Source organism: Dasypus novemcinctus, chromosome 4 (assembly GCF_030445035.2).
Source record: "Dasypus novemcinctus isolate mDasNov1 chromosome 4, mDasNov1.1.hap2, whole genome shotgun sequence".
NCBI classification, from domain to species: Eukaryota; Metazoa; Chordata; class Mammalia; order Cingulata; family Dasypodidae; genus Dasypus; species Dasypus novemcinctus.
Genome location: NC_080676.1, coordinates 43,967,675 through 44,039,763, shown reverse-complemented (window position 1 = coordinate 44,039,763; position 72,089 = coordinate 43,967,675). Strand labels below are relative to the sequence as shown.

At 38.8% G+C, this 72,089-nt stretch overlaps 1 protein-coding gene across 1 annotated transcript; it reads left to right on the top strand.

The window, feature by feature from the left end:
• The first annotated feature begins 30,427 nt into the window (after nt 1-30,427).
• Nucleotides 30,428-58,973, top strand: LOC101442210 (solute carrier family 2, facilitated glucose transporter member 2-like). Its single transcript, XM_012527653.4, has 11 exons — nt 30,428-30,640; nt 36,979-37,071; nt 40,460-40,719; nt 45,480-45,604; nt 47,880-47,995; nt 48,909-49,071; nt 49,791-49,978; nt 52,854-52,958; nt 56,576-56,677; nt 57,952-58,149; nt 58,238-58,973. Exons 1-11 carry the CDS (start codon nt 30,626-30,628, stop codon nt 58,349-58,351), a joined length of 1,479 nt encoding a protein of 492 aa, XP_012383107.3. The 5' UTR covers nt 30,428-30,625; the 3' UTR covers nt 58,352-58,973.
• Nucleotides 58,974-72,089: the final 13,116 nt, after the last annotated feature.

The window sequence follows — 72,089 nt, the reverse complement described above, 5'->3', positions numbered from 1 at the left end:
TAGCGGGCAGGGGATTCCCTCAACACTCAGAAAGCAAAGTAAAAGTACCATATGACCCAGCAATCGCACTACCAAGTATATACTCAAAAGAATTGGGAGCAGAGACTTGAACAGATATTTGCAGAACAATGTTCATAGTGACAGTGTTCACAATTGCCAAAAGAAGGAAGCAACCCAAGTCTCCATCAGCCAATGATTAGATAAATGGAATGTGGGACATAAATACAATGTCATATTTTTCAGCCATAAAAAGGAATAAACTCCTGATATATGTGACACATGGATAAACCTGGATGCTATGTTGAGTGAAATAAGCCTGACACTGAAAGATAAATATTTTACGACCTCACTGCTTCTAAACAATTAGAAGAAAAAAATTCCTAAAGTCAAAATCTAGAATATAGGTTACCAGGTGATGGTTAGATATAGGGAATGGGAAATTAAGGCTTAAAATGTAAAAGGTTGCAGTTTGGAGTGATTGAAATATTTAGGTAATGGATGGTGGTGACAGTAGCACAATGCTGGGAATGCAATGAACAGCACTGAAATGTCTATCTGAATATGATTAAAAGGAGAACTGCTAGATTGTATGTATGGTAACAGAATAAAATAAAAATTCCAAGGAACTGCACTACACAAACTGGGAACCCTGAGTCAAACCATGGACATTAATTAATAATAAAATTATAAAGATGTGTTATAATCATTGGAACAAATGTTCCACACCAATGCAAAATATTGGCAGTAAGGTGGTACATGGGAATCCTGTATTTCATGCATGAATGTTCCATAAATCCACAACTTCTCTAAGAAAAGAATAAAGGAATAAAAAGCAGTGACCCATGCTTGCTTAGGCTCTACCACCATGCCCTCCCCCAGAGATTTTGGTTTGTTCTGGGATAAGACCAGTCACGGTTATATTTTAAATGCTTCTTAGTTGAATCTAATGTGCAGGGAGGGTTCAGACCACTGATTTAAGAAGTCTGAAAGGATATATAACAAAATTGTACTACGGGTCTCTCTGGATGGTGGTATTGCATGTATATTATATTTTCTTTTTTGTTGGGTTTCTTTTCTATATTTCTAATTTTTTAAAAAAGGAAAATGCTTAATTTGCATATTAAAAGCTTTTTAAATCAAGAAATCATCAAGGAATTTTAATGAGCATTAAGTTAAATTCGTATCTGCATTTTGGAACAAATTTGAGGTGAACAGTGGAAGTAATATCATATGATAGTTCTCTTTCTAAAACATAAATGGGATTAATACAAAGAACACACCTACCAAAATTTGGGAGCTCTAATATGATATCATGATTTGAAGAGGTATTTTAGAGTTCTCTCTACCCCAAAATAGTTTCACCAGAGCCAGAACTTCATTTCACTACCCTTTTCACTCCTTCTGCAAGCCAGCGACAATGACGCACCCTTTTTTACCTATCTGGGCCCCTACAGAATCATCAGTTAAGGAAAGCAGCCTCCGCATAGGAAGGTAGGATTTTAGCATCCAAAGATTGGGCTGAAAATAATTCACATGAGATGCTCCACTGCTGGTGGCCTGACTTGACTTACATAAATTTGGGGCTATGCCTCCCAAGTACAGGTACTGTGGTCCTCTAGAGCCACTTATCACAGGAAAACACTCCCTGGTGAAGCCTATTGTTTAGGGCAATTTTATGTGAAATGAAGTATCTGTCTTAGTTTCTGATTGAACAGAATGCCGCTCACCTGCTTCCCTTCCCCCCTGGGCAAGTCTCTCTTTCTCTGCAAAACTGACAACCCATACTAATGTGCCTCTTCCAATGGGACATCCCCTACAACAAAGAAGAATCAGTTTGTATCCTTCTTTTCAGTTCTTCTGGGTATATACCTAGCAGTGGAATTCGCAGGTCATGTGGCAAATCTATAGCTAGTTTTTGAGGAACTGCCAAACTGTCCTCCAGAATGGCTAGACCCTTCTGCATTCCCATCAGCAGTGGATGAGGGTTCCCATTCCTCCACATCCTCTCCAATACTTGTAGTCTTCTGTTTTTTAAATAGCTGCCAGTCTAATGGGGGTAGGATGGTATCTCATTATAGTTTTGATTTACAATTCCCTAATAGTTAGTGATTTTGAGCATTTTTTCATGTGCTTTTTAGTCATTTGTATTTCTTCTTTGGAGAACCATCTGTTGAAATCTCTTGCCCAGTTTTAAAATGGGTTGTTTGTCTTTTTATTTTCAAGATACAGGATTTCTTTATATATGCAGGATATTAGTCTCCTATTGGGTATATGGTTACCAAATATTTTCTCAAACTGGGTAAGCTGTCTTTTCACTTTTTTGACAGATTCCTTTGAGGTGCAAAAGGCTTTAATTTTGAGGAGGTCCCATTCATTTTTTCTTTTGGTGCTCGTGCTTTCGGTGTGAAGTTCATGAAGCCATTCCCTATTACGAGGTCCTGTAGATGCTTCCCTACATTGTTTTCTGAGGTCTTTAAGTTCTTGGCGCTTATATTTAGGTCTATGATCCATCTTGAGTCCATTTTTGTATAAAATGTGAGATGGTAATCCTCCTTCCTTCTTTTGCATATGGAAATCCAGTCTCCCATGCACGATTTGTTGATGAGGCAATTCTCTCCCAGTTGAGTGGGCGTGGTCACCTTGTTGAGTATCAGATGACTGTGTATGTAAGAATCTATATCAGAACTCTCAAATTGGTTACATTGTTCTCTATGTCTATCCTTGTGCCAATACCATCCACATGCCTCTTCTGTCACTTTTACAGAACCTGTGGTTGGTACTGGGGTTGGTGTGTACTCAGGAGACTTGAATCTCTGGACTTGCTATGTGCTGGCTGGGTCCTGAGCCTCAGAAGAGTTGTAACACCTACTCTCCAGGTTGTTGGACTTACCCAGGTCAGCTAACAGGGTGGTGAAGATGGTCAACCACCACAACAGGGAACTGAGAATGCCTACAACTCCAAGCAGGAGAATTGCATCCATCAGTCATGTAGGATCTAAGCCCCTCTCGATTTAGAAGTGGAGTGGACATCACCATCCCAGAGTCCACAGGATGCATGAATAAAGTATGGATTAGAGTGGACTTACTGGTATTCTACTATAGAACTATGGAAGAAATTGTATTACCGATGTGGAGACAATGGCCACGGAAGTTGCTGAGGGCAGGGAGAGGGAAGAAGAGATGTGATGTTGATGTGGCAGTCGAGAGGATTTGGTGTTTGCAGTATTGAAGACCAGGGTGTGAGACTCTTCTGAGAAGCAAGGTTTATGAGCAGCCATCTGGGCACAGCAGACGTATGTCCAAAGACTGAGCCCGGAGCAGGGTTTTCAGGTTGCCTATAAAGAGACACACGGGGTGGGGCTGAGAGAGTTTATGGTATGAAAGACCTTTTTTTTTGGATTAGGTTCCAGTTTCTTGGGGCCTAGGGGTTTTCTGGGAGTCTGAGAAGCCTGAATACTTGCACAGCCCGTATCATTCTTGAATACACATGCAGCCCATACATACCATTCCCCTCTTTGATGCCTGCTTAAACTTGTTAAACTTCGGTATCACTATTGTCAGAGTTTTTTTGGACTGGCTGGTATGTGTACAGGACTATGAGGTGGGCGGCTGTTTGTGTTTTTACTGCATTATTTATTAAAGTGCGTACCCTAGCTAATATTAAGGGGAGGAAGCAGGGAAGTATGATGAGAGCATGGGAGGAGTTCTAGCTGCTCACCACTTTGACTGCTTATTTTTCCATCAGTTTTCCAGGAGGGCCACATGATAAAGTTTTGGGGAATATCCGGGGCTTTTCCTGGCTTCCAGTGGAAGTAATTTTCCGAGTGGCAGAATTTTGGGGTGAGTCTTCCAGCAGCCGTCTTGGTGGTTATTGATGTCTGCATGGACTTTTTGCCACATTCCAGATCCATTTATTGATTTTTAAGTTTTACAGCCTGCTTCATTTTCCTCTCAGAGAGTTTACACCTTTAATCTTAAAGGGGAGCTGAAGGGAGATGATCTTTTCTTTTTTTTGTGGCTACTTCCTGATGGTTAGAGGCAGTAGGCTCTCCCTGACAAGGTGTAAAACTCTCTTGCTATTTTATCTCAGTTGGAGGAAAATGGATCTGGCACTCTGGGTGAAGGTGGATGAAGTTTCCATATGGTTAACAAGATATTGATTTTGGAAGAAATAAACTTGATTAGAAATTTGAGAATATATAGTCCCACTAAGGGAACACTGGACCACAGATGCAGAATAGGTCAGATGCCTGCAAAGGCTTTTTAAAATGAAGTTGGCAATAGGCATTTTAGCTAGAGTTAGAGGGAACAACTGACTTTGACGTAGACATTACTTAGCTTTTTTTGAAGAGGTATTTCAGGCCTTCCAATGACTCGTATTCATATATTTCAACAGGTGTTTCCAGTGAACAGGCACTTTTTAAAAACAAGCTATTGCAATTGGTTAAGGTTTTCTAGTAGTTAATTAACATTTCAGCAGAGAAATAAAACAGAAAAACATGTTTACATTACAAAACATTAATAAAATTTTAAAAAAAGGAACTTCTAGGAATTAACCACTGAGATTTAAGATCGGGAACTCTTGGTCCTTTTTGTTAGTCCACTTTTACTGTTGAAGCTTTAAGTTTATTATACAAAATTAACCTTAATTAGACTGAAGTATTTAAACTGTGGCCCTACTTTCAAATTTAATGGCAATATTTTTCTCAAAAAATGGTCTTATTTTTACTTTAGTACCATAACTAAAGTAGTATTTACTACAATATAGTCAGGTAAAATACTTGAAAAATTTAATCCATTTATGTTATTAAAGAAAGAGTGACACAAAGATGGGCAAGAATGTTGCCTGCTCAGATTCAAACAGAGGTACTTAAACTTTGTTTTTTAGTTAAGAATTATCAAACCCTGGTATAAATAAGATGCTGAACATTATATTTGTGGTACATTAAGTAGGTCTAAAGTTTCGAGCTTTCGATGAGACTGAACAAACATATCAGAAAATTTAACTTAATATGCCTCACACATTCATGAGATAGTTGAGAAAAAAGTACTACCCATTTTGTTAAATAGTGAACAAAAGAATGGGTAAATGACATGCCCATACTTTAAGCAATAAGATAAATCAGAGACTTGGGGCCTCCTTTCTAGATTTAACTTAAAGGCAATGAAATTTAACTTTTTAATCCTTCTTAAAAAAAAGTATTTGCAATTTAAGGTTTTACTGTTTTCTTTTTACACTAGTTTATTAGCTATAGTAACATTTTTTTAAAGATTTATTTATTAATTTTTAAAATTTATTTCTCCCCCCTTCCCCCGTTGTCTGTTCTCTGTGTCCATTTGCTGTGTGTTCTTTTTTTGTCCGCTTCTGTTATTGTCAGCGGCACAGGAATCTGTGTTTCTTTTTGTTGTGTCATCTTGTTGTGTCAGCTCTCTGTGTGTGTGGCCCATTCTTGGGCAGGCTGCACTTTCTTTCACGCTGGGAAGCTCTCCATACAGGGGGCACACTCCTTGTGTGTGGGCTCCCCTATGCGGGGGACACCCCTGTGTGGCAGGGCATTCCTTGTGTGCATCAGCACTGTGCATGGGCCAGCTCCACACAGGTCAAGGAGGTCTGGGGTTTGAACCGTGGACCTCCCATGTGGTAGGCGGATATCCTATGCATTGGGCCAAGTCCACTTCCCAAATATAGTACCATTTTTTAAAGGTGGTACCTTTTTATTCAATAATATGGTAAAGTCGTTGCAACCATTCAAACTAGGCTCTGCTTCTACCTGAATTAATACAAAATTAAAACATTTTCTCTTGAGAACTAAAATTGTATTTGACATTTTTAATTTTAGGGTGCAAAAACAAAAACAAGCAAACAAATAAACAATGTCTCTATGGTTTCAAATTGAGAAATCAGTGTATAGTCTATCCTTTTAATTCCTTCTCTAATAAAACTGCTTTCATCTGTGAACCACTCAATGTCTGGGTTCACAAAAGGCTTATTTTTTAAATTTGACAAGCTTGAGTAGTTTTGGTTTAGAGTCTGAAGGCAGGAATAGAGAAGGGTCCCCTCAGGATTTGATCTTGAACCCTCTACTAGTAGTAGGGGGCTAGTTGAGAGTCTGACACACTCTCATCTGCACCTCAGGGGTCTCTAGTACTTGAGCTTGGTATTAATTAACCAGCTACCTATAAGCTACAAGTGGCACCTGGCCTCAAGTACATCCTTTACCTGGTATGTGGTGAAGACTGTGAGATCCTGCCGTCAAGTTAATTGGGTGGCTTTTTAAACATTTCCAATGCAATGTGTAACATATTAAATGAACTTAACTTTTTTAGTTCTTTGCTTCTTACTTTGAAACTTTTACCATGAGGATGTTAATTAGCAGGTATTTTTAGTTTAGCAGTAGAGGAAAAACTACTTTTTCCATTTTTAAAATGAAAACTGAAGATTCCCAATGGAATCCAAGTAACTCTTCATTACCACTACTTGAATATGCACATTGAGGTGACTTCCAGACAGGTTTCACTGCTATGAAGTTACTTTTTGCTGTTAATATCAATTTACATTTCTAGTTAATAATGGCTTTTTAGAACTAGACATTTAAATGCCTTACTTTGGAATATGCTCTTACAAACTTTGTAATTAACCACAACCACATAGACTGGTTAATTTACTTCAGATTACAATTAACAACCAATAGAATTTACTTTATTCATTTAAGAGAGGGCAGATCTACATTTCTTTAACTCAATTTCATTAGATATGAACTTAGAATTTTCATCATTTTAAAGATTTAGTGTATATAATGTTAATTTATTAACTTGGTATTTTATAAACCAAAGAGATAACACTCAAGCTAAATAAACCAAAACTGTTATAGTTTATACAAAGAATGGTTTTTCATTTCTTTACAGGGAGCTAAACCCCTTTTTAATACAACTTGATTCTTAATTCCTTCCGCTTAGGAGAGTTTTAATTTGTTACACCTAGCTCCTCCCTCAGAGCTCTTGCATAGAGAAGGCCCTGGGGACTGGGTAAGTTTAAGAGCTCAGGAAAATTCTTTTCCCTTTTTCAATAGTTGCTATATTTAGATTTCTATACCACTTTTTTGTTTTATCCTAATTTGGGCTCTAGGAATATTCATCACATATATAACTGCATATTTAATTTTTAACAATTTGAATAGAGCTCTTTTAAGAATTATTTGTTAATTTGATATTGTCATCCTGATGTATGAAGATATACACCAAGACAACAGTCAGACATGTATAGTTTGACATGGAAAGACAACTTAGTTACTTAAAACTTCCATTCTTTTACAAAACAAATTCAACTGTAAAACAACATTTGAAAGATCTCCTTGAAGGCTTTCCTTTGCCGGCTTCCCCAGACTAGGGGTTCATGGTTTCCCCCATTTGCGGCTTCATATAAAGGGAGGCAGAACAGTTTGCTGAGGTCCAGAAGCCCCAGGCTTGGTGTTTTCATGAGGGCTCACTTGAGAGCGTTGAAGGCTTTCTTTTAATTTGCATTACTATGAACTTGCAGTTTTGCCCAAGTATTTTGTTTCTTAATTAATGGCTTATAACTAAAATGTCCCCTATGCTTTCAAACAATTTTCTTTTGCTTTATAACCTTATATTTTACTTTGACTTTAGCATACTTTGGATGAGTAAGACTAATTATATGTATATTCACTGAGGCTATTAAAGCCTCAGGGACAGTAGGACAGGAGACAGGGATGTCTCAAGTTTATTTTCCCCTGAGCCTTAGGGGCTGAGGCTATTAGGCTAAATTTACCTAATTATAATTAAATGTTTTATAATATAAGGCATCTATAAATAACCGCAACTCTGCAATAACCATAAGCAAAGGCAAAGGGTGAGGCTGGGCTTGAAGTGACCATAAATGAAGGTTCAAAGAAGATTTGAACTTATGAAACCTTTTGCTTTTTGTTTGTTTGTTTTTTGCTGTTTCAAAAACAAATTTAATTGCAATATGGTATTAAAATTCAAAGACCTATTTCTGGCCAAATTTTTCAGTCATCTGATCTACATCTAGACCAAGCTTCATTACAAAAATTAATTAATTTATTTTTCTGTAACCAAGATCCCCCAAATGAAGACCAATTTTTCGGGATGTATCTTAGTGGGAAGCACTTGGGTACTGACACCTCATTTCCCATGGCAGTGGAAAGAGAGAGAGAGAGAACAGCTAAAATAAAGGCACAAAAAGGCAGCAGGCTTCCCCTTAAAGAGAGCGAGGGATTGGGACTCTAACCCACAAAACCTCTTCCTCTACCACCAACAAGTTTTCCTCTTAAAGGAAGCAAGGGAGTGGGACTGTAACCCATGAAATCTGTTTTATTACTTCCAAACCTTTACTACCTTAGTGAAGGTAAATCAAATGCTAACTTGTGATGGTACTATTTTTATTAAATATTTTTAAAACATTCCAAAGCATTCTAACACAAACCTGTAAAGAGAAATTCAGTGGAAAGAAGTGGGAAAGTGAAAACGTGGATAAAGCATGCAACCTAGCAGGGTCCTATTTTATTTGTTTCCCATTTTCCCAACTTGTGTCAGCACTGTGCAACACACATTCAGCCTTTTGTTTTGCCTGTCTCTGGCTGCTCCCCTCAGGGGACTTAGAGTGCCTCTTAGTATGGCAGGATGGTATAAACCCCATCTTGGATGAAAGACCCTTAACAGAGCTCCTCCACTGCTTATAACTATATGAGGTGGCTACAAAACCAAAGACTGGGACTCCGCACTTGACCCAGAAAGGGTGTTTGCATCTCCCACGTTCTCACATCTCAGTCACATGCACACAACTGCCCTCCTGCCCTGTCTTTCCCAGACATGGAGAAGATGGTTTCCTCCACTCTTGGAAGTACTCAGGTCTTCTAAGGAGGTGATCAGGTTCTCCTTCTAACTTTCAGATTCAGGCTTTCCTTACACTATACCCCCGGGGGACTTACCCATCTGGCATGCGGAGCTCCTCTGCTTCCATCTCAGGGTCTCCTTCAAACGCTTCAGGGCCTCCAGTTTCTTCTGGGAGGACTCCAGCAGAGTCCATGACATTTCAGGACTAACGAGGTCCAGGGGTGCCCTGGGCCAGGGTTCACCTGGGTCCTCCAGGCCTCCTCAGAGGCATCCAAGAGGGGCAACTAAATGTTGCTGTCTCTGGCCTTTGCAGTAATCACAGACAAGTCCTCAGAAATGTTGTGGCAGCCAAGAGGATTCGGTGGTCATGGTATTTTGAAGACCAGGACAGGTGACTCTTCTGCAAAGGTAGGTTTATTAACAGCTGGCAGGGCCCAGTGGACTTATGCCCAAAGACTGAGCCCTGAGCAGGGTTTTCAGGTTGCCTTTATACAAGAGACACATGGGGTGGGTCCAGGAGAGGCTTTGGTGCAAAAGGACTTTCTTTGCTGGATTAGTTTCAATTTCTTGGGGCCTAGGGGCTTTTCTGGGAGTCAGACAAGCCTGAATACAGACACAGCCTTTATCATTCTTGAATACACACACAGCCCATATCAATGTGGGGGCATTTTTGGGACTTGGAGTTATCCTAAATGATATTGCAGGGACAGATGCTGGACATTATATATCCTGCCATAACCCACTGAATGGACCAGGGGAGATTGTAAACTACAATGTAAAGTATAATCCACGCAGAGCAGCAGTGTTCCAAAATGTATTTACTAAATGCAATGAATGTGGCACAGTGATGAAAAGGTTGATGTGAGAGGAGTGGGGTGGGGTGGGGTTTGGGGTATATGGGAACCTCTTCTATTTTTTAATGTAATATTTTACGTGATCTATGTATCTTTAGAAAAAAGACAAAAAAGTTAAAAAAAAGAAAAATCAGTAAAAAATGTCAATAATGCTAAGAAGCCCTCAGAAAATATCAATCAATTCGTACATAGTTTTCTGTGTATTACTTTCCTTGCCTGTAAGAAGGGACTAAAAATATCTTCAAGGTATTTTCTGGTCCTTGAAAATATAAGCAACATACTCAAGATCACCTGATTACTACACAATTACTATAAATATTGGGCGTAGATGTTTGAAAGTGTAGTTATGTTTCTAAGACATTGCAGTTCTGATCACTATTTGAAGCCAGCACTTCTCCTCATGTATTCCTGCTTCACTCTTCTTGAGTATGGTGTCTGTTCTCTTAACTCTCAATTCTACTTCCTGGGTTCCTCACCTTCTCTGACCTCTCATGTTAGTGGAATGCCCTCGGTTCTGGGCTTCTATATTCTTGGCTGTGTTGTATAAAAGAATTTAAGGACATGCCATAGGGTAGGCAAGGGAGTGAGCAGTTTATTCAGAAACAAGAAAACAAAAACAGTACATGACCCTAGACATGGTTGCAGGTGTGCTGTGGGTGAGATGTGCTCATGGGGCCCCAGGTTAGACCTTTTAAGACCCTTCTTCCCCCCTTTTCTAATGTTGTCAGAACATGACACTCAAATACAGTGGGATACACATTCTTCTCAAGTGCATATGGATCATTCTCCAGGACAGACCACATGCTACGTCACAGAACAACTCTCAACAAATTCAGAAAGATTGAAATTTTACAAAGTAATTACTCTGACTACAATGGAATGAAGCTGGAAATAAGTAAGGGCCAGAGCAGCAGATTAGGCACAAAGATGTGGAAGTTAAGCATCACACTCATACACTATCAGTGGGTCTCTGAGGAAATTCCAAAGGAAATCAGTAACTATACCTCGAAACAAGATAAAATGACAACACAACATGTCAAAACCTATGGGATGCAGCAAAAGTAGTGCTGAGCGGGAAATTCATAGCCATAAATGCTTACATTAAAAAAGAAAAAAGAGCTAAAATCAAAGACCAAACTGGACACTTGGAGGAATTTTAAAAAAAGTACACCTGGAGGAACTTTAAAAAAAGAAAAACAAACTGACCCCAAAGCAAGTAGAAAGAAGGAAATAAGAAAGATTAGAACAGTGCTAAATGAAATTGAAAATAAGAAAGCACTAGGAAAAAAAAAAAAACAAAACCAAAATGGTTCTTTGAGAAGATTAATAAAATTGACAAACCATTAAATAGACTAACAAAGAAAAAAGAGAGTAGATGCAAATACATAAAATAAGAAATGAGGAAGGGGATATCATCAGTGACCCCACAGAAATAGAATATCATAAGAGGATACTTCGAAAAATTGTATGACAACAAGATGGATAATTTAAAGGAAATGGACAAATTCCTAGAAACACACAAGCAGCCTATATTGACAAAAGAAGAAATTGATGAACTCAACAGACCAATCACAAGTAACAAGATTGAATTAGTCATCTAAAACCTCCCAACCTGTGGAGAAACAGCTGGAGGTTAAAATGTTTTCATAACACAAATGAGGGTATGGGCCTTAGAACATCAGGTCCTTTCAGGATATAACACAGTCCTAAACAACCCTAACTGTTTGCAGAAAGAAGCAGTCCTGCCATGCACAACATGGGAAAGATGTGGACTGTGATTACTCTGACAAACTGTTACCAAAATAATACAAAAGTAACTATTCTCCACTCCCTGAGATATTCAATAAATAGGATACGGAAGCTTGGGTTGAGGCTCTTAGTCTTTAGACTCTGACTCCATGTTCCTATCTTTTCCTACTTCTTGTGTCTCTTTCTTAAGTTCTGCGACACCTGTTTTTTTGAGCATTCCTTATGCTGAGGTGGTCTCAACATTTGATGCCTAACATGGGGCTCAAATAGAAGAAGGATCATCAGAGCAAAACTAAAATTGGTGTGTCGTCGCAGAGCCTTGAGTGGTTGCAACGTCCCTGAAGCCTTCAACTGGTAAGGACGCTATTGGATATTTTTTGCAGGGTTACAATGGGAAATGGAGATAGTACAACCAAGTATTGTCCTTATGTCTGTCTCCTGAAAAAGCTCCTTAAAGCAGAGGGAACTAAAGCTAGTGAATCCCATATTATGGAACTTTACAGGTTGTTGAGGCTCACTGTTCATGGTTCCCAACTTTGGGCAGTTTAGAATTAACTGATTGGGAACGAGTTGGTAAGGAATTTAAAAAATTCCATGTTCAAGGGCCTTCCATCCCTGTTACTATCTGGCCTAGAACCTTTATAAACAGAGGATGAAGAAGAAGATGAAGAAAAGGTCCATGATGACCCTTCCCCTATAAAAATTTCTAAAGGTTTTGATTCTAAACTATCTTTTTCTATGGTTCTTCCATTAATTAATTTTGAGGAAGCCGATATACCTTCTCATCCTCCACCCCTTATACCTGTGCCTGGAAATACCCAGCCTAAATTTTCCGGTTTACAGAAGGTAATCTTGCAGGCTAGAATGGAGGGAAATCATGTTGAGCCATTTGTGCAAGGAAAGGTTAACTCACAAATACAACATCCTGCAGTCAAAAGTGTAATAAGGCCCTTGTTACTGAAATCATGCTTGTAAGAAAACTCTCTGTTAAAGTGTTGACTAAGATAAGGAAAATATTCTGGCAGAAACTGTGCAAACCCCCTGCTGCCTACATGATAATGTGGCTGTGGGCTAGTGGGGGCTGATAGAATTAAGCTGCTGGAAGAGGATGAAAAGATGAAAACACTGGTGTTCTCTTTTGTTTTCATGCTGATTCTGATTGGGCCTATTTGGCCCAATTAATAAAATTAATACGAAATTTTTATCAAGGTGTTAAAAGGAATTTTCGGTTTTGAATCAATAGCTTACTCCTGAACTTCAAGTCTCAGTGTAGTCTTAAAGAGTAGTAATGCAAAAAATGTGTGTTAACTGTCTGTGTAAACTGCTAAATAAGAGCTTAACTGTATTTATGCTGCTCAAGTTATTCTAACAGGTTGCTGATTACTAATAAAAGTGTTTGCAAGAACAAGCTTGCGTGTTACAGGCGACACAGATTCCAGAAGAAATCTTAAAAGCAGTAACATCAAAGATGTGAAATGATGGAGGATTTGGAAACAGCTATACCAAAAGAGTAAGAATTATAGGTCAAATTAGTAGGCTTTATGCTTCTGTTGGTGTGTTGCAATTGTTTTTGTGTCTGTCTGTTCAATGTCAGCATATATTTTGATACTTCTGGATGGCAATATAAATTGATAAACAAAAATTTCTAAAAGAGCTCTATTCAAATGGCCAAAAATTAAATAAGTGCTTCTATTAACAGATAAGTTTTAATGTTAATAAGATCTCTACAATAATAAAAATTGTAAGTCTTAATTAATGAAATTACTGTAAGTCTCTTCATAAAAAATAGTTCTTGCCTAAATTGAAATGAATAATTTATTTTTCTTCACAGGATAAAATGAAGGATGCAAAACTTAAATGAATATTAAAAAAGTTTGTGGGAGTGCTGATTGAAATTTAATAAGTTTGTTCAAAAAAGTGAGTTTTGTCTTAAAATCAGACGGGTACTTTTCATAAAATCAAAATGAAAATATGCAGGACAAAACTGGAATGCATTCAGCAAGCTATAGAAGGAATTGTGGTAACAGTAAGTAAGGGAATGTGTTCTGTGAAGGTGAAATTTGTCTTAAAATAAAATAATTATAGTCTATGTGGTTATAAATAATTATAAGAAGTTTGTGGAAGCATTGTTTGAAGTAAAGTGTTTGAATGGTTAATTCCAAGAAGTCATTATTAAACAAAAACTAGATTGATAATAATAACAAAAAGTAATTTTATGTCAGGAAAACTTGTTGGTAGCCAGCCTTCCTTGCCAACTTGTTTTTAAAAGACTATTTCTATTATTGCATGCTATTAGGTATTTTAAATAAAGAAAAGTTATATTTGTATATAACCAAACTGAATCATTATTTTAACAAGTTTGTTTAGTGTTAATGGTAATTTAATGTTGTAGGGTGAATAGAATGCGTTTTTATTATTATGGAAACAGAAAATAATTTTGTCCTAAGATAAAACGATTGGTTATTAAAAAAGAATAAAATTGGAGGAAAAACCTGATTACAGAAAGTGTGCAGAAAAGGAATTTTTATGTTTAAAGTTGAGTAAAATTTGATGGGCCTAATTATTAAGATTTAAAAACTTTAATAGCAAATGATATACTAATACAAAGTTAAATTTTGTTATTTCTGTTTTAGTAAAAGTTTACAAAGAGTTTTTCTCCTGAATAATCAGTATACAAAGAAAAGTCTGTTTTATCAAAATAGTTTCTTGTACTTTAACCTTATCTTTCCTTGTTTTTTTTTTAAAAAAAGCAAGTCTTTTTTTTTTATATTTCTAATCACTTTATTTATTTATTTATTTATTTTTATTGACTTTGTAATAATATTACATTAAAAATATATATGTGAGGTCCCATTCAACCCCACCCCCCCCCAACAACACTCATTCCCATCATCATGACACATCCATTGGATTTGGTAAGTACATCTTTGGGCACCTCTGCACCTCGTAGACAATGGTCCACATCATGGCCCATACTCTCCTCCATTCCATCCAGTGGGCCCTGTGAGGATCCACGATGTCCGGTGATCACCCCCGAGGTGCCATCCAGGGCAGCTCCACGTCCCAAATAACATAATGTTCAAACCTGCTTTCTCAAAGTCAGATCGTGAAAAGTATCTTTTTATTTCAAACTATTGCAAAAGATATGTTCTTATACCTTGAAAAAATTAAAGTAATAAAATAGTTATGTTCCTTTATTTTTATTTTATTTATTTTTTGGTTGTACAATCTATTTTTTTTAAATGTTACATTCAAAAAATAGAAGAGGTCCCATATACCCCCCACCACCCATCATCCCACTCCTCCCTTATCGACACCCTCTTTCATCACTGTGGCACATTAATTGCATTTGGTGAATACATTTTGGAGCACTGCTGCATAATATAAGTTCCTGCCTGTGGAAAACCCAACAATGGACTTTTGCATTACTTCCCCAAGGCTGTGTGCATAGTCCCACCATCTTTCCTGGCCTAGTGGCAAAGAATCTGGCTGCATAGAAGAAATCTGTGTCTGAAACCATAGTGATGACATTATGTTAACCAGTAATCCTTTCTTCAGAATGAAAACAAGCATCAGAGACAATAGTATCTTAAGAGCCTGAAATAGGCACACAACTGGGACAGGCTGCAAGGTCCCTGCTACTCTACCAAATTCTTAAATGTTGTTTGGTGGGGTAACACAAAACTATACCCTCTGCTGTAAATGATAAAGTACAATGTTTTCTCGTGTTAATGGAGTTTGTAATATTGTTGGGATACTAAAAATCTTTTACCCCTCAATTAGCTTAAATATTAAAACCATTGTATGTGTTAATTGGGAAAGGTTCTTCAAGCGAGTAGGAGGACCTCCAGCAGGCTGCTTTTTAAAAAAAAATGGGGAGGGAGAAGGTGGACATTGACTTAGCCTGTGAATTGGATGCGGCCAGCACCAATATTGGCTTTGCATGGGGTTTGTGGCAGAGGCAACATTCTAAACAAGTACCCCTTGTATTTTAGTCACAATTCTGGGAAGGGGCCAAAAGTACAATATAAAAAGCAATTGTGTGCAGCATAGGAAGCCCTGCTGAAAGTGGAAGATTTAACCCAATAGTGTCCAGTTACTCTGAAGACTGCCATCCCTATCTAGGGGTGGATTGCAAATACTAAAAACAAGACAGAAACGATGGACTGTAGTGAATCACCCTGTATGGGGGAGAGATCTGTGGAAGAACAACTGGGGCACTTGCCAGCAGGGACAGGTAGGTGTCTGTCAAGTCCCTGCCCATTTTTCTAACATCCCTCTCAGGACTGTTGAGGCAGATGACTTCGTGAAGATCCAGAGCCACACCATTGAGACCTGAGAAGAGGCAAATGCCTCCACCAGAAAAGTGGACATAATGGATACGAGACCTTGTGGTACATAGCTCAGCAGTTCCAGCTGCCTGTTACTTGCTAACAGCTTGTGAACATCACCCATGAGTGTCCTGTATGGTCACCTCAATAACTGTGACATCAGTACCCTCCTGCTCTTGGAAGGGGCAAGGTATGTTTTCACTGCAACAAACACTGCATCAGGAGTCTTATATCAAGCCATCTATTATTTCCTGCCTAAAAAATGAATCCTCGCAACAACAGACTAAGTTTAAATTCAACACTGAGTTGTGGCCCCAGGTCTAGTGAAGATGCTAAGAGCAGGACTGTGGGCTATGGGTGGGAGACTGTTCATCTCTTTGTAGATATCCTAAGCTGTCTGCATCCTGACTTGTAGGTGTGGGACAGTAAGAGGCTGCAGGTCTGCCCTTGGTGACCATGGCAATGACACTAGTCCCAGGAAACAGTTTATCAATGCAAACTTTATAAACTTTAAATATTCAGGGAAAATGCAAACCAAATGTGCTAAAAGCTTATCTAGAATGTGTAAAGTCCATGCTAAAAGCTTACCTAGGATGTGGAAGATATATACTAATTCAAGCCTATTGAGCACTGAAAGCAAAGAACCATTTGGCACTTCCTCTCTGTATAAAAGGAACTCAAAATTCTTGTTTGGGGCTCGGATTTTGGAATGAGAAGCTCTGAGCCTGGCGGGTCATAAATAAACCATTTTTCTTTCCCAAAGATTATTCCTGAGTCCTGGTCTTTATATATGCAAATAATTGAGCCTCTCTCGACTTCTACAACAGGACCAACAAAAGCATTGAAATTATGAGATAAAAAACTTCCAGCTGCCCACAGCCCAAAATAGGGAAGTAGCAATAATTTGTCACTGCCTATGCCTCAAACTATACAAACTGGGGAAAATGAGGTCATTTTTGATCAAACTGGCCTATGTAGCCTTGCTGGTTGGGAATCCTAAGCGCATGAGAAATGAAAGTCTATTCATTCAATGTCTGCTAGCAGGAAGTCTTATTGTTTGTTGTTGTATAATCCACTGCAGTTATGGATTATGTATAAAATGCTGTTCTAAGTTTAGAAGAAGAATTACAAACTGTAAAGATGCATTTATGCCTACAATGTGATAGGAATATATCTAGTTTTTCTGTGACCCCCTATGTATATAATAACAGTGATATTCCTTAGGAATCAGTGAAACATCATTTGCATGGCCATAGAGACAGTTTTAGCTTAGATATTTCTCAATTACAAACCCAAGTAACAAGCATTTAACATGCTCATTTGCAATTGCTTCCTGCCTCACAAACTATGACAGGAATTGTGGATGGATTAAGATCCCTGAACCCTATGATGTGGATTAAAAGTTGGGGAGGGGGTCTTCTAGGAGGTATATTTATTATCTGTTCCTTTCTGTTTTGTATGTGTTTAGTCCTCAGATGCACACTACAAACCCTCCAGGGATTAATACAAAAAGAAGCCATCCTAGCTGTATGTATTACTTTGCAAAAACACAAAGGGAAATATGGAGAAATGGCCGGAGGTTAAAATGTTTCCATAATGCAAATGAGGGTACGGACCTTAGAACTTCAGGTCCTTTCAGGAGGGAACACTGTCTGCATGGGAAAGATATGGACATGATTACTCTGGCAAAATGCTATCAAATGAATACAAAAGTAACTATTCTCCTATCTCTGAGATATTCAATAAATATGATGTGGAAGGTTGGGTAGAGGCTCTTAATCCTTGAGAGTCTGAGTTCTCTGTTCCCATCTTTTCCTACTTCTTGTGTCTCTTAAGTTCTTCAATGCACTATATTGAGCATCCCTTATGTTGAGCTGGTCTCAACAAACATGAATCCCAGGATGATTCTCCCTGACACCAAGAGATTGCTACCAAACAAAAACTAGCAATGCATCTGGAAAAATATCTTAAATAAAAGAGGAAAAGGATAAAGACAAATGAGTTTATATGGGTAAGAAACTTCAAGGTGAGTCAGGAGGTCATTCCAGAGGTAACACTTATGCACATCTCAGCAGGATATCAAAGACTGCCAAAGTGGATACTACCCCTAATAGTGAAGCTCCAGTGGGATCTGGAGACACTCAGGTCCTATGGTCAGGGTGGATAGCTCTGGAGTTTGGTACTTTGCTAGTGGCCCCTACTTTGGTGTTTGCAATCCTGAGAGTAACAGAGTTGGACTCAGTTATGGCTTCCCTTCACATGGCTCATCTGTCCCTTCCATTCAAACCTCTAGTTGGTGCTGGAGTTGGTAGGCGTACGTCCAAGAGACTGGAATCTTTGGGCTGTCCATGTGCCTGCTGGAACCTGAGCCTCAGCAGAGTTGCAATGCCCATTCCAGTTCATTGGACTTACCCAGGACAACTAATGAGGAGGTGAGGATTGACAACCACCATACCAAGGATATGAGAAAGCCTACAACTGCAAGCAAGAGAGGCCCATTCATCAGCTGTATGGAATTGAAGTCCCCTCTCAATTAGAGATGGAGTGGACATCACCATCCCAGAATCCTCAGATTGGGGAATGGATTTACTTGTATTCAACTATAGACTTATTGTGTCTCTAACAATGGAAGAAATTACAACATTGATATAGAAAGGAAGTGTTCACTGAAGGTTCTGGGGGCAGGGAGAGGAAAAACAGGTATAACACAGGGGCCTTTTCAAGACTTGGGAATCATCCTGAATGACATTGCAATGACAAATATAAGCCACTTCATATCTTCCCATAACATGCAGAATTGTGTGGGAGAGAGTGTAAACAACACTGTAAACTATGTGAACCATGGTCTATGCTCAGTGGCAATGCCCCAGGATGTGTTTATCAATTACAATGCAATTACAATGAATGTGCCACAGTAATGAAGGATGTTGTTTATGTGAAAGGGTGTGGGAGGGATGGAGAGTGGGGCAAATGGGAATATCTATATTATTTGTGTAACATTTATGTAATCTATGTATTTAAAATATATATATATTTATGTATATATATATATTTATGTATATATATATATTTATGTAATCTATGTATTTAAAATATAATATATATATATATATATATATATATATATATATATATATATATATATATATATATATATATACTTAAAAAAACAACCAAGAAAAGTCCAGGATTAGCTTCACAGGTGAATTCCACCAAACATTCCAGAAAGAAATAACACCAATCCTGCTCAAAGTCTTCCAAGAAATAGAAGTGGAAGGAACATTGTCTAACTCATTCTATGATGCCAACATCACCCTAATAACAAAGCCAAACAAAGACACCACAAGAAAGGACAACTATAGAGCAATCCCTCTAATGAAACTAGATGCTAAAATCCTCAACAAAATACTTGCTAATTGTATTCAACAACACATCAAATGAATTATACACCATGACCAAATGGATATCATCCCTGATATGTATGTACAGTCCAACATATGAAAATCAACCAACATAATATACCACATAAACAGGTCAAAAGAAAAAAATCACATAATCTGAACTATAGATGCAGAAAAAGCATTCAACAAAACATAGCTCCCATTCCTGATAAAACCACTTCAAAAGATTGGAATAGAAGGAAACTTCCTCAACATGATTAAGGGTATATATGCAAAACCCACAGCTAACATCATATTCAATGATGAAATCCTAAAAGCTTTCCCTCTAAGATTTGGAACAAGATAAGAATGTCCACTGTCAATGCTCTTATTTAACATTGTGTTGTAAGTCCTTGCTCAAGCACTTAGGCAAGAAGAATATATATAAGAGATCCAAATTGAAAAGGGAGAAGTGAAAATTTCACTATTTGCAGATGACATGATCCTAATACCTTGAAAACCCTGAGAAATCTACAACAAAGCTTCTAGAGCTTATAAATGAGTATAGTAAAGTGGCAGGTTATAAGTTCAATGTGCGAAAAACATTAGCATTTCTGTATACTAATAATGAACAATATGAGGAGGAAATCAAGAAAAAATAGTACAATAGTAATTAATAGAATCAAATACCTGGGAATAAATTTAATTAAGATGTAAACAACTTGTATGCAGAAAACTACACAACACTGTTAAAGGAAATCAAAGAAGATCTAAATTAATGGAAGAATATTCCCTGTCCATGGATAGGAACACTAAAGACATTAAGATGTCTACCCTACCCAAACTGAATTACAGATTTAAAGAAATCCCAATAATAATTACCACAGCATGTTTTACTGAATTATAAAAGCTAACTATGAAATTTATTTGGAAGGGCAAGAGACCCCAAAATAACCAAAGGCATTTGCAAAAGAAAAATGAAATTGGAGGAATCACTCGACCTGACTTTAAAACATACTACAAGCTACAATGGTCAAAACTACATGGTATTGTTATGAGGATAAACATAGTGACCAAGGAGCCAGACTGAGAGTTGTGATATAGATCCTCACATATATAGTCAAATGATCTTTGAAAAGGCCATCACACCTGTTCAATGGGGAGAGAATGGCCTTTTCAACAAATGGTGCGTCGAGAACTGGACATCCATATTCAAAAGAATGAGAAAAGAACACCATCTCATACCTTATACAAAAATTTAACTCAAGATGGATCAAAGATCTAAATAAAAGTGGCAAGACCAAAGAGATCTTGGAAGATAATATAGGGAAGCATCTACAGGATCTTGTATTAGGAAATGGTTTCATGAACTTTATATTCAAAGCAAAAGCAACAACAAGAAAAAATAGACAAATGGGACCTCCTCAAAATGAAAAACTTTTGCACCTCAAAGGATTTTGTAAAGAAAATGAAAAGGCAACCTACACAAGGGGAGAAAATATTTGATCACTATATATCTGATAGGGGGTCTATTATTCAGCATATATAAAGAAAGCCTCTACCTCACAAATAAAAAGACAAAGAACCCATTTTAAAAATGGTAAGTGGAGAAATCAGCAAGATGGTGGCTGAGTAAGGAGCAACTAGAGTCAGGTCCTGCTACAGGGCAGTTAGCAAACCCCCAGAGCTCTCTGGAGCTAGCTGAAGCACCTGTTTGGTGGCTCCAGGAGGCCAGAAGAGCATCCTGCAATGCCTATGGGGGAGTGGAAGGAGGAGACTGCCCATCTGCAGAGAAGACTGGTAATTAGGGCGCTCCACGTCATGGAGGCCAGTGCCTATCCTCCACTAGAGGCACATGCCACCTCAGGAGCTGTTCTGCAGCTGGAATTGAAAGTTCCACTTCCCCAAAATGGGGGAGGAAGACACAGTTGGGTACCCATTTCACCTATGATGAGGAAATTCAGTGGGCTACAGTATGATCCTGAGAACAGCTAAGGTTTGAGCCTGTCCAGGTTAGAAAGAGCTGGAAGTCACCATCTTAACTCTGTACCTGGCACGAGAGGAAATGGGGTGGACTGAAAATCCCAGTGGTGGTGGGAACAGGGTTCTTCCCATCCAGATCATATTGCAGGTCTAGCCAAGGCCCCAGTGACACCTCTAGCAGGGGAGGAAGCCTCAGGAATCTACAACAGCCTTTCTGGTAAATTACTAGTCAAGCTGCAGAGGCTGATGATTGTTCTACTCTGGTGGCACAAGCCACCCCAAAGGCTGCTCTGTGACGGGAATTGGAAGCTCCATTTTCCAGAAACAGGGAGGAGGAGACAGTTGGCTGCCGATTTCAGCAACTGATTGGGAGATTCGACTGGCCAAGAGATAACCATGGGAACAGCTGGGGTGAAAACCAGCCCAAGTCAGAAAGAGGCCTGTAGCAGCCATTCTGACTCTGGCCCCAGCCTGAGGGGAAGCCAGGGTGACAGTTTCTTTCACACAGATCAGCCTGCAGCCCACCTAGGCTTCAGCCTCTCCTCTGACAGGGAGGAGGATGAGCAGCCCTGCCCCAGCCTATTCAGATAACTGCAGGGAACTATGGCTGGCATAGATGGAAAATCAGAAGTCTACCAGGGAAACTGCAGTCATCTTAGGACCCACACTGCATAGAATGCTGCCCACACCTGCACCTCCATCCCTGCCCCAGGTAGGGGAGAACAGGATGGAAAGCTCCATCAGTCTCTCTGGGCAACTACAGTCTAGGCCTGCACATGGATTATTCCACATAGCTGTGACTCTCTCCCTACCCCTGGCAAAGAAGAAAGTTGGAAGAAGCTTCATTGGTCCCTGGTGCAATGAGGGCAGCTTGAGCCTCCACAGCTTATAGCACCAACTACATGCTTGGCTTCTACTGCATAACCAGCAAGGGAGAAATGATAGGAAGCCATAAAATAAAGAAAAAAAACTGCACCCAGAAAAAATACTCTAGCAAGCCAGATGTGAAGACACCAACAAAAAGCTACAATTCACACCAAGAAACAGGAAGCTATGGCCCAGTTAAAGGAACAAGATAAGCTCCAGATGACATCAATGAGTTGAGAAAACTAAGTGTACATGTTCAAACAAATCTCCTTAATAAATTCAATGAGATGGCTAAGGAGATTAAGGATATTAAGAAGACATTGGATGGGCACAAAGAAGAATTTGAAAGCATACATAGAAAATTAGCAGATCTTATGGGAATGAATGGTGCAATCAATGAAATTAAAAAATTTTGGAATCATATAAGAGCAGATTTGAGGAGGCAGAAGAAAGAATTGGTGAGCTTGAAGAAATGACCTCTGAAAGTGAACACACAAAAGAAGAGATGAAGATAAGAATGGAAGAAATTGAACAAGGTCTCAGGGAACTAAATGACAGCAAAAGGCATGCAAACATGTGTGTCATGGGTGTCCCAGAAGGAGAAGAGGGGAGAAAAGTGGCAGAAGGAATATTTAAAGAAATAATGGTAGAAATTGGCCAACCCTATTGAAGGACATAGATATCAGTGTCCAAGAAGCAAAACATACATTAATCCAAAAAAATCCAAATAGTCCAACTCTAAGACACATACTCATCAGAATATCAAAGGCCAAAGACAAAGATAGAATTCTGAGAGCAGCAAGAGAAATGCAATGCATAACATATAAGGGATATCCAATAAGATTAAGTGCTGATTTCTCACCAGAAACCATGGAGGCAAGAAGATAGTGGGCTGATATATTTAAGATACTGCAAGAGAAACACTTCCAGCCAAGAATCTTATATACAGCAAGTCTGTCTTTCAAAAATGATGGCAAAATTAGAATATTCACAGATAAACAGAAGCTGAGAGAATTTCTAAGCAAGAGACCAGATTTTCAGAAAATACTAAAGGGTGTTCAAGAGCCTGAAAAGAAAAGAGAGAGGGGCCTGGAAGAGAGTAAAGAAATGAAGATTATATCATAAAAGTAACTAAAAGTGTCAAAAGAGTGGTGGAAATAAAAGATGACAGATGAAACTCAAATAATCAGTAATAAACTTAACCAATGATGGAAAGCACTTGTATTCAGAAAATTGCAACTCAGTGTTAAACAAATCAAAAACTCCTAAATAACTGGAAGAACATTCCATGTTCATGGATTGGAAGACTAAATATCATTAAGATGTCTATTCTACTCAAGTTGATACACAGATTTAATGTAATCCTGATAAATATTCCACCATAATTAAAGAAAAAATTGAAAACATGATCATTAAATTAATTTGGCAGGATAAGGAATCCTGAATAGCCAGAAACATCATGAAAAGGAAAAATGAACCCTCATCTCCAGACTTTAAAGCATAATACCTGCCTATAGCAATAAAAACAACATGGTACTGGCCTAAAGACAGACAGAATAGACCAATGGAACCAAATTTATGTTTCAGAAACAGACCCTCACAGGTATGGTCAAGTGATTTTTGACTAGCCTAATAAAACTCACACAGCTCAGGCAGAACAATCCATTCAACAAATAGTGCTGAAAGAAATGGACAGCCATAATTGAAAGAAGGAAAGTGAACCCCTATCTCATGCCTTATCCAAAAACTACCTCAAAATGTACCAAAAAACTAAAAATAAAAGACAGAACCATAAAACTTTTAGAAGAAATTATTGGAAAATATCTTCAAGACCTGGTGGTAGGTGATGGATTCTTAAAGAAGATAAGAGAAGGACTGAGTGGACTACTGATATTTAATGTATGCAGAAATTTTAATTAGCTTTACTGTAAAATTTTGGAAATGTATATAGTGGATTGTAGCACAAAGTGAGTAACAGCTAATTTATAAATGGGGTTGTGACTGAAAATGGTAGTCTAATTATATAAATGCCAGTTGACAGAATGCTTGAGAATAATCTAGGAATTGGATAGCACAGTAAACCAAGAAGTGGGTGAGAATTGTGATTGATGATACAGATGCAAGGATGTCCTTTGTTAGCTAGATCAAATGTATATCACTACTGCAGGGTGTTGGGAATATGGAGAAGCATGGGAAAAATACAGCTGGAGTGATCTATGGGCTATGGTTAGTAGTGATCTTTTGCATCTATGCAAAAGATGTACTGTGTTGATACTGAGGCAGTATGGAAAACGTGAACCAAATGTACACTATGGACATGGCAATAATCAGATGATATTTTATCTGTAGCAAGTGACACAGCACAATGTGGTGTGATGATGGAGAGGTGTTGTTTGGGAATTCTGTACAAGTGCATGATTGTTTTATAAGTTTACTTCTATCATAAAAAATATATTTAAAAAATAATACTAGGGTGGGTTGGGGGAAAAAAACACCAAATGTAAGAAAAGAACTATGATTAGTAGTAAGATTTTGACTATGTTCTTTCTTGGTTTGTAATGAACGTCTCATGACAATGCAAGGTGTTGGTGGAGTGTTGATGTATGGGCCCCTGAATAATGTTATGCATGTTTGCTTTGTAAGTTCACAACTTTTACTATACACTTAATTGTTTATGTATGTTTATATATAAATGATATAAAGATAATAATAATTAGATTGGTTAGGGAAAAATACTTTGTTTAGTAGGAATATTTTGACAATGGTCTTTAATTATTAGTTAAAAAGGTTAAAAACAATGCAAGTTATTGGTGGTAGGGTGAGATGTTATATATGTTTGTTTGATGTTATATATGTTTGTTTTGTAAGTTCATAATTATTATACATTTATTGTTTTTGTATATTTATGTATGAGTGATATATTTCAATAAATGAAAAAAAAATGGGTGCGGCGGCTTGCTCGGTCGGTAGAGGTGGGGTATGGCTGCAGACGAGGGGTCGGTCCAGCTTAGGACGAGGGGTCGGTCCCACTTGGGATGAGGGGTCGTTCCCACTTGGGACGAGCGGTCGGTCCGGCAGCAGATGAGGGGTCGGTCTCACAGGGGTTGCGCGGTTCAGCTGACGGGGTCGCCCGGTGAAGCCGGCGACGAAGGGGTCGCCCGGAGAAGCAGGCGACGAACTGGGGACAAGGGAGGCCAAGCCCTTGTCGGGGGCTCTCAGGACTGGAGGGCGCACGGCAGAAGAACTTCCGCGGAGAGAAGGTAAACACACAAGTCCACTTTATTGAGGGAGAGGCAACAGTTTTATAGGGGCTGGGGAAGGCTGATTGGTCGAAGCCACACCTTGTTCTGATTGGTTGCCGGAGAAAGGTCAGTGGGAGGTACTGGAAGGGGGAGGGGTGGTGGTTAGGGATTGGCTGTCGCTGTTGCTGGGGGAAGTGGCAGGGTTTAGGGATTGGTGGCTGCTGTTGCTGGGGTAGAGGGCAGACTTGAGTTTCCTGCCCATGCCTGGCTGTTGCTGCTGTCGGGGGGAGGGGAAAAGGCGGACTGGAATTTTCCGCCCTGCGCCTGCGCAGGGAGAAAGAAGAAGAAGGGTGCTGCCCCACAAGGCATCGTGTGGCGCCATCCGGGAGGAGGGGCGGCCGCGGAAGCATGGCTGCCGAGAAGGGGAGACCCGAGGGCACTCTGCGCCCATGCCAAGCTCCCTTCAGGGGTGGCGGTGAGTCCGACCAGCCACCCTAGCCTACTGCGGCCGCTCCCCCGCCAGGCCAGCAAACCACACTTCAGCCTGAGGGGTGACCGCAAATGGGCAAGTGATTTGAATAGACACTTCTCCAAAGAAGAAATACAAATGGCTAAAAAGTACATGAAGAGATGCTCAACATCACTAGGTACTAGGGAAATGCAAAAAAAAAAAAACCCCCACAATGAGCTATCAAATTATATGCATTTGATGGGTGGCTATTCAAAAATAGAGGACAAGTGTTGGAGAGGATGTGGAGGAATGGGAAACCTGATCCACTGCTGCTGGGAATGTTGAATGGTACAGACATTTTGGAGGACAGTTTGGCAGTACCTCAAGAAGCTAACTATAGAACTGCCATATTATTGAGCAATCCCACTGCTAGGTATATGCCCAGAAGAATTAAAGGAGGGACACGAACAGATATATGCACACCAATGTTCATAGCATCATTATTCACTATTGCCAAAGTTGGAAACAACACAAATGTTCATCAACAGATGAATGGATAAATAAAATGTGGTATATACATAAAATGGAATATTACACAGCAAATATTACATCACCTCACTGATATGAATTAAGCAAATTGAGGAGACTCTCTGAGCTAGAATCTGGAAGATAGGTTTACAGGAACAGAAAGGAAGAAGACGGTTGTGAGCCAACATGCATATGGGGGAAATCTATGATAAGGTGGAAGTGAGTAGTTGTGGAGTGAATAGGATAAGACAGGGGTATAGTGATACTATTGGCCCGGGTGTTACTGGTTTGGGAGGAGGATAGGGTGGGGAGAGTGTATTTGGCTGTCCATGGAATTGGGGGGAGGTCTGTAGGATGGAGCAAGTGAACTCTGGGAATTTACAAGTATGTGGTTGAAACTGCAATGTTGGGAATTTTCTTTGGGCAAATGTGGCAGAGGAGGGTTACTGGTTTACAGTATGGATGTGGGGAGCATTTGGGACAGGTTGCACCTGGGGCAGGACTCTGGGGAGTGTGTGAGTGTTCATCTTGTCATAATGGGTTATATCAGTGGGTGGAGAACTACATAACCTGTGCAAAGGTGTTGGACTCCCATCCTGGGGAGTCCTGTTATTTGAAATGTGGGAATCTCTTGAGAGCATAGGTAGCACCAAACACGGGAGGACAGGCCAGTAATTCAAGCCCTCAATCTTGCAAGTAACTATGAATCTTGTTCTTCAAGTAGTGAAGCTTGGTGTTTGCTGTGGTCCTATGGAGAGGGGGATGGAGGAGTAGAATAGATGGAACATGGGACATTAGGGAGCAATGGAATTGTCCTCCATGATCTTGCAATGATGGATACAGGCCAAGTTAAATTTATCAAAACTTATAAAAGTGCATGTTCCAAAGTGTAAACCATAATGAGAATCATTGACCACGGTTAGTAACAATGTTTTAATATTGCATATCAATTGTAACAAATGTACTATCCATGTGTAAAATACTATTAATAGGGGAAGGGAAAAGGGGGGAGGATGTTGGGTAACCTAAAACTTCTTTGAAGACAAAATGAAAATAATAAGACATTTGGGAAATAAACAGAAGAAAATGTCACTGTACATATGAGACAACAGATCTTAAAGCAATGAAAGACAAAGTAAAAAATTTTTGTCTTAATATTTTTTCATTATTTTTATTCCAAATTTTTAAATTTAAAATTTCTAAAATTTTTTGTATCTTATTTTTAAAACTATCATTACTATTTCATTGTTTAACTGTATTTTGTTATTTTATTGGCTTCATTTTTGAAGAAATTTTGGATCACAGAAGCGTTACAACTCTAGCTGGGGAGCATTATTGGTGCAGGGTCAGTGATGGGGGATGCATGAGGAGCCTCACCTGGGACATATATGTAAGGCATATAATGTGCACAAGTGTTCATGGGGCACTGTTATGGTGAAAGAGTATTGAATTCCTATCCTAGGGAACTCTGCCACATTCTCTAATGGAACAGCAAGAACCCCGTGAGTACAGGGGCAGTGACTAGTGAAGGAGGATGGTTCATTGATGTGCCCTGGATATTGAAGACTGTACTTAAAAAACTTTACTTCTAAAATTGAAACTCAGCCTAGTATTATAGGGTGCCTAAGAGTTACATCATGAGAGCCTCCTTGTTGCTCAAATGTGGACTCTCTCTAAGCCAAACTCAGCATATTAAATGCCTTCCCCCAGCATGGGACATGACTCCCAGGGATGGGACTCCCTGGTACCAAGGGATTATAACAAGGTCTCAGGGAACTCAACAACAGCAAGAGACATGCAGACATACGTGTTATGGGTGTCCCAGAAGGAGAAGAGAAGTGAAAAGGCACAGGAGAAATAGTTAAATAAATAATGATAGAAAATTCCCCAACCTTATTGAGGTCATAGATATCCATGTCCAAGAAGCACAATGTACTACCATCCTAATCTATTTGAATAGACCAAATCTGAGACACATACTAATCAAAATGTCAAATGCCAAAGGCAAAGATAATTCTGAAAGCAGCAAGAGAAAAGCAATGAAAAACATAAAAGGGATACTGAATATGATTAAGTGCCGAGTTTTCATCAGAAACCATGGAGGCAAGAAGACAGCGGTATTACATATTTAGGATACAGCAAGAGAAAAACTTCCAGCCAAGAATCTTATATATGACAAGATTGTCTTTCAAAAATGATGGTAACACATTTTAGTGAGTAACAGCTGGTTTATAAAAGGGAATGTGGCTGGAAAGGGTAGTCGAGGGATGTACATTTCAATTGAAAGAATAATCTAGGAACTGAATAAAACAGTAAATCCAGTGGTGGATGAGAATTGTGGTTGATATTATAGAGGCAAGAATGACCTTTGTGAGCTAGAGCAGATATACATCTCTATTGCAGGGTGTGGGAATGTGGAGAAACATGGGAAAAATAGAACTGGAGTGACCTATAGACTGTAGTTAACAGCAATGCATCTATGCCAAAGATGTATTATTCGTCCCTTGAATAATGGGGGAGTATGGAAAAAGTGTGCCAAATATATGCCTTGGATCATGGTTAGTGGTAATAGTCTGATGATATTATCTCATAATCTGTAACAAATGTTCCACCACCATATGGTGTGTTGATGAAAGGGTGCTGTATGGGAATTCTGTACATGTACATGTTTTTTAAGTTCACAATTTCTTTAATAAAAATATATTTAAAATAATAATAGGGCAGAATGGAGGAAAATACACCAAATGTTAGATATGGAATATAGTTAGTAGTAAGATTTTGATGATATTCTTTCATAATCTGTAACGAGTGTCTCACAACAATACAAGGTTTTGGTGGTGGGTTTGTTTACGTATGGGACCATGGTATGATGTTATGCGTGTTTGCTTTTTAAATTCACACTGTTAGTATATACTTATTGTTTATTTATGTTCATGTATGAATGATAGAAAAAATAGTAATAATAGGGAGAGTTGGGGGGAAAATACACCAAATGTAAGATACTTTGATTAGTGTACAAATTTTAGGATGCTTTTACATCATTAGTTAAAAATGTTTCACGACAGTGCAAGGTATCAGTGGTAGGGTATAAGAGTCCTTTATGATGTTATGCATGTTTATTTTGTTAATTCACAACTTTCACTATACACTTATTATTTATATACATTTACATATGAGTGATAGTGATATACTTGAATAAATGTTTTAAAGGGAAAATACTGGGAAAAAAAATACAATTGCCTTCTTCAGGGGACTGGAACCTTCTGATGTTCTCTTGCACTCTTGGTTGAGGCTGGTATGAAGTCATTTCATTTGGTTCTCCAGAGATTCTTTTGCACTTTACCCACAAATGACCTCAACAGTGTGGAATGCATTCTGCTGAGGTAGCTGGGTTTTTCCTCCCCATTTTGGGAAGGAAATGAATTTTTAAAACAGGAGAGGGAATCTTTTCTGCCCTAAGAAGCTATCAGCACTTGAGCTGTTGGCATCCACTAACTAATAAGATTAATAAAAGATAAACAGAATGTGACCTGAGGAGTTTAATGTATGAAACCAAAAGAACAAGCACAAAGGTGATTCAATTATGTCCAGCGTTGGTTTCTGGGTGATTTGGGCGCTGGCGCACCTCCCCGAGTTCCCCCACCCTAGCAGCAAAGCGCGAAAAGCCTGGCAGAGTCCCACGGCCAGGAAACGCCCAGACACCCAATTGCAACCCAGACCCGCCCTCCTCGGGTGGGCGCTAAGGCAAACTCTCCCGCGACGCTGAAATCCAACATCAGTTCTCCGAGGCCTAACTCAACCAATTCAATGTTACTGAATTTCTCCTCCCCGCACGGGAGGTAAAGTTGCAGCCCATCCCTAAATAATGCTCTGATCACTCACTTTTCAGCAAAAGCAGCCCTGGAGAAAGAGTCGCTAAACCTGAGAAGCTTGTCCCGGCGGCTCAAGGTCCCACCCCCGTTATTGAGTGGCAGCTGGCTCTCCCAATGGGAGAGGAGAACAGCTCCTGGCGGCGCTGTGCGCGGGATGGCATCAAGCTCGCGAAGTTAAAGACTCACCGGTCCCACGCCCTTCTTAAGGCCAATAACACTGCTCAGAGGGAAGGTTCAAAAGCTAGGCAGAGAGAAACCGTAACGTTTATGACGACGGGATAAAGAGCCTTTCCCACAGAATGCCATGCCTTTGTGAAATGATTATAAGGAATCGTCCCTTGAGTATAGACTGCTGTGACTGTTGGGCGAGCGCTTCCCCTGCCGAAAGTGAGAGGAGAGCAGAAAGTGCAAGAAAGTCAATGTGGCTACCCCGACGCTTGTAGTACCATGCTCTACAGGACCTGGAAGTAAGAGGAGGACTCCCACCCCATAAAATGACGAACAGTAAGGTAAAGCAGCATTGTGTTCATTTTGAAAGTGGCTTTGTGAAAATGAATAAATTGCTCAGGTCACTGAATATACAGAGTATGGGATGTTGGGTGTAGTGATCATAGTTTAAAAGCTTCTATTTGTCTAGCCATTTGATAGTTCATTTGGGTGCTAAAAGCTGGGTTTGAAAGATGTTTGCTGTTTTCTAACTAGCCTTCATAACTTTTTCTCAAGTGAATCTGTGTAACCATATTACTGAAGGTGTGCAAACAAACAAACAAAAAATTTGGTAATTGTGAATCTAATCGTGACAACTGTTCTGGGCTCTTCAAAGATTTCAATGTATTAGAGACAAAAGAGATGGAAGTACTGTTCTAAATTAAAGGAGACTAAGAAGACCTGACAATTAAGTGAAATGATCTTGGATTGGAATATGGAAGGAGGAGGAAAGAAGCTAGAAGGAGCAGTTGGAAAATTTTGAAAATTGGATGGATATTAAATAGCATTATTGTACCAATGCTACATTCATAAAACTATAGTGAAATTCCCTTATGCTGTTTTAGGAATTGTGTGGTTTTGTGGTAGGACTTTTCTGGATAAAATTGTCTAATAGTGGAACTCATGAAGAATGAGAGCTGATGGGAAGTGCAGTATTTCTTAGCTTTGTGAATCTACCCAGAACTTGAAAAAAATGGGCTAAGCACTGGGCTGAGGGGCTGAGACCTGGGTTCTCATTCTGAATATGCTAAATAATGTGCTGTGTGCTGGAGACAGGCAGCTTGCCTGTGGGGACCTGTTGCTTTAACTGAAAACTGAAGGGATTGTACTAAGATCTGCCCTCTAGGTCCCTTTAAGTTTGAAAACTCTATGATTCAGTGCGCCCCTGGTCTTTTCCACAGTTGAGTGCAAATTTATCTTTGGTTTAGCTTTTCTCAGCACACGGTTTAGGGAAGAAGGGTATAAGCTTCTCCTCCTACCTGGTAAACCAGTACTGCTGAAAATTTACTAGTGGGGGTTTAAGAACATCCACTCTGGGTTCCAGTACTAGAGTATTTGCCATTTACTAGCTGTGTGGTGTTGGGAATGCCACTTAACCCTTTCTGAGACTTGTAAAACGGAGCTAATTTGATGTACTTCCAAGTGTTATCATGAAAATCACTGGTGATGTATGAAAGGCTGATGTGGTAGACATCAATAGCTGTAGTAACCATTATTTAGAAACTGCAACTAATGAGATGATGATGTGACTAAAGATGCAATTGTTTTATAGCCCTTTCACTGTTTATTGGCAGGTCATATTTTAAATTTTACTTAGTCTTTACAATATCCCCATGTGTTACCTATTAATATACTTAGTTTATAGGCAAAGAAACTGAGGCTCAGAGAAGATAGGGGCCTGCCTGGGACTCACCTATACTTTCTGCCTCTTGAGTCTTGATTCTGCCTCTTGATGGGTTTTAGCTCATCAAACCCATTTGGCTTCCAAAACATAAATTAAACAGCACATTTTGTTTTAACGTTGAGCCACTTGCCTAATCTATCCTCCCATATTTGCCCAGCATCATATATTGTAATTGGATATGGAATCTAGTTTCTCCAACTTAAAATTGTTAAGCTCTAAATCACACTGGTCTTTTAAAAGTACAGACATCATAGTCTGTGAAATGATTAAGAGAAAAGATTTGAAGATCTGCCACTTACTAGCTGTGTGGCCTTTGGACAAGTCACTTAACCTTTCCATATCAGTTTCCCCACAAGTGAAATGATGGTTATAATCCTTACCTACAGGGCTGTGGAGAGAAGTGAGTGAGTTAATACAAGCAAACCACTTAGAACCTAACCCTGGAGAGAGTATGATCCTAAATCCTCACTGTTATTATTAGCTGTTATGCACTATCCTTGTTTCAACCACTTGGATATTAATTAGATTGAATGGCAGTGGTCAACAGAGTTTACTCACACTTAGTCATTTTCAGAAACTTCCCCTCTCATAAACAAAACCTTACTCTGACCAGTCTAATGCCAAAGCAACATAGGAGGTTTGACTATGACGATCAGTGTTTTTCATTTCACAATGTTGGAGAAAGAAAGGTGGGAAACAAGGAGACAGTTTACTTGGAGTTCAGAGAGGAAAATTAACCCTGAAAAGAAGAGGTAAAGGAAAAAAAAAAGCAAAAAGTAAATGCAATCACATAGTCCCAAGACTCGGATATTTGGGATAATCACATTACTTGACATTTCTAAGAAATCCAAGAGACCTGCTTAGAGTTGTAGAGAACATCTCTTGCTATTTACCTGGCCAGCTAGAGGAAATATCTTTCTTGGGGAATTGAAATGGGGGACTGCATGCTCTGGTGGACAGCACCAGTGTTAACTCTGAAAAGAAGTCAGAACAGTGACTCTAACACACTCCTGGGTCTCTGCACATTTCAAAACTTTCCTAGTTCTTCACAGTTATTTTTGTTATCCCTGTAACACAGGGGTTCTTAATAAGGGGTCCATGAGGTTTTACTGAAATGCATAAGAAACCACCTTATTTTTGTGGGGATATGTTGGTGTGGGTGTGATATATTTATTAAATAATGCACAGTATAGTGTGGACCTAGTAAGAGGTCCCTGGTTTTCACCTGACTAGTAAAGGGGTTGCTGGCACAAAAAAGTTAAGAGCCCCTGCTTTAACATAAGAATTGATCATGGAGGAAGTTCTAGGATTTCTATAGGAAGGACTTAGCAAGAACCATCTGGTTGGAAGAGAATGAGGTGGGAGCTCCAGAGTACATCTGTCTTTGAAAATTAACTTTTATTTTTATCAAAATAATATAAGGACAGCTAACACTGTTGTGACTGAGATTGTGCCTTTCGTGCATAAAACAGGAGGCTGATGGAGATTATGGGGAAGCAAATCTACTGCAGGTACCACCTTCACCCCCAGTTCCCATTTCCATAGCCTACCATTGGTGTGGTCACTGGTGGGATTCTTAAAATGGGATAAAAAGAACTATATTATTATCTGATAAGGAAAGTGGCAGAGAGCCAGAACTTACACACACAAAAAGACAACCAGGGATGGAGTAGGAGGTAGCAGGTGCTTAGTGACAAAATATATGAAGACTCTCTGCCAGAAGGAAGAAGAGGAGATAGAGAGAAGAGACTGGACAGGTGTGTCATGGCCCTTGGCTTGGTGGTGGGAGGACCCTAAGGTCCTTCTATAGCTCAACCACAGATGAACAGTTGAGTGGGTTTTACACCCTCAGGTTTTATCTCTGAGACATTCAAAAGATTTCTATGGGTAGGAGAAAGGGAAAAAGATTTGTGAAGTGGGTGGTGGGAAAAAGCACTGGGGATTTGTGGGTTTCAGTGATTTGGCTTCAGCAACACAATGGACAAAATTCTATAGATATATGCGGTAAAATTTTTCCCTAACTTGGAAAGATTATGTTCCTAAGTTTTTAAATGTTCTAGAATTTTGAACATCTGTTTTTGACCAATCAAGGTTGCAGAAGAACCTAGTAGTTCAAAGTATAGACTCTGGATTCAAGTCATTACTCAACATTTTACTAGCAGTGAAACCTTAACCTAACTAGTCATCCACAAAATGGAGATACTACTGGTTAATAATGATCCTCCAAGGATTTCCACACCCTGGTCCTCAAAACCCAGGAATAAGTCACCCTACATGGCAAAGGAGACTTTGCACATGTGATTAACATTTAAGGCCTTGACATAGGGAGGTTATCTCGGATTACTGGGGAGGCCCGATCTACTCACACAAGTCCTTAAAAGGAGAGGCGCTTTCCCTGCTGTAGTCAGGATCAGAGATGAGAGGGGGGAAGGACTTGACCTGCCCATCGCTGGCTATGAAAATGAAAGAAAGATGCCATTAGTCAAGGAATGCAGTGGCCTCTAGAGCAGAGAACGGCCCTTGGTTTACAGCCAAGAAGTATTAATAAATGGGGACCTTGGTCCTACATCCACAAGGAACTAAATTCTACTCTCAACTCAAATTCTCCTCTAGAGGCTCCAGAAAGGAGCAAAACCTGCTGACATCTTGATTTTAGTCCACTGAGACCCATACCAGACTTCAGACCTTCAGCATGTAAGATAATGAATTTGCATTGTTTAGGCCATCAGGTTTATGATGGTTTGTTATGTTAGCAATAGAACACAAATACAAAGAATAAATGAGATTATCCACATAAATCACTGAACAGGATGCCGGACATGTTGTAGTAAGTGTAAATAATCAATGTTGGGCCCTAGAGCTGTGTTTGCACTGCACCAAACATCAGATTATCCACAACAAAGAACTGGGGAGGGGTAGCTGATGGAGATTATGAGAGAGGTGGGTTAAGCCCTGACAAGGCTGTTACTATTTCCATCACTGCTGAAAAGAGTTACTACCTTTGAATAGGATGAAGTTTTCTATTTGAAAATAGCTTGAGAAGAAGAAGAATTTGAAGACAAACCACCATCCAAATGAATAGAACCCCATCCTGGCTTTGGATGTCTGAGCCACTGAGTTTTAGATATCTACTTATAATTTATAAGATAATTCAAAGATCTCTGGTGGTCACATATACCATACATAAGAAAGAAAGCAAGAAATGTGCTTGTATATTATATATATTGTTTATATTTATTTATACATAAACATGTGTATATATACATTTTGGGGTTATATATATATATATATAATATATCACCATATCATATCATACATTGTTTTACTCAGTTCTTGAGTCCTTTCTTTCAGGGGAGGAATTTGTTGAGAGGGGTAGTCTGCATAGGTACTATCAGTAATTAATTATGAAGTAGCAGAAAGATTGCGACTTTGTAAACCTACATATTCTTAATCCCTGCTCTTCAAGCAGATTCTCCTTTTAGAACCATTTGGCTACACACCTTCAAAGGCTCTGTCATGTGGTTCTGTGATAACACTTTGTTGATGATGATGCTTAGAAATTTCTGATTTCTATCTTGATTGGGGAATGAGGGGTTCTGGATAAGAAGCCATTCTATATGATGGAGTTGGGGGAATTACATCCATCCCCCACATCCAAGAAAAACTGGAGCTGCTACAGATGAAGGGGCTTGGGTCACACTAAAGGAAAGAATGGCTACTGGAATATTGACTTATATGAGCTATTTGTTCATTCATTTATTCAACAAAGTTGTGACTTTATATCATACTCTTTAATTTTTAAATTATGTAATTATATTTGAAATATTTTCCTTATAAAATGTCTAATAATAGAAAGAGAAAAATACCATTTCACCCTCCTTTTCCAATCTCATATTCCTCTCCTAAAGTTATTATCTTGCTAGTGGTTCTTTAAGAAAATTTTCTATTAATTATATACATATATGCACATATCAAAAAATACTCGTGTTTAAGCCTTCTTTTTAATAAAAAATTGAGATTATACAACCGCCTTTGCAATTTAACAAGTCAGTGCATAACAATAACCTTATCATTTTTAACTGCTACGTAGTGTTCTATACCATGGTGGGTTTCAATCTTTTTAAACATTTTTCTATGGATTGACATTTAGGTTATTCCCATATTTTTTATATTGCCAAAAAAACTTGCTGCACTGAGTGTCCTTTTAAGTGCCTCTCTGTACCCATGATAGGATTTCTCTAGGATGGTTAGAAGGGTCTTTGCAGAGTTGAAGGGGATGAGGGCTCTTACCTTTTTGACATTGTTTTACTGTAGCTACATGGAATGGGGGTGGGAGTGGGTATAATTTCCCTTAACCCAGAGATACAGGTTCAATCTGCTAAATGTGTAGGTGCAAATCTTGAAATATATCTTTCCCTGCGTGTTGATGTGGATGTATAAATGCTGATCAGTGCATATTGTACAAGTACTAAAACATTTTTCTACAATAGCAATGCCCAGGGGAGCTTCCTGCTCTTTGACAACTGATTTCTCATTTGATGTGACTGTTTTTACCTTTGAACTTTCCTTTGGTCAGCATCATTTCTAGTTCCCATCCTGATTTTGAATGCTGTAAAAAAATATATATATATTTCCATATCGATATGGAAATACACACACACACACACACACACACACACACACATATATATATATATAAGATGTTTGGTTTCTTGCCTGAAACAAGCTGTCCCTGACTTTTTTCAGCATTAGTAATGTAGGGGAAATGATGGATGGCTCTCAAGTACTCATGTGATGGCCCTCACCTGCTGGAAGCACAGGGTATACTGTAAATGAGTAGTGGGGATACAGAACCAGCTTGTGAAACCTGTAAAAAGTGCAAGCTGCAGACCGAAAGCAGGATGGGCAACTGAAGTAGTCTGGGTGATTCCCTGCCCTGTGTTTCAATCCTCACAGATCACTGGGACCTTGGCTTTTGCTGTCTTCACTGCGGTGCTGAGTTCCTTCAAGTGTGGATATGACTTTTATGTGATCAACGCACCTCAAGAGGCAAGTGAAACACCTAAGTTCTTTGGGGCAACTGCAGTCAGTGACAGAAAGATTTCACCTGTTCTTTGGACAAGGAATTAAGTGTGCCCACATGGGGGACACCAGGTAATCCTGGCCTTCTGTCAGGTAAGAGGTGCATGTCTCCAAAGCTGATAACTTTGCCTTGACTCCTTAGTCAACATTCCTCACAGGAGAAGAAGGGGTTTAATAAGTAATTCTTGAGCTGATTCCACTATCTGCTGAGTTCACAGAACACTCCAGTCAAAAAACCATGTGCCCTGGGAGGTTTAAAGAAAAGGAGAGAGTTCAATGCAGCATTCATTCAGAGGTTCCAATCACATATGGATGAAAAACTCCAGGGAATAAGGGGAAATGAGAGAAGGATGTATTTCCTTCAGTGCACAAACATTTATTAGACACCTATCTATTATGCACCAGGTGCTTTAATATACACTCCCTCCACTTCTATCTTTCCAACAAAATTACTTTTCCTGTTCCCAGTCCAGATGAAAACCTTTAGGAGACCTAAGCACTAGAAAGTTTAGAGTTCTTTATCCCCATTCCCATCTCCCTTAGGAAATTCAAAGCAAAATAATATAAAACTTCAGAAGAATATTCAGAAAGTCTAACAAAGTTTGGATTTCCTTTATGATGGCTATTTGGATGGTTATTATTTAAAAGTAATTCAAATCATTTCTAAAATGTTCTCAAGTGCTTTGTGTACCAAGACTGTGGTGTCTAATGGATAGACAGGAGAGGGATGTAATTTTTCCCAGCTTCCACATCTACAAGCCAGGGGGACCTGGAGTTAATTCCGCTCTGCTCTAATTCTATCAGATCCTTGAGGGCAAGACTGCTACCTTGTTCCTCTTCCTATCACCAGTGCCAAACACAATTACTGTCAAAATAAAGGAACTTAATAAACTGGTTAGTGAGTGAGGAGGGTATAAGCACTTGTTGGGTGCCTCTTATGAATCTCGTCATTGCCCCTCCTGCTTCTCGTACAGCATTAGACTCCAAGGAAAGGTGTAAGATCCTGCAGCATGTGAATGTTCGGAATGTGTGCTGGCCATCATCCATCACCTGAAAAGGGTTGTTCTTTGGGCCAAAACATGTGCATCAGTTATCACCATGAGAGCAGCAGGCCTTGCCAAGGCTGAGAGGACAGGGGAATAGTGCTGGAGGGTCAGGAGACCTGGATGGCATCTTTCTTCTGTGGGTGATGATGAATATTTGACAATGTTTTAAGATGCCTGAAGTTTGGTCCAACTTCACCATAACCTAGACTTATTAGAGTCTTTTCTCTTTTTTTGGAAGTCCTTTTCACATCCTTGGCTAAACTAGCCTCTCCAGTCCCAGAGAGAAAACTAGGCTAAGTGCTCCCCACTCCTTCCATCCAAAGCCCAGAGCCAGAGTGGAAAACAGGAATCCCCCCACTGGCATCAGATCAGTGCTTTCCTGTGGCTCATTCCCTTTGTGTATTTAAAGAGCTGCTTAAATATGTTTACGTAAGAATGGTCATTCAGGCCCTTTATTTTTTTATTAGCTGAAGGACATTTGGAATTATGTTAAGGTACTTTAAAGTAACACTTTTTTATCATTATAAAATAAAACATGCCTATTGCACAAATTATAAGAACACCATAATTCTACCGTGAAGAGAAAATGCTGAGAACACCTTGGAGAATTTCTTCTAGCCCTTGTTTATGCATATTATTCATTTGGGGCATCCTTCTAATGAGGCGAATGTCTTTGTCAGGCTTCTTTCATCATAACAGGATGTCAGGTCTCCCCCTCACTCAGTTGACTTTAGCACATAGAACTTTGCACAGCCTAGAAGAGCTATATTCCAGGTACTTGTGGGATAGTACCAGCCCAGGTCGCTGCCACTGAATAGTGACCAAACCATCACTGAGAGGAATGACACAGGAGGAAGATGACCCAAAGGACACGCTGTTTCTCAGTTATACTTTGGTATGATATTAGCCTGTATGAGCACATTGTAAAATATGGCTCCCTGAAACTTAGTTTTGAACACTGCTCTTCCTTTTATACACTGAACTCTATGAGGACCCATAGGAGAAAGTTTCTTCAGGGCTCAGTACCTTCTCAAGGGCCATTGCATGGTTTTAATCTTTGGAATTCATCAGCCATGTACCTGATGGTTTTCCCTGCTTTGCACTTTCGCACTGGCTGTTAGAAAATTCATTGCTAAGTATGTGTTTCACTTTGAGCAAGAATTTGGTAGCCAGCATATGAATTTTGTATACCAACTTCATTCCTGGCCTCATCTTAAATTGCCCAATCTTTTTTCTTGTATGCTTTTTTATACTTTTGTTAAAAATATTTATGTAACCAATTGAAACCCTTCGGTGCAAAGTCAAACTAGTGTGAAAATGTGCCTATTGTTAGCCTGCAGAATCTTTTCATTTTGAATAAATGCCAGCATGTAAACATTGGAGAATTTTATATAACCATTCATATTTCTGGCTTCTGTTAAAAACTTAAAGTTCATGCAACACTAGTCTCACATTTTCGCCCATTAGATGAGACAAATGCTCTCCTGCTTCACAATCCTTATTACTCCCTAGTAATCTCTATTTTTTCCCTCTAGTCATCAGGGTACTTCTTGCCTCCTTCACTTATTTATTCCTGCCTTGTATCAGTCTGCCAAAGGGTGCCAATGCAAAGCACCAGAAATCTGTTGGTTTTTATAAAGGATATTTATTTGGATAAAATGCTTATAGTCCCAAGGCTGTGGACATTCCAACTCAAGGTACTATAATAGCTACTTTCTCACCAAACTCAGCTGCCACCTGCTGAAGCAAGGTAACGGGTGATCTCTGCAAGGGTTCAGTCTTCCCTTCTGGGTATCCTCATGCTAAGCTGTAGGCTGCCATAGGGCTCATTTCTTTCTAGGTCTTCTATATCAGTTTCAATTGTTCTGTTCTCTTCTCAAGGTCAGCTGCACACTGTCAGGTGAAAGACTCAGAGCTTCAAGATCAAAAATGATGGCGCTCTCTCTGTTCCCCTATGTCTTCTTGAGAGAGTGTCCATTTTATATAAGACCCAGCAAAGGACAGACACTCAACCTGAGTCAAGTCCTCTGACAGTCCAACCTAGTTTAGGAACATAAGTTTTCTCTTTTTTGGGTTCATAAAATAATCTCAAAATGTCTCATGCCTGGTTCCCATTGCCACTAAATCTGTGATAACTGTTTTATAGATATGGTCATCTATAAATAAAATTATCCATGTTTATATGGGTATAACACAGAATTGGGATGACCCCATTTGAATACCTAACAAATGTTTTAAAGGAAAAACAAACAAAAACAATATATCTGGCATGTTTAAAATATTGGAGTTATTTTTCTTTATTTCCTCAGGTAATTGAATCCCATTATAGACTTGTGTTGACCACGATGGATGACCAAAAGGCCACCAACGAATATACTGTCAACAGCACAGAGGACGTGCCCACAGTCCCACACACAATGAACCCCATCCCAACTTCTTGGGACGAGGAAGAGAGTATGGAGTTTGCTCAACTGATCACCATGCTCTGGTCCCTGTCTGTATACAGCTTTGCAATTGGTGGAATGATTGCATCATTATTTGGTGGGTTGCTTGGGGACAAGCTTGGAAGGTAGGAGAATTTCATAAATAAGCATTAAACACAGAAACTTTAATGTATTGCTTTTGTTAGACTTTGTTTAGAAAGATAAGCTCTTTCCTTTTGTGGGATAGTTTTAGAGTTGTTTGTCCAATTCATGACCTATAATGCAGGTCCATGTTAGTTCAGGTCAATGGAGAAAGTTGTTTCAACAATCTAGTTAAATGTGGAGGTATTTACAGCAAAAGTAGGTTTGATGTATATTTCAAGATAAGTGTTTTGATTCTCTGCTTTGTAAGTTATAAACTGTGATAGGAAGCCACTGCACAAATGGTTAAGTCAGGAACTCAGGAGAAGGGCCAAGACTGGAATTTTTAACTTGGGAATCTGCTGTTTGCTTTAACAAATCACTCCATTTCTCAATCGTCTAATTTTTCATTTTCAAATGACAATTTAGCATTTGGATCAGCCAAGGCCTTGGGTCCTTTCAGTATCCCAAACTCACAGTGGCCCAGTGTACTTAGTATGGAGGTTCTAGCTGCTACTACTGCTATCCCAAAGCCCCAACCAGAGATGAAGCAGTGGTGTCATTGTCTTGCTTCTATTAGGTGTTTTGGATTAAAAGCTCAGTGGAACTCTTTTACCCTGAAGTATCACTTAATCATGACATACTAAAAGACATAGGGATTTCACCCCTATATAGAGAAGAAATAAAATCAGAAAATCAAATAATTATTGCTTTCTTTAGATTCATTTCCTGCTCATTGAGCTCAGTTTTTCTGTACTAATTACACTTTTTCTGAATGTAAAAACAATATAGGCCAGATACAGAAAATTTAGAAAAACACAAAAGCCTTTAAATGTGTAAATAACTATCTGGGCAACTAGCTTCATAATTCTGGATTACAATTCATTTACCAATTGCAGTACAAATTATAATTTTTATCTCTCTAGTTGTTGAAATTCTGATAACTTCTTCCTCTTGTATCAGAGCTTTTACATAATAAGACTACCAGAAGTTTTCTTAAATAAAGGGTATCATGGTAACCCAAATTTTATTCTCATTCTTTTATGAAAGGGACTTTCCTCTACCATAAAAGAAAATGATCATTTTCTCACATATTTACCAACTTAATGGTGTTTAGTCAAACTTTAAATCAGAATCAATAAATACAGAGCTCTTAAACATCAATTTTCATTTGTACCAATCTGTCATAAGCAGTGAATGGGGACTTTTCTAGAGTATAACTAAAGAAAATCAAAATAAGGAAAATTAAATTAATTTTTAAAATATGGACACACCAATTCTTTTAGATGTTACTGATATTTTTACTTCTTCCCATCCCTGAAACCATTGTTTACCCTAATTTAGAAATGAAATTTTGACAGGTGTGGTAATTTATCTTAGAACATTTCATTAGTGTCCTAATCTTGGAACTAGAATACAGGTTCTCTTAAGCCTTACGATTTAGCATCATAATAATCAGACACCAAAACCATGTCAAATGGCCATTTATATTGTGGTCTATGATAAACTAGAAGTGAGGCTTCTTTCACTTCCCAGCAGAAAAATGATCCTCCTTGAAAAACAGCCCTAAAATTCAAAATTTGAACTTTAAAATTAAGAAAAAAGAGTTCAAGCTATCCCATAAAACATTTTTTTTTTCCCCTGGGGAGAATCACTAGGAGATGACATGATTTTTCCTTATTGCCAGGGTCATTTCTCTACCAGTTAAAAATAAATAAGTAAAAATGTATTCCTTCCATTATTGCTAAAGGAAGTCTTTGTTTGCACTTACATAATAGTACATAATGTCTATAGCCAATATTTAATTGTTTCAGGTTTGCAAGTGGAGTTTTTCCAGGGGCTGTGCACTTACAGTTTAAAAACCCCATATGGGGGCCAGGCAGAACATGGTATGGGGAACCCAGACATGAGTCAAGGAAGGCATACATAGCTTTCCTTTGAATACACGTGCATGCTTTTTTATAAAAAATGGTTGAAATTTAATGGAACTGATAAAAATGATGCATTAAGCTTTTGTTTCTCACAGAAAGTCCTAGTGCTATCACTTACTGTGTGAAAATGAGCAAGTTGTTTGAAGTCTCTAAAACATTTTCCCCCATCGACAATGTGAGAAAAAATAATACCTCTATTTCCCCTGCCTTAAGGTAGTTGGTAATTGTTTACCATTCATTTCCATCAAATGGTTTGTATTGGTTTCTTATTGCTGCTTTAACAAATAACCTCAAATTCAATGGCTCAAACATCACAAGTTACTGTCTTACAGTTCTGGAGGTCAGAAGTTGAAATCAGGCTACCATCAAGGTATCAGTAGGGCTGGACCCTTCTGGAGGCTCTGAGGGGAGATTGTCTGTCATCATTCCTTGCGTTTTTCCAGTTTCTTGTGGGCACCTCTGTTTCTTATTTTGTTGTCTGTTCTTCCACTCAAAGTGCACCACTCCAATCTCTGTTTCTGTCATCAAGTCACTTTCTCTTCTGCAGTAGTATTTCCCTCTGCCTCTGTCTTAAAAGTTTACTTGTGATTATATCATTAGTTCTCCATGTACAGTCTAGGCTAATTTCAAAATATCCTTAACTTAATCAGATTTGTAAAATCCCTTTTGCCATATTCACAGAGTCTGGGAATTAGAAGTGCGTTATTTAGCCTACCACCTGGTTTTCATATAATCATTGCTGTATGAGATTATATAGTATTTTTTTTTTTGAGGCACCAGTGCAGGAATTGAACCCAGGACCTTGTGTGCACCTCAGATGTAGGAAGCAGGCACTCAACCACTTGAGCTACATCTGTTTCCCTCTCTATTTTTTAAAAATTCTGCTGTTAACTATAGCTGCTTAGAAAAAGTTCACCCAGCAATGTTTGAAACATTGAACCCTATTTGTTTCTGAGGTGCTAAAATAAATAGCATACAATGGGTTGTATTAACAACAGGAATTTATTTGCCCATGGTTTCAGATGTAAGAAGGCTTGCATCCTCCTGAATCTGCATGTTCTGGCTGTCTGACAATCTTGGGGCTCCTTGGCTTTTCCATCACTTAGCAATGCTCATGTGGTGTCATCTGCATTCTTCTCCGGGTTCTCTTAACTTCCAGCTTCTGGCCGCTCCCCATGGCTCCTACCCTGTGTCCAATTTTCTTGCTTATAAGGACTTCAGCATATTGGATTAAGGCCCACTCTTGTTCAGTCTGGACAGAAACTAAATACAAATTTGTGTTATCATAATAATAACTAACAACGTCTTCAATGGTCCTATTTACAAATGGGTTCATATCCACAAGACCAGGGTTTGGAACCTGAACAAGCCTTTTTTGGAAAATGATTTAATCCCAAACAAGAGCATAATAATGAGGTGTTTACCTTTCTTCATGAAGCAAACATTTCCACACCTACCCACTCGAATTCTTTTATTGGCCTTAATAAAGCTTAATGTCATCTACTTAACTTATAGAAGGTTTTTGTGTATCTCACTTTCCTATCACAGAAATAAAAACATGACATACTTGCAAATGCGTTTCAGTTTTCATATGCTGAATTTTGAAATGATATTTTTTTTACTAAGGCCAGTTTTATTATATAGTTGGTTGAATTTATTCCTAGATCCTGGAAATATGCTGGCATACAACATAAATAATTCTCTACAATAAGGCTTAAAGTAAAAGTATGTATTAATTTACTTCCACATAATTCTCACAAAAGGAAAATTAACATTGAAAGTTCCTCTCATTATCTGCAACTAAAAACCTGTACCATTAAAAAAAACAACAAAGAAACTAGGAATCTCAGATTTACAACTATAGAATTTAATTTAGCTATTACTAAAGAAGTATTATATAAATCAATCAATTTGTAACAAACTTAATTAGTAACTGTCTCAGTCAGCCAAAGGGGTTACTGATGCAAAGTACAGGAAATCTGTTGGCTTTTATAAAGGGTATTTATTTTGGGTAAAAGCATATGTTTACTTGGCCCTAAAGAGTCCAACTCAAGGCTGTTTTCTCACCAAATTCTGTTGCCACATGTTGAAGCAAGATGGTGGGTAATCTCTGCCTGGTTTCTTGGGCCTTATCAGCTGCTCTGGTCTCTTCACAAGGTTAGCTGTAAACTATCAGCTGAATGACTGTTTTTTTCCCAGGGCCACAGGATCAAAGCTGACGAAGTTCTTTTCTGTGGTATCTGTGGAGTTCCCTCTCTTTCTGTGTCTCCAGGATCAAAATTGACAAAGCTCTCTCTCTTCTTCTTCTGTCTGTCTGCTTGAGTGCATGCTGGGTAATAGCAGCCCATCACGGGGTGGGGCTAAACCTGTGTTACACCCTACTGACTGGATGAATCAAAGCCCTAATCTTAACATAATTAATCAAAGACATCTCAGCTGAATCAAATACAATCAAAGTGTATCATGCCAAGAGGAAAAGACCAGTTTACAAACATAATCTTTCTTTTTTGGAATGCATAAATAATATCAAACTGCCACAGTAATTATTTGAAAGAATGTCTGAAGTGTTAAACTAGTCATCACAAGTACTGCATTGTCTCCATGCAAAGGTGAAGGGAAAGCTTGTGTAACCAAGATTCTCTCATCATCAATATTATTTTTTCTATAAGGTTTAGTTCATAGTTAAGTCAAAGCAGTACTCTGGTTTAAAGTTCCTTAAGTAGTTTTCACAGTGAAAGTAAAATAGTCACTCAGGTTAATAGCATGCTCTGAAAGTAAACACATTTATCAAGTTTCAGTGCTGAATTTATAATCCTTGCTTTTTCAAATTTCAGAATCAAAGCTTTGTGGGTAGCTAACTGTCTTGCATTAGTTGGAGCTCTCTTGATGGGCCTTTCAAAACTGGGACCATCTCACATTCTTATCATTTCAGGAAGAGGCATATCAGGACTCTATTGTGGTAAGTCTCTCACACACACACATCTTTGTCTGAGATATTCTAAAATAAGATGTGGTAACATGCAAGGATTTTTTTTTTTTAGCCTAAAGTGGTGTCACAAAAGAGAAAGATAATAGAACAAAGTCAAAGTCCTGGGTCATGGTGGGTAGGGACCAGTAAATGGTTATTGTGATGCTATGTTCTTGTCCATGGCAATGACACCATTGCTAAATGTAAGATCTCAGACAAATTACTTAAATCTGGCTCTCAGTTTCCTCCTCACTTAAATGAAGATGATAATAACATATACTTCATGGAGTGGTTGTGAGAATACAGTAAAATGTTGAAGATAGAACCAAACATACAGTGAGGATTCAAGAGATGCCAGCTGTCATTACTCCTGATTGGCAGGAAATAGGAGAAGACTGCTACATCCAGAACACCAAACTCTGCCTTTCGGGTCTATCTGGATACTTGAGCTTCTGTATCTCTTACCTGTCAAGACCTTGACACCCCGGGCCCATCTGTCAGTCCATCTTTCCTGACTCTGTCTGATTTCATACGTGGCTGGGTGAAGTGGTAAAGTCATGGTGACTGAAGGGAGAGAGAATTGGGCAGAAGGAGATAGACAATTACTGACCAGGAGCTCAAGGTGGAGGAAGATGACTCCTCTGTGAACTTCACATTCGAATAGCAGGAATCATTCATTTGTGGAAACAGCTTTTCAAACTTCCCAAAGCTACAGACCAGCAGAGGCATGAGCAGGAAGGTCACTCAGCTCTAAAGCCAATCATCAAATCTTTAACCTCTAATGCCAAGGAAGCCTGATTTTGACTGCTCTGGGCTGAGGTTTTAACCTATCATCCTATAATTGTAGCAGCCTTTCAAAGTACTAATATCCATGGGTCATGCCCAGTGCCCAATCTCCACCAACAAGCACACACACACTCAACACACACACACTATTTTATGCAGTCTTATTTATAAATAGGTGTGACCTCTGGTTTTGTGAGTATGCATGCTTGTGTGTATTGTTGTCGGGGAAGCACAAAATTTCATATTACATATTTATAACACTTTAACCTGTAGAGCAGAAGTGTTTTAAGTGATCAATTGAAGCACAAGTCTAAAATATCCTGAAGTTAATAACTTTAATTAAATGTCTTTTCAAATTGTCAGTGTTAATACAAATAACTGAAGGTCAGGGTAGCTTTACAAGGTGAAAAATCAGCACACATAGTAGAGAGAGATTTGGGTTTAGAGTGAATCAGTTCTGGCACTGTTTCTGTCTCTTTCTGTCTGGACCTTTGATAAATTAATTAACTCAGAACTTTGCTTTCCTTCCTGAAAAATGCAGTTTATAACCCATAACACAGAGACCATCCATTTCCTTTCATAGGCAATCTCTTAAGAGGAATCCTCCAATAAATCTTATTTTAAATTTCTTAAGAAAATGCCAGATAATGAATTCACCCATGACTTATTCATAGTCTCTCACCTTTTTATGCAATATTTTCAACATGACTGAATACATCTGCATTTAAGAAAGCTACAGAGGCAGAAGTGACTAGTGTGTTTCAATTTTTTTTTTTTTTTTGTAGTCCTTTAATCAACAAAAGACCTTCCTCAAATAAAATCTATTCTGAAGTCTAATATTTGGTAAGAATAAAGAAGGAGTTAGGTTGCTCTGGGTGAAGTGATTGGGGGAAAGGATCTCCAGAGTCCCTGGTTCCTTAACCTCTTCCCATCTATCTACACCCCACCACCCCCTAACAGTGGTCTGGAGGCACCACCACATTGTGCAAACTCAAATAGAGCCTGTAGTTCTCATGCCAAGGCTCTATTGCACTGTGACCTTGGGCAAGTCATTTCCCACCTCTCTCAGGTAAAAAGGATAGTCTACATATTTTCTAACCCACTTTAATCTCATGAGTTTAGATTAAGAATGTTATCAAAGCATTCTTCAGTCTCTTTTCTGAAGACAATCTAATGTATTATTATCTAAACTAAATAATATTTAAATAAACTTTAGCTAATTAAGACAATGTTGTGAAGGATTACCAAATCCATGACTAACCATTTCTTTCTATTCACATTTCCAACAACAACTTCATTTGGGGTCTTACCAACAATATATTTATTTTTGGAAAATGCTTCCCAGGCTGGACACAAGAGCTTTTCCCTCCAATGGATTCAGGGGGATTTTCGGTCAGGATATTGATTGGATTTACAGAAAGTCATTATTACTGAGATAGTACTGGTTGTACTTTAACTTTTATATTCCCGTTTCTTGCAGGGATTATATCAGTCCTGGTTCCAATGTACATTAGTGAAATTGCTCCCACCTCTCTCAGGGGCGCTCTTGGCACCTGCCACCAGCTGGCCATCGTCACCGGCATTCTTATTAGTCAGGTAAAAACACCCCATCCCCTACTTCATCCATCCTCTCCCTCTCTGTCTGCTCTCACTAGATCAGCACAAAGAGAAAAACCAAATCCACCAGTGGTGGTGAAGGTGATGTGGAGACACAGGCTTTTTGTTCAAAGCTAAATTTTTATCTCTCCTCACTTTTCTCCTTGGAGTTGTGGAGTGGGTCCTGGACCTGACCTGAGGAGCCTCCAGGCAGTCTTGAAGTTCTGGAGCTATATATTTGAGAATTAAAATATTCTATTCAGATTTCAAGGAATGGGAAATTTCAATACTTGGCACCGGGATATTCTTCACTTTCAGAATCATAACTGGAAATCTAATATGTACATGACGACCAGAGCAGCTCTTGTTTAGCACCTGGGGGCCTGCACCCTCCTAGCCCCTGGTCTCACAGGGACTCTGTGGAACTCAGCCGTGGGCTCCTCAGGGGCAGTCTGTGAGTCACAGAGTAGGGACCACAAAGCTGGTTCACATCAGAGTAATTGTCCTTTGAATGAATCCCATTCTGTCTAAGTTCTCAAAAAGAATTCTTAAACAAATGTCCACAATTATTCATGATTTTAAAATAGCATTATTCCATCTCATTGCCTGGAGAACACAGTTGTGTGTTTCTTTCAATATCAAATATGTTTTTAAAGGTTTGTTTGATTCCCATCTTAAATGTCCCAGTGGAATTGGTAAAATTATTTTCATTTAATAGGTGAAATGTTTGTGAAACACATAAATCTAATTTAGTTAAGGTTAGGTACATTAGTAAAAGTTTCCATCTTGGGCATACCTGAACCAAGCTGTTAGGAAATATTATTGAATAGCCTAGGTGCTTCTTCAACAGGTTGTTGTAAAAGGCAGCCCCAAAGTGCTTTGCAGTTGATATGCTTCTTACCTACCATTTCAGATTCTGGGCCTCCGCTTTGTCCTTGGCAATCAGGATCTGTGGCACGTCCTGCTTGGCCTATCTGTGGTGCCAGTTGCCCTACAGTCTCTGTTGCTCTTCTTCTGTCCTGAAAGCCCCAGATACCTTTATATCAAGGTGGATGAGGAAGTCAAAGCGAGGGATAGTAAGTATGGGGGTTGGTTTTTTTTTTTGCCTACTGTTTTAGAATTTTCAGCTTATGGAAAAAAAGTTCATGAATGGTTGCTCTTGAAATGGGTAGCAATGCCTTTCAAATGAAGGCAGTGGTTACATGAAGAAGAGTGTGTAAAATCACTTTAATGTGATTGCTCCATGTTATTTTTTTTACTTTTTATTACTTTATTTTTTCCAAGGTTAAAGAACAAATCTTTTGCAACAGTTTGAAATGAAAAGATACCTTTTAGAGTTTGACTTTGAAAAAGCAAAATGTTAAAAGTTGTCAGGTTTGAACATTATGCTCTTTTTTAAAAATGAGAAGACTTGTTTTTCTTAAACAACAAATGACAAAATAAGGATAAAGTACAACTCCATGCCATTTTGCACTCATAAGCATTTACTCCAGCCCAAACCAGAGACCTACATGGAAGATATTGGATAGTCAGATGTTTCTAAAAGACCCTTCCAACTTTGTGCTTCTTAAAGAGTAAGGATCACAGTTTTCTTTGTCTTGGAATGAAACCAAATCTGCTTTCTGTTGGTATTAACCAAAGAGCAGAATTTAATTGGGCAAAAAGTAATTTCTTACACCCACACTATTAAGTACTCAAAAGGGCCAAAAGATCTCTAGCTCTTTTATTAACAAAATAAAATTAATTATTTATTTTTTAAACTGAGTTGATTCAATGTGATCATTTTTGGGGACAGGCTTGAAAAGTCTCAGAGGATCTGACGATGTCACCAAAGACATTACTGAGATGAGAAGAGAGAAGGAAGATGCATCATGTGATCAGGAAGTCTCCATAATTAAACTCTTCACCAATTCCAGCTACTGGAAGCCCATTCTAGCAGCCTTGAGGCTCCATATGACTCAGCAATTTTTTGGAACCAATGTAGTAAGTTTAAGAACTCCCTCTAACTCTTCAGACCAAAGTAAAATTAGGTAGAGAGGGTAAGGGGTAGATGTTTAAGTAGTTAAAATACATTTTAAAATGTTGACATCACATGTCTTCCTAAACAAATATGTATTGAGCATGCATTAATTTTCTTTGTGTTATCTCAACTACTGTTTAAAATTAACTTCAATTTTTAAAAAATGTCTAAAATCAATGGTATTATATATACATTAAGAGGAAGGGGAGAAAAAGGCAAAAGATAATAAAATAAATAAATAAATATAAATAGAAGGGAGCAGATGTGGCTCAAGCAATTGAGTGCCTGCCTCCCACATGGGAAGTCCCAGGTTCCATCCCTGGTACCTCCAAGAAGCAAACAAACAAACAAAAACAAACAACAATCAAACAAGCTAAAAACCAACTCAGGAGAGCTGATGTGGCTCAGGGTTGAGCACTGGCTTCCCACATACAAGGTCCAAGGTTCAGTCCCCAGCCCCAGTACCTAAAGAAAAAAAAAATCAGCATCTAAAAACTCAGAATTATAAAGGGCTTAGAGAATTGAGTATCAAATTTAGGACTTCTGATAACAAGGGCAAAAAGAATTCTATGCCTCACGACACACTACTTAAAGGCAGTATACCAAATAGGCAGGTATAAAGCTCCAGCCATCCAACAAATTTTGTACCATTTGGGGAGATGGCACAATATAATATACAAGAGTGAACTGGCATGATCATGATAAGTAAGGGTAGATAAGGCATGTTTGAAAAGCATCCTGAAAAATAAAGTAGCTAGCTCTCTGGTTTTCAGTTGAAACCCCTACGTTATATAAACTAGAATGTTTCTACTAACTATTAGGAACAGGAAAACATTGTAAGCATTTGTTAAGTAACTAGATAAAGAATATTACTTATCCCTTTTCATTGATGTTAAAATGTGATTCAGCTTCTGCCATAGTGTACTGCACCAATCTGAGATCCACAAGGGACACTTTGAGGGAGAATGAGAGATGGACAGAGATTTGAGGGAGGCAAAGGAAGTAATTCCCATCATTTGAAGAAATAGGAGATATGAATCTCACTGTACAAGCCATATACTGCTCTGCTATAATATCTGCCCCCTTTAAGGAGACTGTGATATTCAATTTTGTCTAATAACTCTACATAACTTTGGGAATCAGAGACCAAAATGGTGCCTTTTGTCTCCACTCTGCCTCAATATACAATAGTTTCTATGAACCTCTCTGCCTCCTGTTCCAGCACAGTGCCTGACTTAGAGAGGCATCCAGGAAATGCTGACTCTGAGGTTGATGGGAAGCCTAAAAATGGCAGGATAGTTCACTGTGTGCTGTCAGCCACTACTCACTGAACACGTAGTCTATGCAGTCCTCATGTACCAGCCCTGTCTGCTGGAAAAGGTACCAGCAACAGGACATGTTTATTTGGGAAAGACAGGTAGACCGAATGACTTAAATGACTATTGTAAACATAACAAAATAATAAAGGTCTATTAGGGAGGATGTGAACCAGGTTTCTCTATCTCCACTGAGACAAATGGAAAACGTTGGATTAAATGTGATAGCATCCAGAACTCTTGCATATGTTGGTGAGAACATAAAATTGACACTTCTTGGGAAAATTGTTTGACAATATCTACCAAAGATGAACACATACATGTGCTGTGGCCCAGTAATTTTATTCCTAGATATAAGTATGTTTTTACTTAACCAAAAGAATTGTACTAAATGTCCATAGCAGCATTATTCTTAATCTCTCGCACTGGCAGCTAGCTACCCAAATGTGCATAAATAGTAGAATTGGTAAATAAATCGTGGTATATCAATACCGTACAAGACTATATACCAATGATAATGAACAGTTTACAAATCCATGCAATGATATGGACGATTTTTACAAAAGTAATGTTCAAGAGAAGTAAGGCACAAAATAAAACATGTATAAAGTACAAGACTAAGCAAAATTTAACTATGATATTAGAAGTGCAATTGTAATGTGTTACACACAATGGGTTGAAGGATATATATATGGGTTCTGGAGGGTTGTAAATTTTTTTCTTCATCTCTGGGCTGATTACATGGGTGTGTACAGTTTGTGAAAATTAATTGAGATTTATACTCTGATATGTGCACTTTTTACATGTTTGTTAGACTTGAACAAAAAGTTTAAACAATTGAAAATTATAAGAGAAAGAAAATACAGTAGTAGAGTTTTCTGGTAAATATGAGACTTTTTTTTTAAAGATTTATTTATTTCGCCCCACCCCACCGCCTTTCCCTCCCTTATCTTCTCTCTATGTCCATTCGCTGTGTGTTCTTCTGTGTGTGCTTCCAGAGTGGAAGAGAGGTGATTAGTCTCTTGCACCAACTCAGCTCCCCTGTTCTGCTTCGTCTAATTATTTTTTCTCCTCTTTGTCTCTTGTTGCATTGTCTTGCTACGCCAGCTCTCTGTATCAGCCGGCACTTCTGTGCAGGGCAGCTTTCCTATGCGAGGCAGCATTCCCACACAGGGTAACAATCATGTATGGGGCCACATTACCGCATGGGTCAGCACTCTGTGTGGGCCAGATTGCTGCATAGGCCAGCTTGCCCTCACCTGGAGGCCCTGGGCATCGACCGCTGGACCCCCTATATGGTAGAAGGGAGCCCAATTGATTAAGCCACATCATTTCCCAGAAAAGAAAAAGCTTTTAAGCAATTAGAAAGTGTTGAACACTGAAGAACGACTGTGGATTCTCCTTCCTAGAAGGAGAGGGTGGACAAAATCTCTGAAGTTCTAGGCATCTAAAATATTTCTTACTTTAAGGCCACATGTAGTAGGTTCCTTGATTAAGGCTAAACTGTTTTTTTACTTTTCAGATTTTTTACTACTCAGCCTACATTTTTGAGATAGCTGGAATCAGCCATCCCGATTATGCAATGATTGGACTTGGTATTGTCAACGTAGTTTTCACTGTTGTCTTTGTAAGTAGTCTAGATAAATACTTCAATTATCCCCTGTCCAAAAAAGGGGAAAACTTGTGATTGCAAGAGGGCGCAGTGATTTTTCTCCATGTGCACTGGGCGTGTACAACCAAGAGGGTTATGGGAAGAAGTCCTAATTGTGATAACCCAGCCACACTTGTGGATAAGTCCTATTATGATTAGGCATAACTGAGAAGGTGGATACTGTTTTTGCCTGTCTCTTGGGATGCAGTTTAGTCACTGGCTTGTGAATTAAGAACTCACTTGGGGGCACAAAGGACCTTTCCCTGTATAAAGCCCTCGGTTTCTTCTCCTTCAGTGTGTACTTATGGCCCTGGGAATCAGCCCATGTCTTGTCATTTCTATCAATATTGGCTCTTCAACCTAGGTTCCTCTCCTTCCATGATTCCCATGATTTTTTATCATGATGGCTCTTGGGGAAAAATTTTTTTTAATTTATTGGGGTTTTAACTAAATAAGTAGAGGAAAATAAACATGGTCCTTTCTAAAAACTTAAATTATCCTTATTCACAGATGACATGATTCTATACATTGAAAATTCCAAAGAATCCATATGAAAGCTACTAGAACTAATAAATTATTTCAGCTCAGTTGCAGGATACAAGGAAGACATGCAAAAGTCAGTTAAATTTCTAAACACTAAAAATGAACAATCTGAAAAGGAAATTTTAAAAATTCAATGACAATAGCATATAATATAATCAAATATCTAGGAATAAATTTAACCAAAGAGGTAAATGACTTGTACACTGACAGCTATAAAACATTGTTGAAAGAAATGAAAGAAGACCTAAATAAATGAAAAGACATCCCATGATCATGGATTGGAAAGTAAACTATTATTAAAATATCAATACTACCTAAAGTGATCTACAAAGTCAGTGTAATCCCTATCAAAATTCCACCAGCCTTTTTTTTGGTAGAAATGGAAAAGCTAGCCTGCAAAATCATATGAAATTGCAAAGGGCCCGGTATAACATAAAGAATCTTGGAAAAGAAAGAAAAAGTTGGAGGATTTCCTGTTTTCAAAACTTAATGAAAAGGTACAATAAGTAAAACAGTATGGTTCTGTCATAAAATAGACATTTAGACTGATGGAATACAAGTGAGACTCCAGAGAAAAATCCATACATCTATGGCCACTTGACTGTCAACAAGGGTGCCAAGTCAATTCAATGGGCAAAAGAATAGTCTGTTCAATAAATAGTGTTAGGACAACTGGAAATCCACAGACAAATAAATGAATGTGGACCCATACCACTCAACATGTACAAAAACTATAAATGGATCAACATCTTAAATATAAATGCAAATACTACAAAATTAACACAAGAAAACATAGGGAAAAAGTCTTCAGGACCTTATAGTGGGCAACAGACATTTCAATTTTATACAAAAAGCAGAAGGAACAAAAATATTTAGATAAAATGGAATTCTTCAAAATTAAAGACTTTTCAGCATCAAGGATATTATCAAGAAAGTAAACAACAAACTACAGAATGGGAGAAAATATTTGGAAACCATATATCTGATAAGGGTTTAATATCTAGAATATATAAAGAAAGCCTACAACTCAGCAACAAAAAGACAACCTAATTTTAAAAGGGTCAGAGGTTTGCCTACACATTTCTCCAAAGATATTCAAATGGCCAATAAGTATATGAAACCATATTCAATATCATTTGCCATTAAAGAAACGGAAATTAAAACTACAGTGAGATAGCAATTCACACCAACTAAGATGGCTATTTAAAAAAAAAAACATAAAAACAAATGTTGAGGATGCAGAGAAGTAGAAACCCTCATACATATTCATGGCAATGTAAAATGGTATAGCCACAGTGGAAGACAGTTTGGTGGCTCCTGAGAAAGTCAAACATAGAATTACCATGTGACCTGGCAATCCAGGTCACATGGTAATTCTGTTTTTGAAAAGTTGCTTTAACGTTCAAAACTTACAACAAAGACAGTCCATCAGTCACTCAGTCCCCTTCTCCAGAGTTAACCAATGTTAAGTAATTCTGTGTATCCTTACAAATGAATATATGCCAATAGAAATAAATGCTGATAATATTTATTTCACTAATTGGAAGGAACAAACTAAATGAGTATACAGGAAAATAGAGTTTCCTAACTCCATCCTGAATTATGGTCTCCATTCTGTATGAACTTCCATTTAATGGGTCTGTAGAAGTGATCTTGTAATAGTAGAGAGAAAACATGGAAAGAAATATGGAGAAAACTGGCTACAACATGGACCTGGAGGAGAAGCAGTTACCAGCAAACTCTAGCTTGTCACCCAGGATGTAGGTGATACGCAACAAAAATTAGGGTTTTAGTTGGGCAAACACTTCTAACTACCGACAAGCAACAAATTTCACCTCCACTCTATAGTGCTCATCTAGCCTACTTCTAAGAGAGAGCCCAACTCAATTTTCAAGGTGTGCAGTTTTAGAGTTTATTAGGAAAATAAACATCTTCTCAATGAATGAGATAATTTTTCAGAAACTGAAGAAACACATAGTAAAAGCCCTTGATCCTGAGAATGCTTCTATTTTCTTGGTGACTTGAAACAGAGTCATCAAGTCAGCACTGAAAGTTACAGTTTTCAGAGAAATTTTAATATACACTTTCTTTTTCCCACTTCTTTCTCATGCTATCTGAAATACGAATGTACCTCTGAGATGAAAGGGGCTTTCTCTGTAGGTGAAAATAAATATTTCCCATATATTTTCAGAGCCAAAGCTCAATATACTAAGGCTGTCATTGCTATTGACACTCCAAAAGACTGATGTGCCTAGTCAATTTACTCAGCAAGGTGAGAAATTGTCACAGGTAGTCCTTTTTGTGAGTCACCAGCCTTGAGTAGGCAAAGGTCTATCAGCAAACTCTATCTGAGCTCATCGTAAATCTTAACCATTAATGTAAGGGTCAACAGGCCCAAAGAAATCAATGACATAGCTGCTGAAATAGAATAAAAAAGACTTTAACCCTTTGCCAAAGGCTATCTTTTCAAATGAATTACTTCACATCTAGCACCAGATACATTTAGCCACACCAGAAAAGCACAGACCTGAGGATTATGGTAAAAGACTTAAATTAAGCATGATGTCAGGTGAATGGTCATGAGTTGACTTTATTAGCAGTCAGAATGTTGGATGGAAATAGTTAATAACTAACTTGTTTCAAGATTCTGTATTAATTATAAGAGGACAATTATCAGAAGATAAATTTATGACATTTTATGCTGAACCTTCCCATTTAAATATGCAGGAAATCTATTGGGAGTGATCCAGAATGTATACCATCTGAACTTTGTACCCAAAATGATAATCCTAGAGTGGCAGTACCACTATGATTCTACCTCTAGAAAGGCCTAATCCACACAATGTGACTCAGTTAAACAGGTGTTTGTTGATTACCTCCGTTTACTGAGACCAGCTCTGGGCACAGCTGACCCTCCTAGATCACTACCTGTAAAATGTAATAATAGAACTGCTTCCTTCCAGGTACTTTTGGAAGAAAAGAACTATTTATGTCTAAAGTCAGTATTTGGTGACCTATAAAACTAAGAAATATATTTTTAACTTCCCTAGGTATTCTTTGTGGAGAAGAGAGGGAGATGCTTTCTGCTTAATATTGGACTCGTTGGGACGTTTTGTTGTGTCATCTGGATGTCATTGGCATTTTGTCCACAAGTAAGTTTCGTATCCACACTGAGCTTTTTGGTGACCATATGATAGCAATTCTTTGTTCAAGTTAAAGTACTTTATATGTCAAAAGCACTTGAAATTGACTTATGAAATGAAGCCAGAGGATTGGCATATCACACTAAGGAGCTATATAAAGAAAAGGGGACAACTAGGTTCTTAGGGTTATAGATTGTGTAGCTGGATTTTGTCTAGGTCCTTGGCTAAACTGCAAGGAATGAATTTCAAAAGCATGCCATGTTGATTAGGCCAGCAATTTACCAAGGTAGGGTGGGAAGTGAAATGGGTGAAAATAACAGATCATGGGTCCCAGGTAAAGAAGAAGGGGCTGGAGAGTGATGAAAAGGCCAATTTACAGACTACAATTTTCTGTTATAGGGTATAAATGCCCAGGTTTTACTTGCATTTTGATCTATGCCGGGGTGAAGAAGGCTTGAATAGGGGTTAAAAGGCAAGAGAGGGCTGGTTCAGCCTTTGTGCTTACTTTTTAAACCATTAATTATTTCCACCCCTTTGCTAATGGCATGGGAGGCGTTCCAGCAGTTTGCTGTTTTGATTGATTACCCCACCCATCAGTCCCCCAGGAGGGCCAATGATAAGGCCCTTGAAAGATATCCTGTGCTTCTCCTGGCTTCCTGAAATTATCTTGTTCCGAACAGGAGTTCCCGTGAAGTTTTTCCAGCAGCCATCTTGGGGGTATTGGAGGACGTGTGTTCAAATGGTAGCAGTTTGTCTGCCAGGTTCTAGATCCATCTATCGATTCCCTATGTAGTCTGCTTCAACTGGACATCAGCTCGTAAATCATGCTTGTTAGCTGAGAGGCTGTGTAAAACATGATTAGAGCACAGCCCCGGGGTTAGCTCCGAGCATGTCCTAATCCCAGCTCTGCCACGTGGCTGCCTGCTTCACTTCAGGCAAGTACCTGAAACTAACCTGAGCCCAGTGCCTTCCTCTCCTATTTCACAGGATCATACATCCAGTCCAGAAACCTAGTATGGGCAAGAGCAAAGGCCAGTGGTCTCTTGCCTCACCTTTTTCATAGCAAAATGGTTAAGCATCATATAAATTCTCCAAACTGAGTATTTGCCCTAATGATGCTCAAAAGATTTATCCTCAATCTAGGATAACTGTAGTCGATTCTACATAAGCACATCAGTAAGAGAGCTGTGTCACCTCTAAACTCAGTGGGAAGCTACTTAGCTAAAGGACAACCCACCCAAATATCCAAGTTCCAACTTTCTTTCATGTTCCCTCGGTTTCAGTTTGCCTGGATGAGTTATGTGAGCCTGGCGGCCATCTTCTTCTTCACCGCTTTCTTTGGAATTGGGCCAGGCCCCCTCCCCTGGTTCATGGTGGCTGAGTTTTTCACTCAAGGACCACGCCCTGCTGCTTTAGCAATAGCTGCATTCAGCAACTGGACCTGCAGTTTCATCATAGTCATATCTTTGACTTACATTTTGGTAAGCAGCCTTATACTGTGCAAATTTACTGAACGAAGATAGGGTCAGACAGCTGCTAATTGGAACTCTGTGTTTCTTTTCTGTGCAGGACTTCCGTGGACTTTATATATTTTTGTACCTGTTGTTTCGCTTCCCTCTTGTATTCATTAAAATTCCAGAAACCAAGGGAAAGTCCTTCCAAGAAATTGCGGCAGAATTCTGACACAGTGGTGGCTCATCTCAACGATCAATAGCTGAGGAAGAAGTGGAATACCTTGGAGCTACAGAGACTGTGTAAAGACTACCTGCTTTTTGAGAGGTTTTTAAAATAAGGATTCCTTGAGAATTTTATTTCCACATACATCTTCAAGTATTATTTTACCTTTTTATTTTTTAACATATTTTTTCTTTGTTGTTCTTTTTTATTTTTTCAAGATACTTAGATTACATTAATATGACATAAAAAATATAGGAGATTCCCATATGCCCCATTCCCTGCCCCTCTTACATTTTCCCACAATAACCACCTTCTTCATAGTGTGGTACATTTGTTACAATTGATGAACACATTTTGGAGTATTGCCACTAAACAAGGATTATAGTTAACATTGTAATTTACACTCTCTCCCACACAATTTTCTAAGTTATGACAAAATATATAATGGCCTGTATCGGTCATTGTAATGTCATTCAGGACATTTCCCAAGTCCCCAAAATGCCCTTGTATTACACCTATTTTTCCCTTTTCCTGTCCTCAAAACCCCCAGTGCTCACTGCCTCCACATCAATGATATAAGTTCTTCCATTATTAGAATCACAATAAATCTATAGTAGAATAACAGTAAGTCTACTCTAGTCCATCGTTCATTTCCCAATCCTGATGATTCAGGGATGGTGATGCCCACTCTGCCTCAAACTGAGAGGAGGCTTATATTCCATGAGACAGATGGATGGAACAATCTTGCTTGCAGTTGCACACTCTCTCTGTTTCTTGGGATGGTCATTGTCCATCATCATCTCTTCTTACTTGTCCTGGGTGAATCCAGTGACCTGGAGAGGAGGTATTGCAATTCTGTTGAGATTCAGGGCCCAGCTGGCACATGAACAGCCCAAAGATTTAAGTCTCTTGACCATACACCTATCAACTCTAGTACTGGCTATAGGTTCAAATAGAAGAGGCAGAATAGCCTTGTGTAGGGAGTCCAACTCCATCACACTGGGAAGCATAAATTCCAAAGTAGGGCCCTCTTGCAGGGGACCAAAATCCTGAACTGTCAGCCCTGCCAATAGTGTCTGTAGATTTCCAGATCCCTCAGGAGCCCCGCTATTTGAGACAATATTTACTGTGGCAGTCAGTTAGAACTTTTCAAATGAAAAGAAGATTTAAGGCAAATTTTATGGCCAGATTTTGGAATAGAGGGTAGTCAGATAAAATATAGGAATTCAATTAAATTTGAATTTCAGATGAACATCCAAAAACTTTTTAGTGAAGGTCTCTTTCAAATATCTCGTGAGATTATGAAATTGAAATTTAATTGGGCATTTTGTGTTTTCGTTTGCTAAATATGGAAAACTTAGTAAAACTATAATTTAAAAAGGGTGGCATGATGCAGTATTGATAAATTGATATAATACAATTAAAGACCCAAACAGTTTATACATTGTCTATTCACAACTGTGGAAAAGTAATCAAAACTTAATAAAGAAGGCATTTCAAACAAGGAGAAACCATACACTTAATACATCCTACTAAACATCTATTTGCTAGTTGGAAAAAATAAAGTTGAATACCTATCTCACATTGGCCAACAAAATAGCTGTGTATGGAGAGAAAGGCCAAATTAAAAAACAAAAAACAAAAAAACTAAATGTAAAGAGCCAAAAGAAAATTTAGATGAATATTTTTCTAACCTTGGAGAATGAAACGTTTTTCTAAATAAAACCAAAGGAAAACACAGCAAAGGAAAAAATCTGATAGTTTTACTATCTAAACGTCAAAAACTTATGTATATTTTTAAATTAAAAAGTAAATAAAGTGGAAAAAATTGCAACATATATGACAGTGCAAAATTATCTTAATGTCTAAAACTGAGGTGCTATATTCTTTTCCTGTCAAATTGCTAAAGCTATTACAAATGGTACAAGCATGTTTGAGAAAGGTGCTGAGGAAACACGATCTTCATACACTGCTGATAGGAGCAATAAAAAGAAACTCACTGTATATATCAAAAAGACTGAAAATAAAATATGATGAAATATTAAAATACTGCAGAATCATAATTTGGGAGAATGTTAGCTGACTTTGGAAAGTACTCATGTTGTATTAAGTGAAAAAGCAGTTTGCCAAACAACTTGTTCATTATGATCCAAATGCTTGTAAAACAAAACAAACACAAAGTTTCTCTTTATAACAAAATGTCTGAAAGAAAATTCACCTAAATGTTAATATGAATGATTATCTCTGCGTGGTAGGATCATGATTTGTATACTTCTTTATGCATGTATGCATTGCCCACAATTTGTGAAAAAATTGGTTAAGCCCTGTACATTAAAAAGTCATTTTTTAAGTTTTGAAGTGATTTCCAGTTCAGATCAAGATGAGGTAAATGAACTACAACCTACCTACTAAAGACTCTGGATACATTTTTAAAATAATCTCCTGACATTTCTGAAATGTAAACAAATCAGGCAGACTGAGGAGGGAAGACCAAAACTTGCACAATTTGACCCCTACGGGAATGAGTTCCTTTTTTTTCCTGCTGTTTGGTCTCATTTCTCTCCCCTTCCCTATCCCCCAGTTGACTCCTCTCTGTGTCCATTTGCTGTGTGTTTTTTGTGTCCGCTTGTGTCAGCAGTACCCGGAATCTGTGTCTCGTGCTGTTGTGTTATCTCGCTGTGTCAGCTCTCTGTGTGCACGGCACCATTCCTGGGCAGGCTGCACTTTTTTCGTGCTGGGCAGCTCTCTTTATGGGGCGCACTCCTGCACGTGGGGCTCCCCTATGCAGGGGACACCCTGCGTGGCACAGCGCTCCTTGCGTGCATCAGCACTGCGCATGGGCCCGCTCATCACACAGATGAGGAGGCCCTGGGTTTGAACCTTGGATCTCCCATGTTGTAGGCAGACACCCTATCCATTGGGCCAAATCCACTTCCCTAGTCTCAGCATCTTTATTTCTGACCTGGCTCCAGCGACAGACAATGACACAGCTTCACCTGGCCTGAAAGGGCTGGTAGGATACAAAAGACAAAAATTTGCGAGCCAAAGGCTGAGTCAGCCTTAAACTGTATCCCTCTATCTCCCTTTCCTGGGGAGGTAGATCCCTGACATGCCTCTGTCTGTAGCTGCCAGCCCAGAGGTCTGAGTATTCTAAAGTGTCATTAGTGTGGAGGAGGATGCTAGCAGTAGCAGCTGCCCTTTTAAACTCAGTTTTGCCTTTGTGTTCTTTTCCTTTGACTCTCTCTCTTCTGGGTGGTGTCCAGCCTTCCCCTTGTATCCTAAACCCTAGAAGATTTTTTTCTAAGCCATTCCTTTCTGTCCTCTAGTATTTTTCTGGGAGAAAAGAGAGTCCCATGTCTTTCTAGTCAGCCATCTTTCTGGCAGTGATCTCAGTTCTTAGCTCCTTTAGCTTCAGTCTTGTCCAGGATGCTGGTGTGGACAGGTCTGAATCACTCCACTTGGGAGTGCCTCACTGACCTGGAGAGGCCTGTCGATGGGGTGATAAGGCCAACAGTGCTCTGAAGTTTAGCAGTTTACCTATTTCTGCTTCTTTTTGCCATCAGAAAAGTAAGACCCCAAATGTCAAGAATATAGTGTGTGCTTTAAGGAAGGGGCAATGAGGACTTAATTTCAGATTTGACCTTAGGTTAGGAAGGCAAAAACTTCCCCCTGGCTCACCTACATTCACCCTAGTTTAGCAAGGCCAGGATGTCTCCTGGGAGTTGAGGTTAACCTTATACAGGAAGTGCCATGTGCACTTTCCTTGAACATGGCCTCCGTGCATAGCTGTCTTGGCGAGACTCATTGGTGGGCTACTGGCCACCCCAGTTTTCATCATAGATAAACTCCCATGAAGATAAGATTCTCCATGGGAATGTACATGTAAATCCTTACTCAGAACTTTGCTGAAGAACTGTTCTGTTGTAGGCTGCAAAGGTCAGTGCTTTGGGTATTTTGAAAGCAAGAGATGACCCATCACTCTCTTTAGTCCATTGAGGAAAGACTGTGAGGTCTAAACTCCAAAGGCAAAGCTCATGTTCAGACACTTCAAAGACCAGCTTCCAAACACACGCAGGTGAGCCAGCAAGGTGGCATAAGGGTCTGACTAGGCCTGGTGAGCTCAGGAAATCTGTCTGTAGTGTCCCAGAGTTGCAGTGTAATATGGAGGTAAAAACACTCCTTGGGATGCAGATGTGGCTCAAGCTACTGGGCTCCCATCTACCACACAGGGGGTCCTAGTTTCTGTCCTGGGGACTCCTGGTGAAAACAAAGCTGTGCCGCACCGCAGAGAGCTGGCCTGTGCCATGAAGTGCTGTAACAAGATGACACAACAAAAAAGAGACACAGAGGAAAGAGAATGAGAGATACAACAAACCAGGGAGCTGAGGTGGCTCAAGTGATTGGGTGCCTCTCTACCACTGTTGTAGACGTTGTGTATGAAAAGACCAGGACTCATAATAATTTTGGGAAGGAAAAAGGAATTTACTTACAGCCAGTCAGACTTGAGAGCTTTCTGTTCAAGACTGAGCCCCAAACAAGATTTTTGAATTCTTTTTATAAAGAGGAAGGGCCAAATGGTCCTTTGTTTCAATGCTCGATAAGCTTGAATTAACATATATCTTCTACATTCTAGGTAAGCTTTTAGCATGAACTTCGTACATTCCATGTAAGCTTTTAGCATGGACTTCATACATTCCACGTAAGCTTTCAGCACATTTGGTTTGCATTTTCTCTGAATATTTAAAGTTTATAGAGTTTGCATAGCTAATTTTTTTTCTGGGACTGGAGTTGTTGCCGTGTTTACCAAGGGCAGGGCTGTAGCTCTCACTGTTCCACATGCACAGCTCAGGACACATACAATTCAGGTTATCTAAAAAGAGATGAACAGCCTCCCGCCCATAGTCTACATCATTTTCCCCTTTATGCCAGCTTAACCTGCTAAGCTTGGCATAATTAATGTTGGAGTTATGGGTGGTTGTTTGTTGTTTTGATTGATTACTCCACTTATCAATTTTTCAGTGAGGACCTAAAGACAAAGTTCCTGGGTAACATCCAGGATTTATCCTGTTTTCAGAAAAAGTTCTCATCCTGGACAGCAGAATTTCTGGGGGTGGGGCCTCTCTAGCAGTTATCCTGAGGGCTATTGGTGCTTACATGGAATTCTTGCCAGCTTCCAGATCCATCTATTAATTTTATTTTACCCTTAGAGTTTACACCTTTAATCTTAAAGGGCTGCTGAAGGGAGATGATCTCTTTTCTGTAACTACTTCCTGCTGGCTATGGGTTGTAGTCCTTACCTAACAAGGTATAAAACTGTGTTATTTTATTTTGACTGGAGGAAGATGGATCTGGCATTCTGTATGAAGCTGGATGAAGTTTTCATATGGCTAATGAGATGTTCATTCTGAAAGAAACAAATTCAATTAGAATTTCAGAATATCTGTTTTTAACAGAGGACATTGGATTACAGAGGTAGACAAGGTTAGATGCCTATAAAGGTGGCACCCTTTTTAAAAGTTGGTGGAAAACAGTATATATATATATACATATATATATATTTGTTATTTATTTTCAGAGAGAAATTGTAATAGATAACAGTATTTGGTACTCATCTTTGTTTTGAAGATGTACTTCAGGCTGTTTAATGATTGGTACTCATGTGCTTCGTAAGGTGCTTCTGGTGAGTTGGCACCTTTAGGGCAGTTGGTTTCATTCAGGATTAGTGCAATAAGTTGGAAATTCTCTTAGTTTTTAGCTGTGGGAGTGATCAGAACTACACAATGAAGTGGTTTGGTTTTTTTTTTACATTTTGGTGTTAATTGTACAATTCCTGGTAATTTTGACTGTTCAATAGGTGACCCATCACTAGCAAGCAAGCCTCATTTTGCTATACGGTAGCGTACGTAGTGTAGTAGGGTGGCTGAGCCTGGCACCAATTAACCGGCTACCTGCAAGGCACTGGTGACCCCATTGTTTTTAGCTAAGATGACTATTTTATTTTATAGGCATGTTCATTAAATATTTAGAAAATGAAGTTTACCAGGAATTGAACATGTCTAATGTACTTTTGTACCTGATTTAAAATAGAAAAGAACATTATAATTATTAGGCATATATTTAGAACAGGATAAAGGTATAGCACTTAATTAATGTATTACTTAATGCATAAGGATTCTGAGTTGCAATTAATAGTTTTAAGTTTCAGGTTTGTAATACTTTACATGTTCTTTCTTCATGTGAGCAGGCCATAATGCCAATTTGTCTTTAAGTTTTATTTATGGTACTCTGGTGATTACGGCTCCACTTGGCATGTTCTTCACACAATGAGGAAGTCACAGCATTGTTGATCCTAGAGACAAACTAAGAAGGTAGTTTCCAGTATTTCACTGGCCTGGTGCATAGTGCTCTCTGGCACTAGGGAACAGTGCCAGTCTGGAAGTGATATCCATTGTACATCTGGCTGTACGGAGCCATCATTGGCTGCTGCAGGTGTTTGAAACTGCAACTTTGTTTCCGTTGATTTCAGGAACACAACCAGAGGCCTGATGTAGTAAATACTTTTATTGTTTGGTGGGTCAGTGAGTAGCCTCGCCAATAACTCCTATGAAGGGGCAACCTGTAATGTATTCAAGGTGTGGTTTGAATGCACAAAAGAGTTTGACAATGTTGAAGTTCATCTCTTGATTTTTTATATCTTTTAAACATTTCCAATGCAATGTGTTGCATATCAAATGACTTTCCTTACTTTTACAATTTTACCATGAAGATATTATTAGGTATTTTACTTTAGTAACAGAGGGGAAAAAAACCTATTTTTCATTGTTAAAATGAAAACAGAAGATTCCTGATGGAATCAAGGTAACTTTCCATTACCATTTACTTAAATATGTACCTTGCAGTGACTTTCAAACAGGTTTATTACCACAAGTTTCTTTTTGTCATTCAGGCTTTTGCCAATACCAATCCAGGCTTTTAGTTAACAATGGCTTCTAGAACTAGAACCACTTAAATTCTTCAGTTTGGAAGATGTTTTTACAGACTTTTTATAATTGACCGTAATTATAGACTGGCAAATTTACTCCAGATTATAATTAGCCACCATACATTTAAGAGAGAGAGCAGTTTTATACTTAATTTCATTAAACATGAGATTACAGTTCCCATTATGTTAAAGATTTAACACACATAATGTTAACTTATTAACTTGGTACTTTTTAAACGCAAGAGATAATACTTAAACTAAGCATATTGAAATTGTTATTGATTAGACAAAGAATGTTGTTTTCCTTCTTACAGGGACTTAAAACCTGTTTTTGATCATTTTGAAACTGAATAATTTAAAAAACATACTAACTTTTAGGCTCTGGAATATAAAGCAATTATTTAACCTGTTTTAATTATAACCTAATGAGGATTTCATAGCTTTTTAACAGTTCTGCATATTTAGATTTTGCATGATCTTTTATACCATTTAGTTTAATTTGGGTTTTAGAAATATATATATTACTTATATAACTGCATATTTAACTTTAATAAATTGAGCAAATAGGTAGACATGAATAGTTTGATACAGAAACTAGTTTAATATAGTTATTTAAAACCCCTTTTTTTTCATGGTCAATTCAAAATATAGTTCTGTTACTGGTTACATTGTTGTTTAGAGGGAATCTGGCAAGCATTTGGGCTTTTGTTTAGACTAGAAAGAAACCGGGTAGCTTTTACTCATTTTTTTCTCTGAGACAGCCTGAACAATGGGGGTTGCTGAGTAAAGCCTGGTACACTGGGAAGAGTATTGCTTATTCTTGGAAAACCTGGCAACAGGTATTTCTGATTTCTGGTGGAAATGGCCAATCAGAATTAATTTATATTATTTTAAAGGTCGGGGGAAATGACAGTTTTTCCTTTAAAAGGGTAAAGAGGAAATGAGAAGACCAAAAATATTTAGAATGGCATAAAAGCGATATGCATGAACCCCTTTCCTTCTAATTTAACTATAAGTTTTTAAAATTAATTATTAAGTTGAATTGCTAAGGGGTGCAACCATAAGCTAAGGCAAATGCAAATGCAGTTTATAATTACCATCACAATAGTTGAAGTCCAAGAGTGAAATTAGCTATAAAATAACTATAGGATCAGTTTAAGTGATAACTACTATCATTGGATAAACCTGAAGTAGCTGTAAATAGAGGCAAATTAATTCAATATCACCATTACAATAGCCAAAATCCAGGCCACATTTACTCCTTTGTAATAGCTTTAGTTATAAATTTATATATATATATATGTACTTATACAATGATTTATTCTTAGTTACATTTCTTAGTATGTTCTATTTTAAGATAAATTGGATATCTTAATTAATTTACAAGAACCTTATTAGTAACAACCCTGTGATGTTTTTCTGTTTTTTTCGTAGTAACGAAACAAATTTCATCTGCAGGTTATGCATTTAATTCACCAGCAAGACAATATTGGCATTTTTTTTTTTTTTTAAAGATTTATTTATTTATTTAATTTCCCCCCCCTCCCCTGGTTGTCTGTTCTTGGTGTCTATTTGCTGCATCTTGTTTCTTTGTCCGCTTCTGTTGTCGTCAGCGGCACGGGAAGTGTGGGCGGCGCCATTCCTCGGCAGGCTGCTCTTTCTTTTCACGCTGGGCGGCTCTCCTCATGGGCGCACTCCTTGCGCGTGGGGCTCCCCTACGCGGGGGACACCCTTGCGTGGCACGGCACTCCTTGCGCGCATCAGCACTGCGCATGGCCAGCTCCACACGGGTCAAGGAGGCCCGGGGTTTGATCCGCGGACCTCCCATATGGTAGACGGACGCCCTAACCACTGGGCCAAAGTCCGTTTCCACAATATTGGCATTTTAAGATTCATTTGAAGTTACCTTTCACTGTAATTTTTTTAGGTGCAAGCAAACTGACAAAATCCAAACACAGATTTTAAAGTTGAACACAAAATTAAGTACAGATTAAAACAGAAGAATTCCGTGTCTTAGCATTTTAAGACCTCCCTGACCCTAATTGATGGCACATGAGGTCTTTTTTTTTTTAAAGATTTATTTAGTTTATTTATTCTCTCCCCTTCCTGCTCCTCCCCCAGGTTGTTTGTTCTCTGTGTCTATTTCCTGCGTGTTCTTCTTTGTCCACTTCTATTGTTGTCAGCGGCATGGGAATCTGTTTCTTTTTGTTGCGTAAATTTGTTGTGTCAGCTCTCCATGTGTGCGGCGCCATTCCCGGACAGGCTGAACTTTCTGTCACCCTGGGCGGTTCTCCTTACAGGGTGTACACCTCACACGTGGGGCTCCCCCATGCAGGGACACCCCTGCATGGCATGGCATTCCTTGTGTGCATCAGCACTGCGTGTGGGCCAGCTGCACACAGGTCAAGGAGGCCTGGGGTTTGAACCGCAGACCTCCCATATGGCAGATGGATGCCTTAACCACTGGGCCAAGTCTGCTTCCCACATGAGGTCTTATTCTGATTACTATTTACACCTTTTTTAGGCACAATTGAGATTAAACCCAAAAGTTTGAGGTCTATTTTTTCAATTTTTAGGGAGACATGGGGGAGGTTTCTGGGTTTTCAGATTTATTTGGTTTTTTTCCCTGCAGGTTTTACGACCCTTACTGCTGAACCTTACTTTAAAAAAAACAGGGCCTCTGTGTCAAAATATCCTTTACAAGCTGTAAGTGACCTACCCACTCAATCCCTCAGATTTCTCTTTGAAAAATGGTGATGACCACAATATAATAGTAATTGTATTCTAAGGTTGTTAAGAGGACTGAATGAGTTAATATTTGAATAGAGGTCAGAATTAGTATCTGGCCATAGTTTCTCCTTTGTAAGTGTTTTTATAAAACTGATAAAAGACTGCTTTTACTACCAGAGTGGTAAATTATTTTACAAAGAGGAAATAGAGTTACCAAGTAAATGGGAAGCTCATGTTGACCTGATTTTGCCCCAGGGAGAGCCAAATTAACAGGGTTCTTGGTGAATATATAATGACAACAAGCAAAGGAACTTGTTATGATTTGAGTGTCTAGTAATATCAAATACAGATCATTTGGGACTGGAATGTTCCTACTCCAGATATGTTTCATATATTTATCAGGCAAAAACTGTGGCCTGGGAAATTATCTGGTCACTGCATGGCTATTTTGCTTATCTCTGGAGAAATCCATTGGAACAGCTGTAATAATAATAATGAGAATAATGATAGTGTTAGCATTTGGTGAAAACTTACTGTGTCCATTATAAACATAAATATTCTAATTTAGTCCTTACAAGACTCTTATAAGCACTATTACAGTTGAGGAAGTTGAGGTTTAGGAAGAGATATACATTCCCCCTGGGATTTTCCCCAGACAGTTGCCTGAAACACATATTTGCCAGTCACCTGGATCATTCCTCTTCACCTTTCAAGACCTGGCTCTAGTGCTCCCTCCTCTAAAAATCAGACGCCAACTCGCCCCTCTAGAACCTCCTCTGGGCCAAGCACCCTCCTCTATTCCCTGTAGTCTTCTCCTTTACTCAACTAGGCATTCAATGAACCATATTAAAATGTTCTCAGCTGTCTCCCCTGATGCAGGCTATGGGTGGGGGCTGTTCATCTCTTCATAGATAACCTGAGCTGTGTAAGCTGCAGTCCTGCCCTTGGTAACCATGGCAACAATTCCAGTCCTGGAAAAACACTTTAGCAATGCAAACTCTATAAACCTTAAATATTCAGGGAAAATGCAAACCAAATGTGTTTAAAGCTTACATGGAATGTATTAAGTTCATGCTAAAAGCTTACCTAGAATGTATGAAGTCCATGCTAAAAGATTACCAAGAATGTGGGGAATATGTATTAATTCAAGCTTATTGAGCATTGTAACAAAGGACAATTTAACTCTTCCTCTGTATGCAAAGAACTCAGAAATCTTATTCGGCACTCCTGTTTTGAACAGAAAGCTCCCGAGTCCAGCTGGCCATATATCCATTCCTTTTTTCCTTCCCAAAATTATTACTGAGTCCTGGCCTTTCCATATGCCATTATCAAACCTCTCTTGATGTCTGCAACACCCCCAGTGGGGCAGAGACCATGCCTTGCTATGACTAAAACTTCCTTCTTTCTCCAAGGTGCTCATTATCTGGCAGAAATAGTTATTCAGTAGAACAACCACAGAGCTTGGTATAGAGTAGTGCTCACTATACTTGGAGAGTCACACATGGTATGACGATACGGTCCTGAGGCCTGGGTTTGAGCCTGGCTAACATGAACAGATGATGCTAACCTTCACTGAAAACACAGAAGTGGCTCTGCGAGGAGCATAAGGAAGCTCTGAGTTCAAATGAGCCAAAGAAACGAGCACTTCAAAGTTGTTAAGCTCGTCCAAAAGTTGAAAACCCAAACATTTTTCAAGGAAAAAAAAAGAACAATGTATTATAAATCCTATACTACACCACTTACAATTTTCCAATGTAAATTTCTACAGAGTTCCAAGGTATTCTAGAAGTTTGACCCTAGAAATGATCCAACTCAAGTAATATCTGAGAATAAACTGCCCGTCATATAACACAGGTTGTGTCTTAAAGGATGTGAAAATCTTATGCAGAAAGAGATAAGAAACTCAGAACAATATCAGCCACTCCCCTTTACCAAATGGCCCCGTCCCAGCACCAGTGCACTCCCCCCAGCCTCTACTCCCAGCCCAGATGAACTGATAACATCTACTTATTGGCCCTGTGGCCTTCACCTGAGTGTCTCATCCAGTAGTCATTCTTTTTCTGCCATCTAAAGGCTCCATGAATTGTGTATCAGTTCAAAACTGATCAGCACATACCAACTTCCATTTAAATTCTGTTCCAAAGCCTAATTTAGCATCAGTCCAAAATCTTTCATAAATCTTTCACACTAGGAAGTCCTGGGTGCAAATCTCTAAGTAGCAATCATATTTATTTCACTTAAGCATTGGAAACAAGCTTAACAAAATGCAGCAAGTTTCCTTTTTTTCTTATTTTCAATGTCTTCATTGCAGAGGGGTCTTTGGTAGAAGGCTGGCTTTGGCAGCCAGTGTCAAATCTAAACTTTGCCACAAATATTGGTCATTTAAAGAGTGATAAAGAAGAGTGTTCCGGGAAACGGACTTTGGCCCAGTGGTTAGGGCGTCCGTCTACCATATGGGAGGTCCGCGGTTCAAACCCCGGGCCTCCTTGACCCGTGTGGAGCTGGCCATGCGCAGCGCTGATGCGCGCAAGGAGTGCCGTGCCACGCAAGGGTGTCCCCCGCGTGGGGGAGTCCCACGCGCAAGGAGTGCGCCCGTGAGGAAAGCCGCCCAGCGTGGAAAGAAAGAGCAGCCTGCCCAGGAATGGCGCCGCCCACATTTCCCGTGCCGCTGACGACAACAAAAGCGGACAAAGAAACAAGACGCAGCAAATAGACACCAAGAACAGACAACCAGGGGAGGGGGGGGAAATTAAAATAAATAAATAAATCTTTAAAAAAAAAAAAGAAGAGTGTTCCTTAATCTTCTGTCATAGCGTAAAGTTTAATTTGAGGGTCATGGGAATATTAACTCCTTTGTGGAATTTGGTGCAAGATTATATGCTGGTGTTCTGTTGCAAATCTGTAATTTCAAGTTGAGTTTGCAATAACTGTTCTACTATAGTTAGATATAAAATTTCTGTGCTTTGTTCTTCTGTTGGTAAATGCATTTCAGAGTCCACTTCTAGAATAGATAAGCTCTGAAACATGAAATTTTGGGTTTTATCCAGAGAACTCTGAAACTAAGGTGTGTGATTATTTTGATTTGTGAAAATCACCACTCGTGAGACAGTCCATTTTTTAAAGACAATTTTGAATGTTGAAAACTCCTTCATTAAATTGATCAGAAATCTCCCTCCTTGAAATTTCTTCCAGGTGGAAACACCTTCTACACAAAAGCCATGGGGGTCTTATTTCTGACTAACACAAAGAACGACTTTCTAACAGGCCAAAATGCCTCTGGAAACCATGACTTCCCTATAAACATAACCATTGCATGAACTGAGTATATAGTATGTACCAGGAACTCTTCTAAGTGTTTTTCTTATATTAAATCTTCTATCCCAATAACACTTCAAGGTGGCACTTTTATTATCCCCATTTTACAGAGGGAACAAGCACAGGGAGTTCAAGCAACTTGCCCAAAGTCACACACACAGATAGTAAACGGGTGGAACCAGAACTCAAATCCAGGCAGTCTAAATCCAGTGCCCATACTGCTAAGACTGTTGCTAGTGCATCACTGCTTGACCATGAATGAATGGTCAAGAATGAATTCCAACACTCAAAGGAGTTTTGAATTAAATAACATTTGAAATCTTTTCCAACCATGAGACTCTATGGCACATGGACTGGTCATGCAATATGAACATTTCCCCTTAAACGCTCTTCCCCCAAACTCTGGATGACTTGCCTCTTATGCACTCCCTCAGATGCTTGTACTTCCTCTATTATTGAACTTACTCAACTATATCGTAATTATTTGTCTTTCTCCCACATAAAACTAAACTTCCTCAAAATAAGGACCACTTTTATCTTCTTTATCATTGTAGATTGATTATCTAATACAGTACCTGCTACAAAGTGGTCAGTAAATAAATATCTGTTGGATAAATGATTTAAAGATATAATGAACTTATGGTAATACCCTATTCAAATGCAATTTAAATTTTGGCAAGTGTTTGTGCACAACTAGATCTAGAATGAAGCATGGTA

Excerpts from the sequence above, each read along its gene's own strand:
- LOC101442210 (XM_012527653.4), top strand. Across the intron at positions 45,605-47,879 it reads CATATCAGGACTCTATTGTG|GGATTATATCAGTCCTGGTT; the intron begins GTAAGTCTCTCA and ends CGTTTCTTGCAG. Across the intron at positions 52,959-56,575 it reads TAGTTTTCACTGTTGTCTTT|GTATTCTTTGTGGAGAAGAG; the intron begins GTAAGTAGTCTA and ends TAACTTCCCTAG.